Source organism: Gordionus sp. m RMFG-2023, chromosome 2, assembly GCF_954871325.1.
Source record: "Gordionus sp. m RMFG-2023 chromosome 2, tfGorSpeb1-WG-v2, whole genome shotgun sequence".
NCBI lineage: Eukaryota > Metazoa > Nematomorpha > Gordioida > Chordodea > Parachordodidae > Gordionus > Gordionus sp. m RMFG-2023.
The window spans coordinates 63,129,934-63,193,074 of NC_088776.1; the positions used below are offsets into that span (position 1 = coordinate 63,129,934).

At 28.0% G+C, this 63,141-nt stretch overlaps 2 protein-coding genes across 7 annotated transcripts; both read left to right on the forward strand.

Moving 5' to 3' along the window:
- Positions 1-9,933: 9,933 nt before the first annotated feature.
- Positions 9,934-23,234, forward strand: LOC135923333 (uncharacterized). Of its 6 annotated transcripts, XR_010571186.1 has the most exons (7): positions 9,934-10,048; positions 12,837-12,969; positions 13,815-13,964; positions 15,417-15,524; positions 15,998-16,121; positions 16,888-16,947; positions 22,621-23,234. XR_010571186.1 is itself a non-coding variant. In XM_065458019.1 (6 exons), exons 2-6 carry the CDS (start codon positions 12,895-12,897, stop codon positions 22,675-22,677), a joined length of 450 nt encoding a protein of 149 aa, XP_065314091.1. In that variant the 5' UTR covers positions 9,934-10,048; positions 12,837-12,894; the 3' UTR covers positions 22,678-23,234. The 6 variants fall into 6 exon arrangements, 3 of the variants coding, with proteins under 3 accessions (XP_065314091.1, XP_065314093.1, XP_065314092.1); XR_010571187.1 differs by lacking the exon at positions 15,417-15,524; XM_065458019.1 differs by lacking the exon at positions 15,998-16,121.
- Positions 23,235-32,647: 9,413 nt separating this feature from the next.
- Positions 32,648-36,141, forward strand: LOC135925040 (uncharacterized). The gene is made up of 6 exons (XM_065460189.1): positions 32,648-32,762; positions 33,053-33,158; positions 33,452-33,537; positions 34,891-34,983; positions 35,457-35,513; positions 36,019-36,141. The coding sequence occupies exons 1-6, from the start codon at positions 32,688-32,690 to the stop codon at positions 36,073-36,075; spliced, it is 474 nt and encodes a 157-aa protein (XP_065316261.1). The 5' UTR covers positions 32,648-32,687; the 3' UTR covers positions 36,076-36,141.
- Positions 36,142-63,141: the final 27,000 nt, after the last annotated feature.

The following is a 63,141-nucleotide window of genomic DNA, read 5'->3' on the forward strand; positions in this document are numbered from 1 at the left end:
TAGTGGGTTAGTTAACACCTGAAAAGATATTAAGCTATTTTTAAAATAGGAGATTATTTACAATTGGTTTTTTTTTAAAATTTATTCTATAAAAAATTAAATTTATAGGTTTACAATTGACTACTTAAACAATATTAAGGCTATTTTTATTTTAGGATTATGATTTACTATATTTTAAAAATATATGATTTTTTTTAAAAATAACTTTCACCTGAAACAATATTATAAAATTATTTTAATTTTTTACAACTTTATAACCTTACTCCATAATAAAAAAATTAAACCGCATTTGTTAAAGAATCGAAGGTCACATGATCGACCATCTTGGATTCGATCTTAATTACGGAAAATTCCCATCTTCGATGTTTTTTAAAAAAATGAGAATCGTGTTTTGAGATCATTTTGTCTATGAACGATCCTTTTGATCCTTCAAAAAAAAATTTTTTTTCTCTTTTTTGATAAAATATATAAATAATAATTAGAATTTAAAATTATGGTTTATAACCTAAAATATTATATTAAAAATAAAAATAAAAATATATATATTATGGTGAATTTCCATATCAAATATAAACAAGAAAAAAAAATTCGTTTTTCAACCCTAATCCTCAGAATTTTTTCAAACCAAAAAAATATATTGAAATTTTTACTTTCTTACGCCACTTACTAGCTAAGATATGGGGGGGGGTCTAAAGAGCGTCAAAAATGGGTTATTTTTGAATAAAATGCACTTCATTAAATTTTTAAATATCTCCAATAATTAATAAAGTTTGTTATTATAGCTTAAAGCTATATGATCTTTAATATGACATATAAATAAATGCGAGCGAAATACGATTTATACCCAAAACAGGAAATATAAAACCGGAAATGGCCATTTTTCTATATTTTTTTTTCTGTAGTTGTATATCAGACTCCTTTATATTTATACAAAATCCTGGACCTGGCTAAACATGGTTCTAGTAGTTATGACCATCAATGTGGCCAATATTGATCAAATTTAACATAATCATTATATTTAAATGTATTATATAATTACGTAAAAAATTTATTTTAAAAATTGTCTAACGAGAAAGACCCTTACTTTATCATTTCAAATAAATATTTATATTTGATAGGAGAAGGAGGTGGGGGGGGGGCGGATGTAGAAGCCGCCAATAGAGTTAAACCCTTGTCAATTTATATATTCATTTTCTCATCTGTTTTGGTTTATCTAACAATTTTGTTAAATTTTTTTTTCTTGAAATTACTTCACGTAAAAATAATTTTGAAATAGTTTATTTTTAGCATAAACCCGAAAATAAAGGAAAGACTTATTTTATTATTTGATGCGAATTCAAAACCAATTAATTTGTAGATTATTTAGAAAGATTTAATAATTTTTATTCCGCATTCTTATAGCTTCGTAACCATCCTTATTTCTAAAACTCAATCCAATTTATATGTTGGCAAATACGTAGTTATTTAATGACCAATAAGAAAAATGTACATATGTATTGCAGGACCAGGCACAAGATTTCCATTAGTCCAATAATTAGGACACTTTTACCTTTTCGTGATTTATCAGTCCTAAGACTGCATACTTCAACAGGTAAATTTGTTTTTTATATCAGATTGCTTTTAAAAACACAACGCATGCGCATTTTATTTATTTCGAGCAATGATGTTATCTTTAAGGAAAGATTTGGCAGAGTAGCCATAATTCATTATTTTTTTAATGGAGCATTTACCCAATATAGAAATAAAAAATCTTTTAACCTCTACAATCATGAAAATAATTTTGGTATAAATGCAGAGTTACACTTATTTGTAACAGCACCTGTAAAAGTCCCTGCGACAGTTTTGGGAACTTTAGTCAACGGTTAGCAATTTGAGAAAACTTGCAACGTTCATATGATAAAGAGCTCTATCAATTTTGGGATATATTTGTAATATTTTCTATATATGCTTTATCTGTGATATTATCATATTTTAGTGTCACCCGTTGTGCACCTTATTTATCCTAGTCGTTTGCCATTGGAACTGTATAACCCAATGGGTTCGAGGATTGATGGGATGCCGTTAGATTTCAAGACTCTGGCTATAGTAACATTGAACTTTGAATGTCTAACAAATCTGCTTCTACAACACTTGCAGTGTAAAAAGTGACGGCCCTTGAAGTTGACCAATGTTTTACAGAGAATACAATGATAGGATATGACTATTTTGCAATTGTGTCTAAGATGGCATGACGTAGTTCATCGTTAATGACAGTTGAACAGATTTTTGATAAAAAAGCTTCGAGAAATTTGTAACCGCTACCTGCGAAAATGGAGAAGATTAGAAAATGGTCCAAAGGTATGCAATGGGGTTGCCAACTAGAGTGTCATCCCTATTCTGTTTTGCTGATGAGGGAAGATCAACTAATGAGAGGATTTCCAGAGATTGATAACCTGTAGAGTAAAGGGGTCAGCATGTTTTATGAGTGGGTGTATGATAGGCTCACATCACAGGCGATAGGATATGAACACGTTAATGAAAAATATCGAGGGTGACCTTATGCTAATGCATCCGGATTTGTTGGTAAGGAAACTGTAGCCAAGATAAATCCTAGATAAATCCTCAAATTTATGATTAAGTATTTCTTCAAGATCATTCATATTGAAATATTCGCGAGGATCGGAGTGTATACAAAATTCCCGATATCATAAGTTAGTTCTTCAATAGAATGAACGCTTGGTGGCTGGGTGGAGCGCTAGTTTATTCCTCATGAGAAATATCTCCCTTAAAATATCTGCAAGAACTTAATGAAAGGACTCGTCTTTACCTACTGGAATTCCAGATGTGTCAAAGGGTTCAATTTTGTATGTTTGAACATAAGATCCATGGTCAAGGTCGGAAAGGTTAAGGGAGAGTATTCACTCTTGTAATTCGTTGTCCCAAACCTCTCAATCTTTTTTACTTTTATTAATATGAGTTTTAAAGTTGAAAATAAATTTTAAAATCGTTTTCTTGCAAGATGAGCACTCCAAAATATATATCGATGTGAAATTTGTATTCTCTAAATTTATTTTATTAAAAAATATACATCAATAGTGCTAACTTCTTGAAATTATTTAACTCTGCCCTGGCCCCAGTATGAAGTATTCCTTTTACATAAATAAAGGAAATTAAGGGCAATGCCTACACTTTGTAAGCATTGTTTGTACTCTAATTAGAATATTTTAACCTCAATGTTCTGAAGCTTAAATCTAAAAAAAAACATTGGAGTAAAAATATGAATACAGATTAATTTCTGATAAAGATAAATAAATTTTACCAGGATCTAAAAGATGATTCTTGTTACCTTGGGTTTGCGCGTTGGGAATATGCAGCTTGATCTTTTTGCTCATCATAAAGATCCTCCAGTTGGAAGATAGCAAAGCTAATGTAAAGATGACTTTAAATTCCTAATTCCTTCTTTATTCCAAATATCCCGATCAAAATCAACATCACATAAAAATAATCAATCATGGCGAAATGTCGGTATAAACGAAGAAAAATATATTTAAAACAAAGTAATCAATACTTTATATAAAAAAAATCTTCGAAACATATAATGAAATAAAAATTGATTGACATAACCGCTGCAACAACAGGGATGGCTATGTGCGATCTTGTTTATTAATTTTTGATAATGCAAATATTATCTGTATAATTTTATTTATCTATGGGGGAAAACATATATATATATAAATAAAGGCTAATTTATATATAATATTTAGTAATTTTAATGAAACCGATAATTCATGCGATACTTTTTTTTGACTGAAGTAACGAGTTCTATTTTAGGTAGCAACGAGAAACAACGTTTAAAGCATTAGTTGTTACAGTCAATTTATGCATTATTGGAAACATTTCATAGGCTTAAATTAAATTGGTCTGCCAACCGTATCCTGAAGTTTTGTGATATAACATTTGATAACTGAGTAATTTTTATAATATCTATCAAGAGCTGGTACCCAATGATAGCTATTTTATTGAAACTGTCTGTAAAGTTCTAACAATTTATCAGTGACCTGCAGAGGTACCATGCGTACGGCCCGGCCCCACCCGGCCCGGATTTTTTTTTAAAAATTTTATTCGACCCGGTGTAGTATTGTAAAAACAATGCCATTAAAATTCAATACGGTATTGATTCTACAATATTGTAAAATCAATACCGTATTGATAATTTATGACCGAACCTCAACTTTTAAGAATAAAACCAATGAAATTGGTACATTTAAATTTATAATTATATTAATTATATCAAGCAATAACAATTAAATATTAAAATAGGAGAATATAAGTAACAGAAAAATATCATTTGCTGCAAATACTTAGTGACAGAAAATATCCTTCCTTTAATGCTTTAAAATATTACAATTTTTTAATGAACAATTTGGTACATTTAAATTTATAATTATAATTTTATATCAAGCAGGAACCGATAAATACAAAAATATCCTTTATTGCTAATACTTATAACAGGAAAATATTCTACTGCTCACAAAATTTTTAATGAATCAAATTGGTACATTTAGATTTATAATTATAAATTTTATCAAGTAATAACAGATAAATATCAAACAATAAAAGAATATCTAGTAACAGGAAAATATCCTTTACTCCTTAAAAATGATCCAGGTAAAAAAAGTAATTTTAGATGTACGGAAAACAATTTTATTGTTAAAGAAGATATTCTTTATAGAAAAATAAAGAATAAAGAAGGTAAATGTGATCACAAAATAATAATTTCTATTTATTTATTATCTTTAGTAATAATGGAGCAGAGAAACAAAGGGTAATATTTATTATTCACCAAGGATCAGATATATCCCTAAAATCAAAAGCTATTGGTGCCCACCTAGGCATTAATAAAACTCAACTTAAACTCTCTGAAAGGTATTTATTATGGTGATAATTTGTTAATTTTGTGTTTATAGATATAGGTGGCCAAAATTATTTCAAGACACTATAGATTTTATAAAATCATGTGATAGATGTCAGAAGGCCAATACAAGATTTTCTAAAATATCTTCAACTTTAAATCCAATAGATGTACCACCTCTTCCATGGGCTCAAATAGGAATTGATCTTTGCAGCCTGCCCACTTCAGAAGAAGGCTACACTTGTATTGCAGTTGCCTCTGATTATTTCACAAAATGGGTTGAGGCAGAACCTATGAAATCAAAGACAGCTGAAGAGACTTGTAAATTTATTTATGGTCTGATTTGCCGCCATGGCTGCGCAACTGTAAATCAAATTATATAAATATATGTCGGTTAAAAAATGTGCATTTATGATAATTTATAAACTTTTGATTTTATACAATATAGATACAAATCAATGATCAAGGCCGAGAGCTTGTCAATGAAATGGCCACGAGACTACATAAAATGACAGGGACGGAACAACGCATTTGCAGCGCATATCATCCTCAAGCTAATGGGTTGACAGAAAGGAATAATAATACTATTCAAAACTCAATGTTAAAGGTTTTGAGTGATGATCAAACACTATGGCCTAGGGTTCTTACGGGGGTACTGTTTGCAATGCGAACCAGTGTCCACAAATCTACAGGATTCACCCCATTTTATATGATGTATGGTCGGAACGCAAAGCTGCCAACAGAAATTCGAAAATTAAGCCAGATATTGAGGAAATCAATAATAATATTGAGAATGACTTTGAAGAGAGTGAAATATTAGAAAGAATAATGAGTATGGAAAAGGGCAAAAGAAAATATACGTGTTTCCCAAGATAGACAAAAAAAAGATTATCAAAAAAGGCAAAAGGGATAAAATCCCTTATGAAGTCGGACAGGTCCTGATCTGGAACTCACGACGTGCGGATAGAAAGAGTAGAAAAATGTCCGAATCGCTGCTTGAGCAAAGAGATCACAGGCAGCGAGGATCACCATGCAATTATAAGGGGATCTATAATCTCTTATATGATGCTGTTGGAAAATAATGATATTTTTACTGATTTTATGGGGAAGGACATAATAAAACATTTGGTTGATACAAAAAAACATCAACTTGGAACGTGGGCGTATGAATTAGATATCGTAGCGTCTGCTACGTTTTTCCAGACGCCAATTATTATTTATTGTAAAAATGGGAATGAAATATATTACATATTCTGCATTATCAAAAATGGACTGTATAAAAAATTTAAATTTTAATATATATATTTGATAAATGCATCTTCAGATCATTTTAATCGTATTATAGTGTAATATACACTCAATTTTTTGTGATAATTATGTTTCCTTTTTTGGGATATATTTTCTTTTTATAATATTTTTCTTGTTTTTTTGAAATAAAATTATGTATATCCTTTTTATTTAAATAGTACTAAGAAATCAGCCAATTTTAATATTATTGCAATAAAATATATATATACAAACAAAAATAGTTGTTTCAGTTTAAAATAATAATTTAAACATTAAGATTTGATTTTAAACTTAATTTTATATCTGTATAAAAAATTTTATATTCCATAAATATAAGTGTTAAATTTTAATCAGCTAAAAATATAATTATATATACATCTAATAAATAAAATGACGATTTTAAGAGGCCAAGAGGAAATGATTAATCAGAGTGATAGATAGTGATTGACATGCTTTGACATAATAGAAAACCTTATTTGTTTGTGATTTGACTTTTGTCTATTAAAATTTTAAGGCTTGAGATTCCAATAATACGATGTATGAAGTAAATTTGTGTATATATCTAATAAATAAAATGACGATTTTAAGAAGCCAAGAGAAAATGATTAATCAGAGTGAGTGATTGAGATCCTTTGACGTAATAGAAACCCTTATTTGTTTGTGATTAGCTTACTTTTGTCTATTAAAATTTTAAGGCTTGAGATTTCAATAATATGATGCATGAAGAAAACTTGTATATATTAAACAACTAAAATTTATATAGGATATTAAGAATTGTAAAATAAATAAACTCCCTTAAAAAATTATATAAAAGAATAGAAAATCATTTATATAATCATTTAATTTAAATAAATTTTTACAAATCAAAAATGGCCGCCAATATTTTTGAAGCGATGAAAAATATATATAATAAAAAATATTTTATAATTTTATATTGGGCGCCAATATATTTGAAACGATGAATAAATAAATAATAATATTTATTTTATAATTTTAATGGCCCCCAATATATTTGAAGCGATAAATAAATATATAATGAATAGATATTTTACAATTTTAATGGCCGCCAATATATTTAAAGCGATGAAAACTTCTCTTAAAAATTAATACGGTATTGATTCTACAATACCAAAATATCACTACGGTATTGAATCTACAATGATAATATCAATACGGTATTGATTCTACAATACCAAAATATCACTACGGTATTGAATCTACAATGATAATATCAATACGGTATTGATTCTACAATACCAAAATATCACTACGGTATTGAATCTACAATGATAATATCAATACGGTATTGAAACTACAATGGATATTGATTTCACAATCATACACCGGCCTGGGTTTTTTTTTTTAAAAAAGTTTCAGGTCCGGCAAGAATTTTTTTATTTCTTTTAACATCCTTACGTTGTTTCTTATAATTAAATATAAGGGAAGCGATTTTTTATTTATTTAGAATTTAAACGTTTCATATAGAAAAAAATAAAAGTTAACGCTTGCGTTTACGTTTTCTATTATTTGCGTTTTGAGACGCTACCTTTAAAACGGTCACTTCGTGCGCGTTAATTCCGATTAATTTATATAGATTTTTTTTTAAAAATATATATTCTTCCGCGTTTTACCATTAAATTTTGGGTAGGTCTATAAGTCGAAAGGCTTGGTAATACGAAAGGATAAAAAATAATAATGAAAATAAAAATAACAAGGAAAATGTTTAATGAGATATTTGATTGATTTATTGCTTATTTAGAGAAAAAATATTATAATAACATTACATTATATTATATTAAAAATATGAAAATTTTAATATATTTTCAATTTTATTATTAATTCTTTGAAATAACTTGCGGTTTTTAAAAATTAATTTTATAATATTAATTTTTAAATTAATATTTTTTAATTAAATTAATATTTGGTTATGATTTTATATATTTAGTAAGTATAAATATATTGTAATTAATTGATAAAGAAGTAAATGAAAACATAAATTTTTTAAGGTATTTTTAATTTGAGAAAGCACTTTATATAGGAAAGGCTAACATCTAAACGTAATTTTGAATATAATTATATCATTGAACTCAGAATTTAATTCTCTATCCAAAACCGCTTAGATGTATTTTTTTACCATTCCGGTTCACAAAATAAATATTTTGTCGCGAAAGACTTTTATAAGTGATTGAAACTCAGAATTTAATTCTCTTTGTGAACCGAAAACGTAAAAAAATACATCTAAGCTGTTTTGGATAGAGAATTAAATTCTGAGTTCAATGATATAATTATATTCAAAATTACGTTTAAGATGTTAGCCTTTCCCCTATAAAAGTCTTTCGCGACAAAAAATTATTTTGTGAACCGGAAACGTAAAAAAATACATCTAAGCGGTTTTGGATAGAGAATTAAATTCTGTGTTCAATGATATAATTATATTCAAAATTATGTTTAAGATGTTAGCCTTTCCCCTATAAAAATCTTTCGCGACAAAATATTTATTTTTGAACCGGAAACGTTAAAAAATACATCTAAGAGGTTTTGGATAAAGAATTAAATTCTGAGTTCAATGATATAATTATATTCAAAATTACGTTTAAGATGTTAGCTTTTCCTTTATAAAAGTCTTTCGCGACAAAATATTTATTTTGTGAACCGGAAACTTTAAAATACATCTAAGCGGTTTTGGATAAAGAATTATAATTATATTCAAAATTACGTTTATGATGTTAGCCTTTCCCCTATAAATGTCTTTCGCGACAAAATATTTATTTTGTGAACCGGAAACGTAAAAAATACTTCTAAGCGGTTTTGGATAGAGAAATAAATTCTGAATTCAATGATATAATTATATTCAAAATTACGTTTAAGACGTTAGCCTTTCCCCTATAAAAGTCTTTCGCGACAATAAATTTATTTTGTAAACCGGAAACGTAAAAAAATACATCTAAGCGGTTTTGGATAGAGAAATAAATTCTGAGTTCAATGATATAATTATATTCAAAATTACGTTTAAGATGTTAGCCTTTCCTCTAAAAGTCTTTTGCGACAAAAAATTTATTTTGTGAACCGGAAACGTAAAAAATTACAACGAAGCGGTTTTGGATATAGAAATAAATTCTGAGTTCAATGATATAATTATATTCAAAATTACGTTTAAGATGTTAGCTTTTCCCCTATAAAAGTCTTTCGCGACAAAATATTTATTTTGTGAACCGGAAACGTAAAAAAATACATCTAAGCAGTTTTGGATAGAGAATTAAATTCTGAGTTCAATGATTAAATTATATTCAAAATTACGTTTAAGATGTTAGCCTTTCCCCTATAAAATGCTTTCTCAAATTAAAAATACCTTAAAAAATTTATGTTTTCATTTACTTCTTTATCAAGTAATTACAATATATTTATACTTACTAAATATATAAAATCATAACCAAATATTAATTTAATTAAAAAATATTAATTTAAAAATTAATATTATAAAATTAATTTTTAAAAACCGCAAATTATTTCAAAGAATTAATAAAAAAATTGAAAAGATCTTAAAATTTCCATATTTTTAATATATTATAATATAATGTTATTATAATATTTTTTCTCTAAAAAAAGCAATAATTGAATCAAATATCTCATTAAACATTTTCTTTGTTATTTTTATTTTCAATATTATTTTTTAGCCTTTCGTATTACCAAGCCTTTCGACTTTTAGACCTTGCGTTAAATTTTATTATTTAATAAATAAAAAAAAAATAACATTCTTTAAATAAACATATTTTCTCTCTACTTTACTTTCATTTTTGAATTTTCATTCTTTCATTCTTAAAAATCATCAGGACAAAATTATATATATATATAAAATTCTCGTTTCAAATCGTAAGTAAATTTCTTCATTTCATTTCACATTTCTTTTATTTTTTTTAACCATATATTTATGTTTAAAAAATCATATGATTATAATATTACGATAAAAATAATTCGAACAAAATTTAATTCTAAATTTTTTTTTAGCATCTCATTTCTAATTTTTTACGATAATAAAATGGCGATTTAAAATAATTGTTTTTTAAATTATATTCTTCACATATTAAAATAAATAATTAAGGATCTAAACTCCCTTCCCCCCCCCCCGCATTTTTTTTGAGTATTTTGATAAAAATTTATCTAAAATTTGCTGAAAAATCCCCTTCTCATTCCTGATTCTGGCAAATTCCTTGAGTCATCGGTCAATCGTTTTTTAAATAAAATTAGGATAGCAATCACGAATCTTCTAGAACTTTCCGATATACCTTTAGTATCAGTTTAACATTTTGACTCTTACGATACTAATACAATTGAGAGTTTTTGCTTATTGAGAAAAAGTTGGAACCTAAAAAAATAAAAAATAAAAAATATACTAAAATCTGATTATTCATCTTTATTGACAAACATAAATCAAAATAAAAGAAAAAGAAAATTAATATAAGAAAAATAAAGGCGAAAAAATTAAAAAGTTAAAATTAAAATTTTAAGTTATACAAAAAAATAATCATTTTTCACCAGATAATTTATCCATTATATATCCTTTTTCTTTAATCAACATTTACAAAGTCTCCCAAGCGAAAAATAAAAATTTCTACATCCCGCTTGTTAAAACTGTTAAAGTATGAAAAAATCTACAAATATCACGCGTTTTTTTTTCATTTATATAGTCGGGGATATAAATAATAACTTAATAATTTTAATTTAAACATTATTTTTGTTTACGATTTGCTTAATGCATTTTTTTTGTAACGCAAAAATGTGACTACTAATAAAAAGGCCGCCTCAATTTAGGCCAGGGATACTTTTCGTGTTTTTTTTTATATATTAAGATAAGGCAAAAATCAAATTCTCAAATTGTGGCCCGACTTTACTTTTATTAAATTTACATTAAATAATTGAAATTTATTGATGAATCTTTTATTTTTGATGATTAGCGTAAATCAGGTCATCCTGGTCTATTTCTTTGCTTTAAAAAGATAGGAGATAAATTCTCACTTTTAACATTGTGAGTTTTAAACGTAGCAATAAAGAAGTGGAGACAGGACCTGGCATTAACAGAACATTTGAGAGCTTAATGATAGATTCACAAGCCAAAAAATTGAACCACGTTGCAATAAAAAATTTTGAATATTTCGAGTGCTTGCATATTAAAATATCTATCGTCTGCTTATTACAATTTCGAGCGCTTGCATATTAAAATATTTATCGTCTGCTTATTATTATTTCGAGCGCTTACATATTAAAATATTTATCGTCTGCTTATTATTATTTCGAGCTCTTGCATATTAAAAATATGTATCGTCTGCTTATTATAATTTTGAGCGCTTGCATATTAAAATATTTATCGTCTGCTTATTATTATTTCGAGCGCTTGCATATTAAAATATTTATTGTCTGCTTATTATAATTTCGAGCTCTTGCATATTAAAAATATGTATCGTCTGCTTATTACAATTTCGAGTGCTTGCATATTAAAATATCTATCGTCTGCTTATTACAATTTCGAGCGCTTGCATATTAAAATATTTATCGTCTGCTTATTATTATTTCGAGCGCTTACATATTAAAATATTTATCGTCTGCTTATTATTATTTCGAGCGCTTACATATTAAAATATTTATCGTCTGCTTATTATAATTTCGAGCTCTTGCATATTAAAAATATGTATCGTCTGCTTATTATAATTTTGAGCGCTTGCATATTAAAATATTTATCGTCAGCTTATTATTATTTCGAGCTCTTGCATATTAAAATATTTATCGTCTGCTTATTATAATTTCGAGCTCTTGCATATTAAAAATATGTATCGTCTGCTTATTGCAATTTTGAGCGCTTGCATATTAAAACATCTATCGTCTGCTTATTACAATTTCGAGTGCTTGCATATTAAAATATTTATCGTCTGCTTATTATAATTTCGAGCTCTTGCATATTAAAAATATGTATCGTCTGCTTATTGCAATTTTGAGCGCTTGCATATTAAAATATTTATCGTCTGCTTATTACAATTTCAAGTGCTTGCATATTAAAATATTTATCGTCTGCTTATTACAATTTCGAGCTCTTGCATATTAAAATATTTATCGTCTGCTTTTATAATTTCGAGCTCGTGCATATTAAAATATTTATCGTCTTCTTTTATAATTTCGAGCTCGTGCATATTAAAATTATTTATCTTCTGCTTATTTTAATTTGAATTAATTCAAATCAACGTACTAACAAATTGAGCAGTAGAGTGTTGGGGTTTTTTGAAGAAAAACATCATTCGCAATTTTTTTTAGTTCAAAAAATATTTGTTTACTTGCACGCTATTATTCTAAAATAAATTCATTAATTGGAAAAAAATTGAAAAAAAAGAAACTTTTCAGCTGGTAAGGTTTTCTTACTTTAAGGCAATAGGTATATATTTATATAATATATATATTTAAGAGTGGTCTTGTATAATTTCTAATCGTTATAATTCTTTGTAATGCTCAAATAGTATGGCTTTGGTTTATGGTATGACCTACCTTTTAAAGAAATTTCTATAAAATTTAATATCCTTTGACTGACACTTACGTGCAGCCAATGCCAAGATAATAAAAAAAAATGAATATTTTAAATAGTTTATATCTTATTTCAAAAAAAAAATTCGATTAGAAAGAAGATAAATTCAAGAATTGGAAGCACAGAAAAACAAATAAATATTTAATTCAATATGCCCATTTTAAAATCTTGCTTATTTTGCTTTTCTCCAAGGACTGGGAGTATGTTGTCTGCAATTCTCAGCATGGTAACACTTATATAATATATCACGTATCCAATGACATTAATGATAAACCTAGAACTGATGATTCCTTCTTTAAATGTATTAAAAAGTAAATTGATGTCCATCAACTAAAGACATTTAAACTAAATATTTTATAAAGTTTATAGAGAGCTGCCCATGACCTCTTTATATATATATATGAAAAAAAATATCGAAAATGACACGATAATTCTACCCCTCCCATCACCCTTATTTTTAGGAGAACAGCTGTTTGTCCACTCCTCTGCTATCTAGCTCCAGTTACATTTTAAATAAAAAAATGATAAACTATCGAATAATATCATAGATAATAATGTTTTTAAAAATCGTTATCATTCAAAGGTCGAATCTATGATCTTAAATATCAATTTCTATTGTTTATTGAAAAAATTTGCAACTGAATTTTACTTTTGAATAATAAAAAATAAAATAAATATAAATTGTGACTACATTATTATTTCAAAAAAACTAACTTTATAAGATTTTTGTGCTGTTAAACGGCTCATTTTGGGCCGATTTTTTAAAAACAGCTGACCCAATATTTTAGCCAGAAGAATTATGCCCAATCCTCGAGATTTCGTTAATATATGTCTAGACCTTTCGTTCCTTCTATGAGCAAAATCTTCAGGCTGGCGTGATATTTTTCTGGATGGACCATTGAGTTAGTCGTTTCTAAGGCTCAAAACGAGCCCTTTTAACAACACTAATTAACTGCGCATGGTGCAGGCTAGATTTGAAACACCGCTTAGCAAATATATATATATATATCTCAGACCAAGAGTCAACTATAATTTTTTTTTTTAAAAAAAAAATTTTGATATAATAAATAGATTATTTCCATGATTACAGCCTGTATGGTAATATACAATTTGGCAGTCTCTTACGCGAAAACCCCACTCTTTATTTATGAGTGGGCATTCATAATTTTCTCCATTTTCGGGATTACCGCATCATTATTATTAATAAGAGGCGTTAGACAAGTTATAATATATATATTTATTTATTATCTCTATTCGACTTTAATGAAATAGCCCCCCCCCCCCCGAGTTACAAAAAAATGTATCTTTAGGAGCTAGTGTTGGTAAATTGCTCAATTTGAGCCGAATTTTTTTTTTGAAGATCGGATAATAACTGGATATTTTAGCTTTAAAAAATTATATTGTCCTAAGCTTTGAGATTCTTTATTTCATCCATCCAATATTACAAACAATTTTTTCAATGCCAAAATAATTATAAAATACTTCTTTAATTTTTAAAAAAAATTTAAAAAAAAAATAAAATAATTAATATTAATTCGAGGTTGCCGATCGTAAATATAGGAACACTCAGCACAAATAAATTGAATGTGTTAATAAAAACTGCTATACATAAAAATAATTAAATAATGTCTAAACAAATAATATTAATTAATAATTAAATTTAGAGACCTGTAGGCCCGGCCCAAAGCCGAGACCGGGCCGTACTTTAATTTTTTTAAAATTTACCCGGGGCGGACCGGGCCTCAAAATTAAAAAAAAACCGGGATCGGTCCGAAAAATTTCGGATAAAAAAATCCGGGCCGGGCTGTACAAATGGTACCTCTGTGAGTCTCTGATCAAATTCAAAAATATTTATTTTTGAAATCGTTATACAGTAAAAAAAAACACCTGTTCTTATTAGTGAGCACAAATTTTCAACTACTGTTGTTAAACGGCTTATTTTGAGTCGATTTTTAAAAACCGCCAACTCGAATATTTTATTAGGAAAAATATCGTGCAAGCCTTAAGATTTTGTTCATAGGCGTCATAACGGTTTGAACATCTGTTGGCAAAATCTCGAGTAAATATTGAGTTATCCGTTTTTAAAATATCGGCTCAAATCGAACCGGTTTTAACGCAGCGTTTCAAAGTCAATTAAAAAAACCGTAAATTGAACTCTTTTTTTTTATTAAATATGAAACGCGAGGAACACTTTTACAAATTGTAAATTATAAATAGAAAATAAACATGTAAATAAAATATTTATATCAGCCAATAAACATGTAAACAAGAACAAGCTAACAAAGATGGTAGAGGGGGGGGGGTGAATTTCAGATCAAAAAAGCAGAGGTTCCAATATTCGAACACTAGGCAAATATGGGTAAAAACGCAAATTTTTTTTTAAAAAAAATATTAATTCCTCCGAAAAAATAAAACGATACAAATTTTTTTTTAAAGATATAAATTTTTACGCTTTGTTTAGGGGTTTGTTATCATTGAAACGATTCCCTGTTAAATTTCAAAAATGAATTCTTCTTCTAGCGATTCCTAGTTACGTTCCTGTTCCCTAGAATGCTAGTTTCCTGTTCCAGAAATGTCTGATAAAATTCCTATATATCCGGTTTAAATAAAAAAATATATGCAGAAATGAATTTTTAAAATAATAATCATTTATAACGCCATATTTAATGAAAGCAAAATCGGAAATACTTTTGGCCATGGATGGTGAATAATGTAATCGTAATAATTATAGTCTTGATTTCTATATTATTTGTTGCTTCGCTTAGTACAGTGGCTCCTAAAGTAATTTATTATTATTTACGATATATATATATTAAAACTTTAATAAATCATCGGTATTCAACTTGAAAAAAGAAAATTGGCAGTGTTGTTAAAATGGCTACTTTCACAAGTAGGGCGTCTAACTAGTGAAACCCGGCCCGGCCGGATTTATTTAAATTTTTTTAGGCCCGACCCGGCCCGGCCGGATTTATTTAAAATTTTTTTAGGCCCGACCCGGCCCGAACCCGTTTTGCGGATCTATGGCTCCAAATAAAATTACGCTTACAAAAATAACAAATTAGTGCTTCCTTTTCTTTCAAACTGCTTTTATACGAAAAGAAATATATATATAATATATTACGCGAGAAACATTTATTTAATTTCAATATTTAAAAAAAATAAGATAAATTAAAAAAATCTTTTACTGAAATTCGAGGAAACTAAGGTGGCTGTCTCAGAACACGACGATAATAGTTATCTTTATAATATTACAGCCTAGGGGAACCTAAGGACCGACAAAGTGAAAATTTGAAAAAACGTTACCTCTCTAAATTTTGACCCTTTCAGCTGTAATGATCGTATCGATGCCTAGGATTATAGGAAAATTGGGAGACACAAGTAAAATCCTCCCCCCCCCATAAAAAATGAAAACAACTTTTTTTTAAAAAAAATATTTAGAATACAAACATCCATCAGAAAAAATGTATTAAACTAATTAGATGCAATTATTATTATTTTCTTTTTATATTTGAACAAAATTTAATTATAACTCTTTCCTTTCAAAAAAAAATATTTAATGGCTTACAAAATATATAACCTGTTTTATTCCTTTACTATATAATTATATATGTCGTGGGGGGATTCAGAATCAGCTGGGATTCGAATTCTCTTGATTTTGAATCTTACTAAGGGCGCGATCTTTAGACTTCGAAGAATCTGATTTTTACAGGAATCGTATTTCGGCATGTGCAGAGTAACCCCCAACTGTAAATTTCAAACAATTTTGCCACGAACTTTAGAAAACTGCTCCTAATTTATAATAATTTTTATAATGGGATATATTCATTGTCTATTACTGATATTGGCTGAAATTTATGGGGAAAATTACTCTACACATGCTTAGAATTCATTTCCGGTTAAATCACCTCTCGGTAAGGGATTTAAAATCAAGGGATTCCGAATCCCCGCCAATTCCATATCCCCATACGACATATATAATAATTTGTTCTTAAGATTATGGGGAAAGAAAACTTAATAAAAAGGAAACTAAAAGCTACACCAAAAAAGTGGTGGTGGCTAACTTTAACAACACTGAAAATAATTTTTACAATATAATCGATTTAAAAGCTTAAAATAATTTTATTTTTAATATTTCATGTTTAAGAACGGTGTGCTACTCTTCGTAATATATTTAATTATCAGCATGGTCTTTGCGCTTTTTTGGGTAAGGTCATTTTTTTTACCTTTATATAATAAATATTGTATGTTTTTTTGTGTTTTTTCTTATAATAACTTTATTTAATTTTTAATTATTTCCTATTTTCTTCGCATCTAACATATTACCTATTTTTTTAACCCTTCAATATTTGGGAAGAAAACGAATAATCTTAAAAGTTTTAGTGTGGGGGTTTGATAAACGTCAATATATATATCCCCATTCTTATTAATTAATCATGATTTATAGTTTATTACAAATTTTTGTTATAATCGAATCAAAACATGTCATGATAATAAATCAGAAACCGGCAGGCCCGGTCCTAAACCCGGCACGGCCTTTAATTTTTTAAATATACCTGGGGCAGGCCGGGCCATATATCTTAAAATATTTGAAATCGCCATTATTAGCTATTATAAAAATCAAAAATAAATATAATATTTTTTAAAAAAATCCCGGCCGGACCGTTTTAAATGGAAACCTCTGCAGGTCTCTAATATATATATATATCTCATTTTAAATTGATATATCCTTTTTTTTTTGTTGTTAAATAAATAAACATACTATATTACAATAAACTGAGGATCAATTAACAAAACCTATGCCAATATTTAGAGTCTTCCAGACATTAGCGGAATAATGAGTTATGAAGCCGGCGAAACAATTTGAGGATCAATTACCAAAACATTGTGTAGCCCGTTAATTGATCCTTTGATCTTCTATCCCAACAGCAGCGGAATGAACCGTTCGTGAGTTATAAGCAAAGTAGGAAAGTGTTGGCACTTTGCGAAAACCGAAAATATAAAGATCGTATTCTGAAACTTGTTAGCTAAAAAATCAAAAATAAATATAACACATTTTTAAAAAATCCGACCGGGCCAAACCTTAGCACAGGCCTCTGATTTTAACATTTCGAATTTAATATTATCATGTGTTTATTGTATCTCCCATATATCTTGCGGTTCCATTATCTTGCCCCCTTGATAACTTATCGGCGATCATTGCTTGTTGTCGATATTCGTATTCTTCGACTTCGAACTTTGTGGATCGATGGTATAGTATCTTGAACCATTTGACATTTCTTCCTTCTGGAGATTGCATACTCTGGCACATCACAATCTATCATGATATGATTAAAAGGAAGACATCGGTAATGTTGTGTTGAATTGGCAGATGTCTTCATTGGCATTACATATTTCAAAATCTTCCGGCTATTATTGTCATTTATTATTTGTTTTTTTTGTAATTCCCTATATGTTCGTGACTCTTTTGGGTTTTATAGGAATGACATTTATCTGCAAATATAATGGACCACCGTCCAATAAGGGAAGATAAGATCATAACTGTACATAATTAATTTAAAAAAATTTATGATCTTAATTTATTAATTTTTTTACAATACAATAACTATAAAAATGAATGGACATTTCCACAAATATGTATATAATATAACATACCGTCACAGAATATAAATATCGAAAAATTATTAAAAATTCAAAATGAATAACATTAAACGCTATTTTTCTTATAAAAAATCACTTTATTTAATTTCTTTGAATTTTTTGAGTCAACAAAAATTATCCACAATAGATAACCATATATATACTACATACCATTATAACCGTGAAACATTAAAAGTTTCCATAGCTGTCTCTTTCTTTTCTTATTTAATTTACTGTCACTTGACACATAATAAGCAAATAAAATTCAAACCGATAAAATTAACGATTTTTATAAGAAAAAAAAATTTAAGGAAACAATATTACTCATACAAATAGTTGGTGTCACCATAGTTATCAACACATTATCCATATAGTAAAATACACCTTCTAAATCCCTGGAAAACAGATGCCATGATATACGTTGAAAAAATAGGTGCTGACACACTTAGCCCTAAAGGTAATCTGCCAAGAAAATTAACCTTTCGAGGTAGTAATTGTTAGTAACTTGCCAATTTCCTCTTTCAAGGGTAACTGCAAATACGCTGATGAAAAATCAACTTTGGGATAAATATTTTGCCCCTATTAAATTGGCTTAAAATTTTCTAAATTCTAGGTTATGGCTATTTAGCTTCAACAACTTACGGGCTTAATGTTACGCGAAAATCGGCGCACAGACTTAATTTTCATTTGATTTTTTTAACATTAACCCGGTGTGGCCTATTCACTATATTCCACCGGAATAATAATTTCATCTTTGACCCTATAACTCTTCTCCTATTTTCTTTTCCCACTCAAAAGGACCTCGTCGACATGCTAAATAAATGGGTGAAGATTTGATAATCATAGAAAAACAGTCTTCAAAAATTATACCATATTATATCTTCACGGACTTTATTTTGATTTATTAAATTCAAAATACACAATTCGATTTTCATTAATTTCAATGTTATTTTTAGAACACTATACGACTCAACAATTAATTTATAGGAAATTTCACAAATATAAGAATTAATGAGGGGATTCACTTGCCAAATCTGCCATTTCCATTTCACGAATTTTATTTCGGATTACTATCCGCAATTATTTCGTTCAGCATTATTTACTGCCAAGACCCTATTTATATTATAAAAAATATCCCAATAATTATTAGGTGGAGACCAAGTTTGGTAATCCGATCCAGCCCGTTTCATCATTTTTCTTCTACCAACCATAAATCAGGAATAAATGTTCTGTCACTGAGAACCACTCCCAATTTGGTTTTAAACCGCAATTTCGGACCCATCAAATTGTCCTACACACATAGATTCTATTTAGGGTTGCGCCCTTAAGGTTTTTTCCCGAAAAATTTTATATGTTAATAAAAAAACGTTATTAAGAGCTTTTTTTTCTACACTCTTTTTTTTTTATTAATAAATACTCATTTACCAATAAATTGCTCGGTGCAAATTAAACAATTGTATTTCCTTCTTCTACGTTTGATGGTGATTTCCAGGTTGGCCACTCTTCCCTCTCATTTAATCATTAAGAAATTTTGTAACCAGGCTCCTACAATCTGATGCCCTTCCAGAATTAGTTTTTGCACCCCGTCGTTGCTATTCTAGACCCATACTGAAGAGAACTTTTTAGACCTCCAGTAGCCGCCAAAAGAAGTTTCCACGTGAAAAAATATTATTTATATATAATATATATATATTTTATTAATGATTGAAAATTTTATTGTATTCTTTTAAAGATTTAAACGAATAAAATTAACAGGGGTATATTACCTTAGTTTCCATACTCATATCACATTGCTTTATAATTTAAAAAATTAGACTTTGGTGTTTTAATTAAATAATTGACATAATAATAAGCATTAACTTAACCATTTGAAATATATATTTTTTTAAAAAAAAAACCATATTCCAAATTTAGTGATTTTAACCGTAATTTATTTCAAATCAATTTTTTTAAAATTTAATAAACTTTTATTTTTAAGTATAATAATTTTAAGAAATATAATATAAGAGGAAAAACAACAATCAAATATTTATTTATTTTTAAAAAATAAACGATAGTGCGCCAACTTGCGGACAGAATTTATACTTTTGTTGTTTTGATTGGTCGAAGAATGGGATTGGGGGACTGAACTTAGCGGACATTCTTGTGATCGTATTAAACTGGATTTAAAACCGCTAAACTCTTAAATATATTAAAACTGTACAAAAAAAAACCTATTACGATATCTTTTATTTTACTAAAATTAATAAAACAAAAATCGCGAAAAATATAATAATTCTACTTTGACAGAGTAAGAAATAATTTTTAATTTTATTCGTAAATTAAAAAAGGTTGTGATCTTCTTAAAAATCATTAATTAAACTAAATTATAATTATTTTTTAAAACTTCAAGCTATAATTCTACTTTGACAGAGTAAGAAATAATTTTTAATTTTATTCGTAAATTAAAAAAGGTTGTGATCTTCTTAAAAATCATTAATTAAACTAAATTATAATTATTTTTTAAAACTTCAAGCTATAATTCTACTTTGACAGAGTAAGAAATAATTTTTAATTTGATTCGTAAATTAAAAAAGGTTGTGATCTTCTTAAAAATCATTAATTAAACTAAATTATAATTATTTTTTAAAACTTCAAGCTATTTATTAATTACTATATAATATACACAAAAACCTAATTAAAAATATTATAATTTATAAATTTATAATTAAAAATAAAATTCTGTAATTGAGTCCCCAAAAAGGAACCATAATTGTGTCTAAAAATTTCTATTTGAATTTTTTGTCGAATAAAAAGGAATTCTCTTGGTTCATTTGTGAAAAGGCGTATTTTATTACCCAGATTTTTATAAAAACATAAATGTTGAAGGCGAAAAATACCCGTTAGTAGAAGTCACTACTGGAGTGAATAAAAAGTTTTTAAAATTTTTGTATTTGTTTGTCTTATTAATTTCTGCCTGTGTTATTAAATTGAAATTTATGTTTGACATAAGAGTGATTTGCCGAGGGTCCAAGATATGGTTGTCATACCATCAGGTCTTAAACCATCTACTTGAGATAAATTTGATGGTTCGAGATTGTTAGGAATGTGTGCAGCTGTTAAGCTTCTATTTATTTTATGGTTTACAGCTGACTTGACTAAAAATGCAATTTAAGCCATGTCTACCCTTTGAATCAACAGGTGATTTGCATTTGATGCAGGCATGAGGCTGTACTATATCGCAAGCTAGACGTAAACCAATGGTTACTCTCAGTTGTTCATCTGATAAGAGATTACAAAGGTTGCACTAGGGAGTGATTCTAACCATTCATGACCACCAAGTCTGTCAGATAATTGGAGGAGTTGAATGCAATCTAAAGATGGATTGACAATTAATAAAACAAAAAAAAATAAATTTAAACCAATGAAATAGAGAGAAAATAATTTTAAACCAATGAAATAAGACCTTAATAAACCAATAAAAATAAAAAATAACAGCAAAATAATAACGTATATAAGAAAGATTATATTACAAAATTTAATATAGAAGGTGGTTGAGTGGAAAGAACGCTTGCCTTTAAAACGTTAAGTCATGGGTTCGAATCCCGTTATATATAAAAAAATTTTCTTAAAATTTAACAATAGAGAGATATAGTCTCCATTAATTTATTTAACATTAAGAAGATAGGAAAGTTGATGGGAAAAATAAAAATTAACATTAAGAAGATAGGAAAGTTGATGGGAAAAATAAAAATTAACATTAAGGATATACGAGAACGTTCGTTTTTTGATTACGGTGATTATATATATAGAGAATGGCCATTTCAAATATTTGGTTTTAAAATATAAGGCCCGGTCCGGGTATTTTTTATAAAATTCGGGTCGGGCTTAGGGCCGGACCTGCAGATTTTTTAAAAAAAAACTAACTGATGGAGTATATTGGAGTCTGATAAACCCATATCACATCCTTCTTAAAATGTTTACATGTATCTTAAACCAAAATAAATGAAATTTGGAATATATTTTAACGATCGGGGTGACCTGACTTAAAATTCCGGCGCATTCGGATAAAAGGACAATAGGACCGGGCAGTATAACTTCTTAGAAATATTTTTATATTACTCAGTGTGGGATAATAGCTGCTCTAATTGACGCATGGTCACAATCTTCCACGTAAATATTAAAGGGTAAAAATTCCCATTCTTTTCCCTCATTCCTAATTCACCCTTTAGTTGTTTAATTATTATTTCTTTTAATTTAGATTTACGGTTTGCTCTGCGTCATATCTCATTACCAAGAGCTAGGGTTAGGGGGTTGAAAAGGATAAAGGAACGATATTTTCGAAAATGATACGATAATAACCTATAAAAGCATCGAATCTAAACATCTGTAACAAATATAATATTATAATTCGTTTTATAATACTACAATTAATTTCCCTTTTTATTTAAAAAAAATAAATTATAATGGTGTTTTTTATATTTGTTTTTTATGTTCTTTTTAAAGAAGGATATCAAAGTATTATAATATATCTACTTATATTTTTTCAATTCGAAATTTGTATTCCATTTACTATTTTATAGCTCAGGATCACAATTTGGTGTTGTATAAGAATAAAATTGTTTTTTTTATAAACTCAATCTGACATTAGAAAAATGTTTAAAAATCACATGAAAAGACAAGGTTTTTATAGTGGTACCTAATCGCGACGAAGCTTTAGCGATGCTAAGAATATGGATCAATATTAAACCCTATGTGCAAATTGTCTCATCGCAAACCCTCAACACCAACAATAAATTTTTCATTATTTACACTTGATTTTGTATCTTAAGCATTGAGATTAGTGATCTGCATAGGGCCTAATTTTTCATTTATTAAAATGTAACAATTAATTTTTATAATTACTCAAAAATAAAAGACGTATTTTATATGGCGTTTAGTTTCAATAAATAAAATCAAAAATTTTTATTTTACATAAAAAAATTCAATTATAAAATTGATAAATTTAGTTATATTTAAAAAAAATTTCCAAAATCCGACCCGACTCGGCCCAATTTTTAAAAAAATATGCCCGGCCGGGCCAGAATCCGATTATTTTAAATAGAATTAGGCCCGAACCCGGCCCGAAGCCCGTTCGGGCCGGGTCGGACTCTAGCCGGGTCGGACTCTAGCCGGGTCGGACTCGGGCGTAACTTTGCAGATCTCTAATTGAGATAAAGATCAATGTTATATTTTTTCCGTGATTACCAAGGCCTAAATCAGATAACTTCATGGACCTCAATTTTTTGACTAGAAATTTTTAAAGGCCTAAACACCGGACCGGTACATATTTAATATGAAAATAAAATTTCAAGCCCTGCTCAAACACATGAAGAGTTTCAAAAATTTTCCCAAGAAAACACCATATTTTCAGCAATCATTTTGTTTGCAATACTGAAATTTAAAATAATTGTTAAATTTTTTTTAAAAGTTTATTGTTTTAAAAAAAGGTAAATATAAATGAAAAAAAATTTAGGCTTAAGTCCATGAATATTTTTTTTTTCAAAAACCACGTCCGCTAGAAAATATAATATCATACCCGTCCCCGTTAGAGTCGTGGGCCTATCCGACCCATAATGATCTCAGGATTATGTCAAGCATTCTTCCTAAAAATTTATTATTATATATTTTGATAGTGTGCATATGTGAACTTTATACCTAACCTCGAAATCGTAGTAGAACAAAACCACTTGTGACTGGTGAGTTTTTAGTTGATTAGTTATTTCGACTAATACGGCAGGTAGACTACAAAGCTTTGTATAGTAGGCTAAAAAGCCACTTAAAGTCTGTTACAAAGCTTAAATTCAACTACAAAACCGCCTAAGATTAAAACCAATTGTGGTTATCTTATGTCAAGAGTAAAACACAAAAAAATTCTGTTGCTTTGTTTTAAACTAGTTAAAAAGTTTATTATAGTATAAAATTAGTATTTCGTAATGGGATTCTTAGCTTAAGAATCGGCTAAGTCTTTTTAGGACTAGCTTTAAAATCGGCTAGAATACAGGGTTTCCCATTCAAAAAAGGAAAAGTCCCAATCAAAAAAGGAAAAGTTTCAATCATAAAAGGAAAAGGTCAGATCAAAATAGGAAAAGTGTCAATCATAAAAAGAAAAGGTCCAATCAAAAAGGAAAAGGTCCGTTAAAATAGAAAAGTCCCAAATATTTAAGAAAAAGTCCGATCAAAAATAGAAATGTATTAAACAAAAAAAGAAAAGGTCCAATCAAGAAGGAAAGGTTTCAAACAAGGAAAAAGTCAATCAAAAAAAGAAAAGTACCAGAGGTTTAGGAAAAAGTTCGATCAAAAAAGGAAAAGTATCAAACAACAAGAAGGAAAAGTTACAAACAAAAAAGAAAAAGGTCCAATAAAAAAAGAAAAGTGTCAATCAATAAAGGAAAAGTACAAAAGGTTTTGGAAAAAGTCAAAAAAGGAAAAGTGTCAAACATAAAAGGAAAAGGTTCAATCAAAAAATGAAAAGTGTCAATCAAATAAGAAAAATTCCCAGCCAAAAATGGATAATCGTTATTTTTTAAATTTTTTTTAAAAAAATTATTATTTTTATTTTTCTTACCCTTTTCTCAATTTATTTTTCTTTTCATTTTTGATAATTCTTTTATCTTTCTAAAAAATAATTTATAAATTTTTCCTGTCAATCTTCTTTACCGCTTTTTACTCGATTTTTTATGTTCAAATTTTTAACACTTTCCATTTTTTTATATTTTTTATGATTTTTTCTCCTTACATTGTTCTTTATAAATTTCTAACCTTTTCGATCTCTTTAAGTCATTTTTAATCTTTATTTTTCTGATCTTTTTTTCAATTTCTTTTCATTTTTTTTTTATTATTCTTTTTTTGCTTTTTTAAAAAATGATTATATTTTTTTAATTTACATATCGTTTGGTATTAGAGGTAGGCGTGGGCCTAATTTTTTATTCACGGTCCGCTCGCTCACGGTGGCAATAAAAAAATTTACGCCCATTCACGCTTACCACTTAAAAATTTTCGACCCGACCCGTCCGCTCACGACAATCAATATTTTGATCCACGCCCGTCAAGCCCGAAAATTCACGGTGTTTTTAAATTTTTCAAAACTATTGCTATAATTTCACACTTTTTTGAATTCATTCTTATTTTATTTCTCTAATTTCATAATCCATCTGTAAAAAGTTTGAGCAAAATTTAGCATAATCTTTTTACAAATTAGTTGTAACATTTAATCCCAACCTTTGTATCAGGTGAACCAAAATTTTATTCGTATTTGTTTAGTAAAATGGATTTGATTCTGGTCCGCTATTTGATAAATTTTATAGTAAATAAAAAGAATTAATTTTTATATTTATAAATAGCTCTCTCATTAATAACCCTAGAACACAGCAGATCAGGCTTTTCATAAAACGCTGCATTTATTAATTAACTCGTATTTAGTTTCGGTAAGATTAAGCAAAACATGAATGTAATAACCTTAAATTAGGCAGTGTTTTCGCTTAATTAGCTATAAATTATTTTAGAGTATATATTACAAAACTGAACGTTAAGAAAATTTTAAAATATTTGAAATTTATCTGTTGCATGATTAAAAAGTTTTTTGAATTAGAGGTGGGCGCGGGCCTAATTTTTTATTCACGGCCTGCCCGCTCACGCTTACCACTTAAAAATTTTCGACCCGACCCGTCCGCTCACGACAATCAATATTTTGATCCACGCCCGTCAAGCCCGAAAATTCACGGTGTTTTTAAATTTTTCAAAACTATCGCTATAATTTCACACTTTTTTGAATTCATTCTTATTTTATTTCTCTAATTTCATAATCCATATTAATAACGAAAAATAAATACAATCTAGAAATCGAAATTTATTTAGAAATAGAAGAATGTCCATCTTTTTTTATTTGAATTGTGTACGCCTTTCCTCTAATGAGAGATTGGCTACAGAAAATAACCTTTCACTAGAGGCCGAACTTGCAGCTGTTAAAATTTTACTCGATAATTTTCTCAAAAAAGGAAATGAATATTCCTGCTTCCAAAACTTCAAAATATCGTCTTGTTATTTATCTTATATGAATCTTTTAAGTTCATCCTCACAGATTTCATCGTTGACGGTGATGTTGATGCTTCATCAGAATCATCTAAAAATTCTCTAAATTTTTTATTTAAACTCGCGTATGATGCTGATATCCATTGTGGCTAATCTAATTAATTCTTGCTTGCTAAACAAGTACACCTGTATTTCAGAATATGATTTTAAGAAACTCTGTATCATGATATATACAGAGTTCCATTTAGTTATTCTCGCTATTTCAACTTGTTTAAGGGTGTGGCTTAGTTTGCTATTAGCTGTAGATTGTTTGAAATATTGTACTTTTACACCATTTATATTTATGGCTATTTCAGTTAAACAATTGTCAAAAATATAATGCATAATATTAATAAGTATATGGCATATACATGCAAGCGTTTCTTCATCTTTGAATGCACTAAGATTTGCTCTGTTATCACTCACAACACATTTATTTAAGTATTTTCTACTTATGTATATTCTCCTAAAATTGAATTGATTACACTTTTAATTTTGACGTTTTTTTCATCCATTGCCCTTGTGGCCAAATAATGTTTTTAATTTAAAATCCTTAATGAATATGTCCTATAATGGTTAAAAAACTTAGATTTTTATAGTCATCCGTCCAAATATCAGTGATTATGGACAATTAATTATTATTGCATGCTTTTGATCTTAAATTTTATTTCATGGTATATTTTTAAACCTATAGTATTCATGAGAGTTTTTCGGTTCACAACTTTTATATTTTGTTATCCATATGTAACACCAACATTTATCTCTTGGCCTAGCTTGTAAAATTCTTCACCTTCTGTTGCATTTAAAGATTGAAGATCTTTATAAATAAAATATAACTGACTTTTCTGTAAAAAGTTTAAGCAAAATTTAGCATAAAGATCTCGCGACAAAAAACACCTAAACGTAAAAAGAAAATAGAACTAACTAAATGGATACCGGATGTAGTTTATAAAATGCGGAAGATTTTTAGCTTTCATAAATTATTCTTTTTTTAAAAAAAAAAACTAAATTAAATAAGAAAATATATCATAAAATTATAAAATTGCTAATTTATATTTATAAAAAATAACAATTTTAAAAATTAAAATTTCCGCGGTTCACGGGAAATTTATGTTCACGTCCGATCACGCCCGGGAAAAATTTAGGGAAGGCCCGTCACTCCCAGTCACGTCTTGGAATTTAAAATTTATTCGCACTCACGCCGTCACGCCTAATTTCACGGCCCGAGTACCTATATTAAATATTAGATATAGAATTTTTGAAAAAAATCAGACTGGGCCGACAATTAAAACTGATCCAATATACTTATTGTTTTTGGCTATTTTTAGGGTTGTACTGATGACAATTTCCACTGATCCAATCTGATATTTGTCAATATTTATTTTAAACAGCACTGATCTGAAACCTATCACCCACCTCTATTTGGTATTATAGTTCTAACTTTTTTTAAAAAAAGTACATTATAACCAAATGATTAATTTACTTTTAGCAATTGTAATTAAATAATTTGATACGTAAAAAAATTCTAATATAAAAAAAATTGTGTGCCAAAAATTAAGGTGAAAATTAAATATAATTTCCTAAAAATAATTATCAAAAATGAGAAGAAAAAAAAATTGAAAAAAGATCGAAAATAAAGAATATAAATGACTTAGATTGAATAAGTTAAAAATGTATGCAAAAGATTAAAATATAAGGAGAAAAAATTATGAAAGTCAAAATATTGTTAATTGTTATGCATAATGACAAAAAAGGAAAGAATTGTTTAAAAAAAATGGAGTAGAGAGGTGAAGAGAAATAACGGAAAATTTATAAATTATTATTAAAAAGACAATCAAAAATAAGAAGATAAATAAATTGAGAAAAGATATAATAAAAAAAATAAAGTAAAGAAATCGCTAAAAAAGTTAGAAATAAAATAAGAAAGAATGATAAAAATAAATAGAAAAATTGTCAAGAAAAAAATTTATAATATTTTTTTCAAAAATAAGATTTCCTTTTTTGAATGAGAATTTTCCTTTATTTGAATTGAAATTTTTCCTTTTCTTTTTGGAATTTTCCATATTTGATTGGAACTTTTCCTTTTTTTGATTGGGCCTTTTCTTTTTTTGATTAAACCTTTTATGATTGACCCTTTTCCTTTTTTTGATTGGACCTTTTCCTTTTATGATTGACTTGTCCTTTTATGATTAGGACTTTTCCTACCCTGTATATGAAAAATCTATGAAAAAACCAATATAAATTATATCAAGTTTAAAAGTTCAAGATAAGATTATCCGAATTTCTTTAGGTGGGTATTCCTAACATGATTGAATCCATTTCCGGTTAAAATCCGATTCATTTTTACCCAACTCCTTAGGAAAGGTCCATCTCTTCGGCATCCTCTCTCAGTGATATTGATAGGCAGGAATAGATCAAAGAATTGGTCACTATAATCTGGCCATTTTAAGGAGGTGATTTATTTTATAGGGTAGGTATAATCATTTATTTGGGGTAGGAGGTGCCATCTTTTAAACATTTTTGTAATTCACCTGAGTAAATATAAAATAAAATATAACTTCTATTTACATTAATTAATTGTTTTTAAAATAAATTTTTTTTAAATTAATTTAATTTGCCAAATAAAAGTATAATTTTATCAAATTTCTCCACGCTTTACCATCATTTTTCTTTCTCTCTTCTACCTTTCAACCATCAAATTCCTTTTCGCGTTTATCGCCAGCGATTATTTGGACATTCTTCGTTTCAAAGTATTAAATTTTTTGTTTTTTATCTTAACTTATTATATTTTATCGAATTTTTTATATTATAAAATAGGAAGGAAGGAAGGAAGGAAGTAAGGAAGGGAAGGAAAGAAAGTGTTTTTTTTTCTGAAGCGCCTTATTTTTAAAAAAATTTAAAGATTTGATTCTATACCGGATATACACGCCGTCATGTTTTGGAATACCTACCCCCCCCCCCCCTTTATAAATTTCGGAACAATCTTTCTACGAACTTTTAAACTTAATATAATTTATATTAAAAAAATTTCAATATATTTTTTTGTATTAATTATGAATGACTCAAAGGTTAGAAACAAAATTTGTTTACAATTATAGGGAATTTCCAAACATGTTAGAATATACAAAATCAGATGTTTAAATGCTCATAAAAATTATTCAAAATTTGTTTACAATTCCCTAAGATAGGGTATTTCCAAACATGTTAGAATATATTTCCGACAAAATCAGATGTTTAAATGCTCATAAAAATTATTCAAAATTTGTTTACAATTCCCTAAGATAGGGTATTTCCAAACATGTTAGAATATATTTCCGACAAAATCAGATGTTTAAATGCTAATAAAAATTATTCAAAATTTGTTTACAATTCCTAAGATAGGGTATTTCCAAACATGTTAGAATACATTTCCGACAAAATCAGATGTTTAAATGCTCATAAAAATTATTCAAAATTTGTAAAAAATAACACATTTTTGCCGGAAAAAAAAGCATTCACGCTAACTTATACATCAAAAATATAATAGGCCTGAATCAATTTGCCTTGATTTGTTTGTCATAAAGTCTGCAAATTTCGTAATATAACATAGTTTCCTTTTAAATTAAAACTTTAAGAATTTTTCATAATTTTGCATATAATTTTTATTTTTTCTGCAGGACCTGAAAAAGCTCTGCCTGGATTTTGGTTAGGGCCTGCAGATCAGATTTCTCATAAAAAACTAACCAAAATTATATCAAATTTAAATATAACAATTTTCGCATGAATGCGTTAATAAAATTTCTAGGTCTGAACCCCGGGTCTGTGCTCGGGGTTGGTGCTCAGAGGACTCAAACATCTGGTTTTTCACACCAACCAATTAACAACACTAGCATGAAGTCAAAGTAAATGTATCGAACAGATATTTATTAAATGACAAATATTTGGAAAAAAAAACATGTACATGCTATTCATTATAAATGCGAACGGAATTGTTTTTGATTGACATATTCTTTTTTTGTTCTTCCAAAAGTTATTTAAATTTATGTTATAGAAATAGTAGTATTAAATCATATACCTTTAGCCAACTTCAAAATGGCCTAGCCAGGTTTTTATACCACTTTTTTGTTAAAAAAAATTCTCAATCTTCAAGTTTGAAGCTAAACTTCGGGATTTAAGTCTAAAGCAATGGTTGAGATTCCCAAAATTTAGATGATTAACAAACTATTCTCGAGCCAACAGATCCCAATTTATAAGAATGCTAGCTCAAAAGTAACTCCATAATATGAGTAACTATGGCTGCTGCCTTCGGCATCCCCTTAAGCCAGAATTTGTTTCTTTTTTGGAGGAAATGAAGCTATATTTAATTCCTATATGCAAAAAAACTTAATTTGGTTTTTAAAATATATGTCGGTCCAACCCGGCCCGGCCCGGGTACTCGGGCTTAGGGCCGGGCCCACAGGTCTCATGAGCCGCATTTTGGTCCGTATTATCTCTCTACATATTTATAATTTATGGATGTGTTCCAAATTTTTTTAATATAAAAATTAAGTATAAAAAAACGTATATAAACATTATCAGCCTATATTCAAATAATTCAAATTATTTATTCAAATGAATTTACAATTTTTTTCTTTTCCTCTTTTTTTTTTTAGGATTTAATATAAAAAAGTAAATAAAATTCTGATTTTTATATATATATAATAAATAAAATATAACCCCCTTTTCCTCTTACGTCTCATCTGTTAAATAAATATGGGAAGAACAAAAAACGCAAAATTGAAATATTTTATTAACAGAGGCGGGAAGTCACCTATGGCGGGAATCATAAAAATGTTGGCCAATCGCAAAGAGCTGATGAATCAATATGGCGACTTGCAGATGGTTGCTAAATCACCTAAATTGGGATAACTAGGCCTAGCTAAGTTAACTCAATGATGACTTAAACTTGTAAACTAAGCCTCAATTTGAAGATTGAGACGATATTTTTTTATGATAAAACTTATTCCAAAAATTTTAGATGTATTTGTAAATTGTATCGGAGGGTCTTAAAAATTTTAGATGTATTTGTAAAATGTATCGGAGGGTCTAAAAAATTTATGCAGCTGTATTCCCAGGAAGAGTATTTGACTAGAGGATTAGAGTTCCTAAGGTCTTTTATTGCTTTGGACTTGTGAGTTAAAATGGAGAAAATCATTCTCCATTAAGAGGTCCAAAATTAAAATCGATAATATTATGTTGAAGAGGGCGATAGTGCTCCTAGAAAATCTCCTCAGTGAATTAAATGATAGCCTTCGATGTCGACAAAAAATATGACATATATACCTAAAAATGAAGGATAGCTATTCTGAGCTCTTCAATAGTGAGAATTAAGTAGCCAAGGATATTCCCCTCAAAGGGATTTGGATTTTAATATAATAGAAAAGGGTTTTCTTTCAAAGGAACCTTATTAGATAATTAAATGGAGTGTGAATAAATTTATGCTATTTTTATGGTAGGGCAGTATTTGTCTCATCTTAACGTGAAGGGCAATCATTTTTACCATAGATTTAAAGTTTTGCAATGGATATTGATATTAGGGTTGAGCACTGAGTTGGAAATGAGGACAAATTTAAAGGATGGGTATTAATGATGTATATAAAATCGTGTTACACGGCTACTGCATATCTTACAGTAGAGAAAGTTTAGAGGGTTGGACGATAAAACTGAATCTATTAGGGGATTCCTTAATTTAAAATTTTAACTCGTGCATGAGTGAGAAACCTTTAAAATAAATCTTAAAGCTTAAGGGGTCTGATATAAATTCATTTTTTTAACTCTAAGGATCGCACAAAAAAAATTTGCGCACCCCAAGATGTGATTCGAGATTATATTAGATAGCAAACCGGCGCATCCAATAGGCATATTATTAGTCCAGTTGAGAAATTTGTGGCTTATCCAGATGGGGGGGGGTAGGGAAGCGTAAATCAGATACGTAAATATCATTTTAAGTTATATAAAATTATTTCTCTTAACAATCATTGTAATTCTGATTCATTCCTTTTTAAAATTATATTTAAAAGGATATCTAAGACCTTTTTTTTTGTTGTTCACCGTTTTTTTACTTTTGAAAAAAGATTTTTTTTTTTGTTTTTTATGAATGTTTTTCCTATCATACCTATTATTGATACATTAATCAATTTTTTTAAAAAAGGGGAAATCTTTAATTTTTAAAGGATAAAGAAAATATAAGTCGAAGATAAAATGCTCAAGCTGAAATCCTGCTGCTTTTGCTTCTCCACCAGAACCGGAAGTATAATATCTGCCGTCCTTACCTTGGTAACACAATTATATATCATTATCACCCTCCGCATAGGTACTAACCTATTCGAGTCTGCCCGCCCAATGTCGGACTTGGGCGGTTAATTTTGATTCACGGATAAGCGAATCGCCCTAACTTAGAAATGCTAATTTTCTGGCTTGATTGATGTGGATCTCGTTGGAAAATTCTATAAGCCGGCTTACAAAAAATTTAGGGCTCCTTTGCAGAAAGGGCCCAACTCATAGTCCTACTCCATACAAAGGGGAAAAAAATAAATTATTTTGTCTAAATACTTTTTTTTATTTAGATTGGTTCTTTGATACATTCCGGTATTATAATATTCGCTTTGACGGCATGGAACAGAAAGGATACAAAATATTTTCCCCCGGAAATCACTGAAGGGAACATCAAAAGTTATATTATATTACATACGTCGTATTGGGATAACAGAATCCATTAGGATTCGAAAATCTTTCAATATTAAATCTCTTCTCTTCTCTTCTCTTCTCTTCTCTTCTCTTCTCTTCTCTTCTCTTCTCTTCTCTTCTCTTCTCTTCTCTTCTCTTCTCTTCTCTTCTCTTCTCTTCTCTTCTCTTCTCTTCTCTTCTCTTCTCTTCTCTTCTCTTCTCTTCTCTTATCACATATGATATATTATATTGCATTTAAATACTTTTTTGAATTAAAAAAAATAAAATAATCACGCAAGGTATAATGATTGCTTGGGGATTTCAACTGTTTTTCGCCATATGCGTGCTCATATCCTCCATTTTCTTGATAATAGGCATTCAACGAGTATATATTTTTTTAAATTTTTTTAAACTTTACTTCCACGCCTGTCACTTTTAACTCACAAATCTTCTGTATATAGCTTCTAATCTATTTGTTTTATGCCATATGTCCATCAAAAAAAAATTAGAAAGCCTCATACATGATAAATAGGGGTAGCTAAATTAAAATTAAAAGACATCGAAATACAGAGGAAGAGGATTTCGACATTAACTTTTTTAAACCCTACAGTGGTTTAGCAGGATGTATTAGAAATTTCGCTGATTTCAATATTAATAATAGTATATGACGTGTAAATATCTTCTCTTTTTTTTTAAGCCAATTATATTTAAAAATTTAATCTCCAATTTTATCATGTGACAAAGTTATAGGCCCGATAGTTTAAAATATAAATAAATGATATACCTATTTTTTTTATTAGAACCCCTGAAACATTTGATCTCTCATAATTTAAAATAGATATTATGTACTCCTGTATCTATCCATATAGTCTTTTACTTTATAAGCTCCTCAGGAGTGATTCTCGATCCCCTTGCATCTCCCGGATGGATATCTTCATCCTAACACACGAATCCTAACTTAATTTTTTATATTCTATAAAAGACTCGATTCTTGGTTTATACGGGAAAAGTTTATTAAAAAAAATTTCTTGCCTTATTAATAATCATTTTTGGGTAAAATCGTTTTAGAGACAAGGGAGTATTAATCAATTAAAAGCCCTAAGTAAAAACTTCCCTTACATGTCCAATCTGGAGCCATATTAACTGATTCATAGCCCTAAAAGAATAATTAATATTATTACTTGTCAGGGCAAGTAATTTTGGAGTCGTCAAACGCCAAATTTAAAATGGTTATCTTTCTGAGCGAAATGCTTGGATCTAAATCTTTCTCTCTAGATCATTTAGACCGGAAACCTGCAGGCGCCTCCCTAAGCTCGACTGGGCTGGGCAGGTTCTAAAAATTTTTTTAAAAATAAAATATACGGCCGAAATCGCCATTATTAGCTAGAGAAAACAAAAATAAATGCATTATATTTAAAAAAAAATCCGGACCGGACCAGGAATGATGCCACTGATTCTAATTTAGATGAAGCTATATAGACGGGAATACTGTTCAGAAATACCAATCCACAAGGGCGTCTCAATATAAAAAAAATATCAGCTGAACATTTAGCTATATTCGTTTAAACCCCTTCCCCTCCAGAGATGAGCTAATCTTCTAGTTAGAAAACTACCAAGGCTAAGATTGACACTTTTCCGTGCAACCGAATAATAGAGCTATTTACTCAATTATAATAAAAAATTAAAAATGTTTTTTTTTTTTAAATCATATTTTATTTACGCAATATTGAATGAAAAGAATAACCGACGCTTTTTTTGGCCGTGGATGGTAAGTATGGTAATCGGATTGACAATGGCCTTCTGTTCATCTCTCGTTGTTTTGGCTATGGGGGTTATTTTTTTCCCTATATTATATTTACTTATTAGTGTTTGTTTAAATCGCTCAGTTTTCCTCGCCGATTAAAATGCGGAAGATTTTGGCCAGAATGAAAAAAGACAATGACGGGAATGGCCCCCCATACCTAATTGGTTTGTCTCAAGATTGAGAGACTGGCAGTTCTTTGTACCAATATTTACCTTACAAAAAGCTAATTCCGATATACTCTTGTAATATTTGGTTCTATGAACTGCCAGATTCTTGTTTATGATCTTGAGACGAATCAAATATGTATGGGGAGCCTAGCCTTAACCTCAAGATCTCCTTGGACCAATATCTATGCGATTTGCGGAAATATATATGTGTTTTCTGGATGATTGTGTTAGAGTCCGTTTAAACAACCACTATTTTAAAAATCATTTTAAATCATTTTTAAAAAAAAAAAAAAATAATGATAAAATTTATAAATTTTATTTCATATATTTTAGCACGGAACTCAAATTATAACATATGGCATCTCGTTAATAATCTCCGTATCCTTTTGGGTAAGTAAAATTATTTTTTTTGAGGAACTTTCAATAGGTGTTCCTATAAACGATCTTTTATATCCGACCCGACCCGACCCGACCCGATAAATTATTTTAAACGTATTTTGCACGATCAAATTAAATTCGAAATAAAAGATTTTATAAAGAAAATAATTCCTAATGTAGGAGGGAAAATTATTAACTCCTAAAGGAAAATAAGAAATATTGGTGCTATTCCTGAAAATTTTACCGGAATCTGGCATCGACCGAATTGAAATTTTGAGATTAAGATCCAGCCCGACCTAACCCTAGAAAATTTTTGTCTGAAACCTACCCCGAACGGGAGTTTGGTTCTTATTCATATAGGTCCGATACATCGTTTTATTTTCTATTTATATAACAATGTTTCCATTTTAATCACTTTCTCTCTTCTTTTTTTTTTGTTTTAAAGACCATTCCATTGTTACTTTCTTTCTTCCATATTTTTATAAATAATATACTTTTTAAAAAAAAAAATTAATAGATTTATTGTTTGCTGTCTGTCATATCTTATTACCAAGATTTGGAACAAACATTTTGAAAAGGGTACAAATAGGAACTACAAGCAAAACAATATTAACTTATTTATCAAATAAAATATAAGGGAGTATATTATCCTGTTATATTATAAAAATATAATATGGAAAAAGCTTAAATTCTTGTATATAAAATTATGTCAATAAATTTTATCTATCTAATCTTAAATATATATATATTATTATAATATGACATTTATACATATAAATAACCATTACAGAAAACATTTAGTGTTTATGGGGTTTATTTTAACATTTTTTTCAAACTACGAATCATTTGCGGGCTTTTAATTCTTATCGTAAATCGTAATTTATATAATAACATTAAAGAGCTATATATTATAAAAACTATATATAAAATATATTATATTATCTATGTATATATACATTTTAAAAACATTAAAAATTAAACACATTATTATAAACGGTAAAGTAAAAACTTTATGATCAACTATTTTATAGTTGTGTTCCAAAAAAATATTTAACCTTGTGCGCCAACAAAACTATTGGCAGCGGCGGACCTATTTTTAGCCCCCGTCAACAAAAGCGGCCTAAATCGAAAACGGTGTTATAAATTTTTAATGTTTTTTTAAAAAAAATAAAAATGAAATTTACACTACAACTACAGATATCTCGCATATTTTTTTTAACCTTAATTTAAGAAGAAAACTCATAATAAATCCAAAATCGATTTGGTAATTTTATAATTATAATAATTATTTTATTTAAATTTTCTGGATATAATGACGATCTCCTTGAATATCAACGTCGATCCAGCTGGGGTGTGCTGGTCGCGAGAATACAAAGATTTTTTTGGCGAGCCTGGAAAGATTGGGAAGTTCACTCCTCTTTTCTTTCCATAAATTTAGAACATCCATATCTTGAGAATGTCGTTTTCCAATGCCACCTAACATGGAATCATAATTTGTATTTGTTGAATGTTTATTTTCCAATTCTGTCAAATAACTTGAATTTAATAATTCCTCTTGATCCACAATAGCCATATTTACTACCTGAATTTCTCTCTATTTAAAATGCTTTATTATAAATTCTGAAGTTGAGCAATTTTGCTCTATTATATACTTTGACATAATTTTTAATTTTTGAAATCTTTGATCTAAAAGAGAAGCCAATACCTAGATAATTTTTTAAATAAAAAATTAATTCAATAAATGAAATATATTTATTATTATTTGCAGATCACAAATGGAAAATCGTAACGCAAGTTTTTTTAGCATATTTTTCTTAATAAGTGAAGTGATTTGTGAACTATCACTATCATTTACTCTTAAATGTGTTTCAATTTCACTTCTAAGAAGCATCGCTAAGTTTAACATAGGCCCTTTTTGTGCTGAAAGAAATTCGACTTTTTTAAATTTTGAAAGAAATGCTAATAGTTCTTCTACCAGATTAGATTCAAATTTTTATTATTTTATGAGAAAGTATTTCTCATTTCTTTTCAAAAAATTATTAATTAAATTTTTATTTAATCCAGATATGCTTTCTAGCATAATTAATATACTGTGCCAACGTGTTGGGACATTTATTAAGGTTTTCTATCCGTGGAATTATTGTTTATATTCATTGGAATTGCCAATTTGAAAATGGGTATCTGGGCATGGATCAGTGATATCAGATCTAACATGTCTGATGTTAGATCTATTGTACCTAGGCATTTTCTTTGATCTGCCGCGAGCAGTTTTATATCTTAGAGCAGTAATAAAATCTCTAATTCTTTGATGAGATTTTCAACAAAGGGTATCTTTTTATACCATCTACCGTAACCAGAATGTGTAACCGTTACCCAAAAATAAGTGGTGTTCATATTCACATAATCGAACACCCTAGCCCTAGCGTCTGTGACTATTTGCATTTTTTACTTTTTATAATTAAATTTTTTTATTTTATCAATCTCAATTTAAATAGTCTCACCTGTATGTATAATCAGTTATTAAAGTAAAGCAAATCAATTAAAAATTATCAAATGAAGTGTAAATGTAAAACAGTTTCTTCTTCTGTATTGATCTGTAAACACATCGAATTTAACAGAGCCAAAATTTTAGCCCTGAGTTAATTTTTTTCTTGAACATGTTCATTGATAGGTAAACATCATTAAAAGAAGCACGGAGCCTAGTGTTGTCCAATCAGAATTAGAATCCTTAACTTGATATTTCTAAAATAAGTACTACAATTAGTGTTGTTAAAAAGGCCTATTAGAGTCGGTTTTTTTAAATGAACCGATTATGATTATAACAAAAATAATATTATTTAAGCCCTGAGACTCTGTAAAAAAGGTTTACATAATATTATTTTGGATAGGGCCGTTTATAAAAGTGGTCTCAAATCAGGCTTTTTAACTGCAAACACTAACAAATAAATTCACAATATCTCTTTCCCTTCTAGAGTGCTCTTGTTGATAACTTACTCAGTATTGCTAAACAGATCTTAGGCCAGAAGTGCTTGTCCAGATTTAAATATAGAAAATTTATTACTTATAAAAATAAATAATTTTTTTTGGCCAATCCATTTTCTTATACTACAATTAACTTTATATTATAAAATTTAAATTCAAAGGAGCGGTTAAAAAAACGTCACTTCTTTAAGAAAGACTCATTAGCGGTAGCTCTCATTCTTTTAAATAGGTTTAGCAATATTAAGAGCTCTTTTAATTGATCTTAAAATATTTTAAATTTTGGTATAAAATATTTTGTTAGCAAGATATAATTTTTTTTTAGAAGAATTCTACAATTTTCTTGATTTAATGAATCTGACAAGAGTGGAAAGTATATATATATATTCTATTATCAACATATATTCGTATAGTATAAAATGTTTAAAAAATTGATGAGCATTACATACAGTGGTTGTATTTTAAAAACTGATGGCATCGATTTTATTATTTTTTTAATTTTGAAATCCCTTAAAACCCCAACAAGATTTTAAAAACAAAAATAGATGAAAGCTTAGAACAATTTTTTTTAACGCAAAAAATGGCTGCGCATATTATAATGCTTATCATTTATTTACAATGAAGTATTTTAAATCAAAAAGTGATTATTACAATTCTTTTTAAAATGCTATAATAAAATCAATTCGCCCTCTCAAAACTAATACATCTGTTATGAAAAATATGAGTAAATAAAAATGTATAAAATACCACAATCCTATCCCTTAACAAGTCCATCGTTCTTATATTCAAAAAATGGTAAAACACAATATAAATTGGTGTTTAGAGTAATATTGCTCAAGCCTGAAGATTATGTTTGTAGAAGGAACAAAGGTTTGGAAAATAATAATACTCAAGCCTGAAGATTATGTTTGTAGAAGGAACAGAGGTTTGGGCATCTATTAGAATTCTAGAGGCTTAGGCATATTTTTCTGACTAAATGAGTTAGCCGTCTTTAAAAATCTGCTCAAAACGAGTCGTTTATCAACACTAATATAAATGGGTTGTATTGTATACAATAATTAAAAAAAAATTTTTTTAAGAAAAATTCTGATTATCATATTGCGCCAAGGTTTGTCAGCCACTATATACCCATAAACATTATAGCAATACTTACTTACAGCTGCTTGGTTGAACAACATTTTAAATATACAAGTAATCAATAGCGTCACGTGGGGAGGGGACAGGTGCAGGGTCTCGAGCCCCCTGAGTCCCTAAAGTAATTTGCTCATACTAAACTTACATGCACATGTTTATTCAATCTTCAATATATACATACACAAGGTTGTAATCGATTTCGTAAGGTAATTATAAGTGATGCTATATGGGTGTTAGAGAGTTAACCTCACCCAATATTATATTAATTGTAAATATATTTAAAATCAACTATATCTAATTGACGAGCCCAATCTTGACTAATTTCTTACCCATAGAACTATATTCTCTCAGCCTTACGCTGTTACCGTTTGAGACATTGCTACTTGTAGATTATTAGTTGATTTTCGACTGGTATAATACTTTCCTTTCAAGGTTCGAATCATGCAGGTGGTATGGAGTTGAACGAACGTGGCATAGCTGTTTTCCTCACAATATAGCTTAAATTCTGTAGAAATAAATTGAGGGTCCATTGTCAATTACATTATTTTAGGTACCCCAAATGTAACAAACCACTTTTTTAAATCTCGTTATCATCTCTTTCGCCGATGCGCTTCTCGTCAGATCAACCTTTGTCTATTTTTAATATAAATATACTCTCACTACCCAATATAATTAGTCAAACTGGTTCTGCAATTTCTAAATGTATACGCTTACATTAGTAATATTTCATCAGTTTAAGAGCTCCATTACGTTTGGACGTTTTTTGACACACAAAACAAACTTTATATACCGTTCGATATCCACTTCACACTTAGGCCACCAAAAATACAACCGAAAAATAGATTTCATTGCTTTTATTCCAGAATAAAATAGTTGAAGTGCACGAAAGTCCAAAAGGGATCCTTCGGCAAAGAAAATATCCCTTATTCGTCGAGATGACCAAATATTATTGGAATCTAGTTCTACGGCCTTTTGTAGATATGCATCCTTTAAATATATCACTGTAAATTGGTTCCCCACCTGAATATTTACCAGTAAGTCATCCAACGATTAACCTTGTCAGCGCAAATACGAATCACGTCATTTTTTGTCCCAACATTAGAGGAATCCTCCTAAATCTCCACAGAAACAAGGCGATCTAGCTCTAATTCAACCAATCTGCGTAGCCGTAAAGGCAATCAACGTGCTAGAAACCATTTTATAATAGCTATATTTTTTAATTGAAGTTTCGTCGCGAAATAACATATCGACCCCGGATTGTCGTCAGAAACAGAATCAAACTGTGTAGCTACCCACGACCCCATTGAGTTTTCCCATATGACATCTAGCGACTCGCGGAGGCACCGATTGTATTTAAACACCCATTGGGGTATCCGCAGGCGGATAGCTATTTGATACTTTTGAATGGCCCATATGAGTCCCATTCGTTTATATGCTTATGCTCGGTAACTTGAACCCTAATGCTATAAACCATGACAATCCAAACGGAGGTAGATTATACTACTTTATTATAACTGACAATTTACGAATTTCCTTCCCCACTTGCACACGAACCAACCACGGCTTCACCCATTAAATCCATGGTCATATCTCCATAGGCTGATAATGGGTTTGCGAATTTAATCCCAAATATTCAATGCTATATTAGAAGGCTTGTGCACCAGTATCATAGCTGAAGTCCATTTATTTTGGCTGTAATCTTTGCCCTTTTATTTAATCCTTCTGTTCAAAGATTATTCATTAAATCATAGAGGGAACGTGTGGTTTCACTGATTTTAAAATTCGATATACGGGCTTACTACGGCATCACGCTGGAAAGTCCCCGGCTCTTTGCCACTTAAAACACGTTTTCTTTATCTGGAAATAAATATTTTTTATTCAAGCTGGCAATTCTTACATTTATTATCGTAAAACATACTATTAGGCTAGGCCTCCTATAATAATTATCCCTCTTAACACACTCGTGTAAATTAGCCATTTTATGTTTGTCATGTTGTCATCTGATTGCACTATTCAAGACTTTTCTTAATTGCCATTTCGTTCCCGACTCTTTTCGGTGCCATGGCCATGTCTAGTACAAACCTAAACGTTAGCTGTTTTTTTTAACGACCAAGGTTGGTGGTATTTCCCAATTTAAAAAAATTTTTCATAAAAATCAGGATAAGTATTTTAAGTTATAATGGAGGTTCTTCCAATTTCAACAGCAATGCTGTACAAAATTTTATTGAAGTGGGTTTAATTTAACCATACAAAAATTTTAAGAAACTTTGATCAAAATTACTGTGATCATTCTATCTAAAAAATATACATTTAAGATCTCTTTGAAGATTTTTTATTTTGAAGAGTATTTCAAATTTCTGCTTAAAATGACCAAATCCCTTTAAAAGTACAGTGATAGATTACTCTCTTTAGATTATGGTCTTGTGCAAAAACTATATCGGGAAAAAATATAGAACCTGTTCTGTGTTTAGGTAGCTGTTCTATAAGCTTATTAAAAACATTAAAAGACTGATATCTCCCTTTTTTATATATTGCATCTTTGATTATATATAATCTAGAAAAATTTCATACCTTTATGAAAATATTTTAGAATATTGGTTTCTTTTTCAAAGCATTATGTACTATATATATATCAGGAGCTTAACCAATGGGAGGAAGGGAAATAAAACTCTAAACATCTTGGACCTTAAAGAACAGAGATCTTATTATCATACTTAACGGTAATCCCACCCTAGCATTATTCTCAATTTCCACTCAAAGAAAATAAATTCCTAGAAGAAACTAGAAAAGGGATTTTTTTTTAATTCTAATAAAGGATCACCATAAAAATACCTAAATCTTATTACATTGCTACGTATGGATGGGTGTAGTCGTGTCAATATGACACCGCTTATTTAAAAAAAATATATATAAATACAAATTTGATTAATAACAAAAAACAAAAAATTGTCGGCACTTTTTCCGGGTCACGTGGGATAAATTTTGTTATTGATTTTTATAAGGACATGTGAAAACAAAAAAAAAATAATATTATTACATTAAAGTTATAGGTTTATATTGTGGCTCGAGAATTATATTATTCTAACTCCACTTCATATAATTTCGCAGATTTTGCAAGGCGAAAACAATTTTTAAAAAATTTAACTTTTCATATCCTCTTTTCGTAAAGGATGGTTAACCTTATAATGGCTTAAAATTCATTTTATTAAAATAATCAGATTTTATTTTTAATACTAAATAAATTAGGATGGTATAATTTTACAAAAAATTGATTTACGATTTAAAAAAAAGAAGTTACAGTTGACGCGGTTATAGAATAACCTACTTCTCGGGCGACGATATATCCTAATACATTTCCAGTTTAACCGGATTTCAAACATTTGCAAATAGAGCTTAGTAAATAAATTACAAGCGGGAGATTCCCGAAAACCCATGTAATCTATATTCCAATATAAATACGGGCTGGGCATAAAATTGAAATACCCGGGCTCGGACCGTATATTTTAAGAACCGAAATATTTTAAATCCCCATTAGCTATAAAATAATCAAAAATCCGGGCTATACAAAGGGTAAACCTTTAACGGATAGTGTCGCTAAAAAGCCCGTTTCGAGTCAATTATAAAACCCGGCCCGATTAAGATTATTTTGCTCGTAGCTTGTGGAGAAATGTTTGGACATCTATTTGCGGAATCTCGATACTTTACATTATATAATTTTAGCCAAAATCTTAGAATCGGCAAATCGATCTACGAGTCCCTGATTAATTATTCGAATAGACAAATAAAACAAATATTCAGAGTTAGGGAATTCAAAAAAAAAATACAACCAATAAAAGACTTTTTTTATAACTGTATTACCACCTGTAAACGCGCAATGTTATATTTTTTTAGCGAATTCTCAGATTAGAATTTATATATAGTACAATATAATCATTTTACATTACTTTCCGATAGGAAATGATAATTATTCGAATTTCTTGTAGAAAATATCGTAAAATATTTTGCAGATTCGGCAAATTCTGCAAAAAAAAAACAAAAATAGGAAGAAGGAGATAGATTAGCTACATAACAAAACGAATATAATTTTTTTGTTAACAAGGGTAATGTGATATAGAAAATAAGTTAAACTTAGATCATCAGTCATAACAATAAATAAAAAAATTTCCCCTCCCCTACCCCTGTATAAATTGCTATAAAAAGAAAGAAGAAAAAATAAATAAAATAAAAATTTGGACCATTTACAATTTTACACGTTTTTATCTAAGTTTTGTAAGGATTTCAAAAGAATATTTTCTCGATAATATTTAAATAATACAACGAAAAAAGAGAAAAATTGTTTAAAAAAAAAAATTAAAAATATTATATTAAAATTTTTTTTAAAATTTTTTTCAAATTTTCAAAACAAAATATATAATACATAAATGTTTTCACCTAGAGGATTGGATAAAATATTTTTCCTTTCGAAAGCTTTAATCTACGCTACAATGAATTTGTCGTTAGCGAAGAGAGTCTGTAGGACAGGGGAAGACATAACTCTGATGAGAAATCAAGGAAGAAATTATAGCTTAAATTGGGATGAGTTGACTCTGAACGCTATCATGTAGAAATCTATAACTCAAAGCTAAACAATACAATGATACAAGTTTGGGTTTAGAAAAAAAATTACATTCAAATATATATTTTTTTTATACTAATGAATACTATATTTTTTTATTTTGTAGACCGAAAAGAATAATACTGATTTGTCAATCGAACTAGAAGAGGGTAAATATGAAATACACATTTTCCCATTCTTTCAGGATGATATTATGTTAGCTAATTGCTTCGGCCAAAACTTTACTATAGGTACGTGTCCTGTTTACTAGATTATATATATATATTTTTCTTAAATTAATTAAATATTTTGTGTTATTTTTTGTACGTTTTTTTTTAAAATTATAATTTTATCTGAAAATGACCATTCCAGCATGTTTAGAATATTTACTCTAAGAAAATTTTCTCCTACTTCCTCCCTCCCTTCATTCTTTTTTTCAAATTAAATGAAATCTATTTAAATGCTATCTATAAGAACACTAAAATTATTTTTTTTTATTTACCATAGATGGTATAACCATTAGTGTAAAATTCCCTGGAAATTTTGGTCGCGAGTGAAGGTCGGAAGGGGGGTGATTTTGAGCCAAATGCAGGAAAAATAAGGAGAAATAAAAAGTTTTTAAACCCTCTAAAATATTTTTATTTCCATATACATATATATATGTGTGTAATACAATTGCAAATCATATTAAATTTTTTTGCTAATTTATCTTGATATAAAAATTCAGATTCAGTTTCCGATGTTGATCACGTAACGGGTAATTAATTTTTTTTATATATTTCAAGGGTATTATGTTATATCATATGGATAGTTCAGGTCTTTATAAAACATTGATGCTCTCATGGCAAAAACATAACAAGTTATCCGTAAAAATTTGGGTTGGTTAACGTTCAATTTTTATTTAAAATATTAAAATTTTATAATTGTTTTTTTTAGCTATCTCCTAATAACACGAAACATGAATTATAACAAATTTATGAAATATATTTTTTTAAAATTGATAAATGATATATATAAAAAAAATTAGTTATATTCTTTATTGACTTATTCAGGAAATACATTACTTGAATATAATATATAAAATAAGATACGTATTTTTAAAAAATATATTTGCAGGTTCAGGCTTAGGTATGTAAATATTAACTTTTGTATATATATTATTGTAATTATGAAGGTATAGAAGTGAAATGATCTGATGATCTATATGAACGATTTAAATTATAAGATAGATGGTATATATATATCTAAATTAGCAAAATTTAATAAGTATATCTTAGGTTAAAATTTTTTTAAATAAAATTTGTATTAACTATATTAACAAAAAATTATATTCTGATTTACCTAAATATTAAAATCTATCATATTTAAAATAATTAAGTTTTATCTTTAATTATAATAATATTTTTTAAATATTAATATTTTATCAATATTATTTTTTTTTAAATATATTCTTCAATTTTATTAGAGAGGGAAAATAATTTTGAATGTTGACAAACAATACTATTATCTTGAACCTTAAAATCTAAGAGGCAGGATATTATTTTAATTAAAGAGCTGTAATGGCTGTAAAGAAACTAGTTGGAATTTTTTTATAAAAATGACAAAAACGGATTAATATAACAGATAAAATATAAATTTTATTTTTAAAATTCTTATAATTTAAAAACACGCCACTTATTTCTTATGAAATTCTGTACCTTATATATGGGTGTATACTAACTTATTATTATCAGAAACATATAACATTTATTAGCATTATTTGAATGATTGTATAATGATTATAAAACGAATATAACCAGTGTTAGTTGCTCAAAATAAATATATTAAAATGTCAAGTATGAATAATACCCGGAGGAAATAGCATGCTAAAAATATAGGCTTCTTAGAGTCTTTGGAAACTTTACTATTTTTCAAAAAAAATCAAATAAATTTCTCATATTTAATATTTTTTTTTAGTTTATACCTCATTTTGTTAATTGAAAAAGAAGAAATATCCTGAATAAATTTTTTTTTCTAAATTTTTACTAGAAATAGATTATATACATCTCCAAAACATTTTTTTTTTCATTTAGAGAGTCCGTTCCCAAATTCCTATTAGATATCATTATAAAAACAGATAATTTTAATGCAAATAATCTTAATTAAGAAGAAGGTTTTATCCCAAATTCCTACCTTCCTTGTATATTCCACTGAGTTGAAATATGTGACTTTGCTTTAAGAAAAGGTTCATTATTTTATATACAAAGAGATCAATTTATTTATTCTTACTAAAAAAAACCATGGCGTATGTATGCCTTTGCTATTCTGAATATTTCATTGGAATTAATATATAGTGGAAAAGGTGAAAAATATTTTTTTTCCCAGATTCGCGTATATATATGATATAAACGTAAGTATGTGTAAGTAGGGAAAATGTAATTTTATAAATATTTAAATTATTATGATTTTTTTTGACTCCCGCTAATAGCTAAATTGAAGGATTCATACCTCGATATTTCTCAAAGAAGGGAAAATTATGTCGTTTTTTTTTTCTTCCGGTAATCTCCATACGTTTAAAATATTAATTTAGGTAAGGTATCTCCCTCCCGGACAATTAGATAAACCAGCTACCATAGTAGAATGCAACATTATTCTTGAAAAAAAAATTATTATATATCCTAAATCAAAAAATTTTTATATATAAATTTTAAGCAATAAACTCGCAAGAAAAAATGCATAAACAAAGTAAAACGTTGATAAATATTTTTTAAAATATACTATAACATTATTTTTCGTAAAATTTTTTAATTACATTTATTTTTGTGAATAACTGGGACAAACCTAAACAAAAAGATTCATTACCAAAAGATACCAGAAATTAATATTTTCTTCATTCTATCTTTTTTGTATCGCGTAATGGTCTTTTTTGTGAGGAATATTTCTCTATTTAAATTATTTGTAAAAGATTCAACATTAAATTAGAGTCGATATAAATTAATATATTATTTGGCTCAATGAAGGAATTGTGATCATTTTTTATTTTTATCAACTTTAGTAAGAGACTCAGAAGAAAATATGCATAAACAAAGTATAATAATAAAAACATTTTTTTAAAATTTACTAAAATATATTCTAAATAATGATAATTATTTTTCTTTTCTTTTATATTATATTATATAATATAAATGTTATTTAAACGTTTTAATGAGAGACACCAGCACCATACATCAAAACATTTACCTTCAAATTCCTATATTCTCACCCTTAACACAAGTCGGACACAAAATTTTAAAATAATATAGAAAATAATTCAAAAAAACTTTCTTTTAATCCCTATTCACATCAATAAATAGCTATACATTTTTTTTGGTTAATAACATTCAAGTTTATAATCTGTCCAACATTTTTACCAATAAACCCAAAAATTTCTATACATTCGATCAAAAATAATTTAAAATTAAGATATATAGATATAATTATTTTTCTTGTGTTAGGGGGTACGATTATAAAATTTTTAATTTAAAACTGGCAAAAATCTATTAAGAAATGATATGTATTTTTATTAGTCGAGTCCTAGACAGTAAAAAACAATAGACATGTTCGTTTTCTGAATCTTGCTGAAAGTTTTTAGAACAAAAATCGCTAGACGTAAATATTTTTTAAGAAAATCATTTGAAAATTTGATTTATAAACTGGATTTAATGATCAAGGAATTTTTTAAAATATATGTGTATTTTTAAAATAAAAATAATGATCATTTATATATTTTTAATCTTATCAAATATATATAATTTTTTTTTAATCAACATAAAGTAATGGATTCGGAATTACAAATTCATAAACTAAGTAATAATGAAATAAAATTATTTTATAGGTATATTTTAAATAATAAACATTATTTCCTTTATACAATACAAATCATTTATGAAAACGGAGAGTAGTGTTGTTTAGCGCAGTGATGAGAACCCGGCAAATCTTTTGCCCAAGTTCGGTTCGGGTTCGGTTCGGGTTCGGTTCGGTTTGGGTTCGGTTCGGGTTCGGTTTTAGGTTAAAAGAGGTGAGATTGGTTCGAGTTCGGTTTAGGGAAATAATTTTGAACCAGGATGTGTTTCCTGTTTCAGCTCGGGCTTAAGTATTTTTGAAATTGATAAAAAAAATATATTCTCCTATTTAAATCATTAATTAAAAAAAAAACTAGACATAAATTTGCATAAAAAATAAATTTTTTTTTATTTTATTTATAGGCAAAATATAGTTAAAAATACAAATAGTGGTGTATAGATTTAAAAAAATTATTTAAAAAATATTTCTATCAACAATATCCATTAGTTTTACTTTAACTTGTTCACTCTCATTTTCCTCTAATTAATAATCTTTGAGAATAAGTTAAAAAAATTAAAAATAAATGGCTTTCAAAATTTATTAACAATCTAACAGGAATCTTCGAGAATAATTTTAAAAAAATTAAAAATGGAGGAAATGAATTAGGTTGTTTAAAATTTATTAACACTTCACTTAATTGGAGGTATATGAAAATATTATAAAATGTCAAGTAAATTATTAATATTTTTATTTACAATTTTACAAATATCTTATATTAATTTAAACAATACACTGAACCCTGTTGATTGAACCCGCCTTCAAATAAAATTCTCGTGTTCGGTTTTTTCCCCAAAAACCCGGGTTTTTTCCCCAAAAACCCGGGTTTTCCCCCAAAAACCCGGGTTTTCTTTTCCGGGTTTGAGTTCGGTTCTAACCCCTGGTTAAGCGGCCCGAGGTTAAATCTATAGGTTTTTTTTTAAAGTTTATAACTGTTAGTTGATTTATTTTTAAAACCTACGAAAACCCGAAAAGTTTAAACTTGATGTACAGAATTTTTCTGAAGAAAAGCGTAAAAATCGCAGTATAAGAATTACGTGAAATTCTTAAAAAATTTATTTTAAATTCTTTAAAAAGGTGGGCTAATTTTTTTAGGAAAAAAAATATCAAAAACATTTAAGTTTTTAATTCAGATACCTTTTTGATTCGATCCTTTCATCTTTGGATATTAGTTAAAAACTTGAAATTATATAAAAATTCGATTTTTAATTATTATATTATTATGATAATATTTTTTTAATAATACATTTAGTGACCTGCATCAGACCTAACTTTTCAAGCTCGACCCGGCCAGAAATTGAAACATTTTCTAAAAAGTTTGCCGTCCCAACCCTAATCCAAAATTTTTTCAAGAAAATTTACCGGCCTTCGGTTAAGCGCCAGGCCTTACTTTTGCAGATATCTAAATAAATTGTCATCGTTTAAAATTTAATTCCTAAACATTCGTTTTTTTATTTCATCGAACTCAAGTATTAAACTCGAGAGAAAAAATGCACAGAGAAAGTAAATCATTTTTTTATGAAATATTGATATATATTAAAATTATACAAAACTATAGTGGAGGAGAAGATGAAGAAGAAAATTAATATGGGTATTATTCATTTCGAAATATTTCTATAAATATTTAACCATTGTAATGGTTCCCGTTTTGAATCGCTAATTTATATCTTCTGATAAAATTTTTATTAGAAACCTTTGTGCCATCTAAGTGTGAAATTCTGAAAGCTCTCATAATACTTTTCTGGATAAAATATTGAGAGTAGCCGTCTAACTACACCAATTAAAGGCTATTCAGCAATTTTTTTAAATAAAATTGATAGGCAGTAATACTTAATTTGAATAGGCAGTATTTAAAATCAAAATATGTAAGATATTTTAGTATATATGTAGGATTAATATTAAAATTAGCGGGTTAAAACTTGTATGATAATTTATTTTAAACTTTTGAATAGTTAAATAATCAATTTAAAAAATTTTTTTTTTTTCAGTTTAAACGCCGAATCCAATTAGAATTATAGCGTCTTTGAAAATTGTTCGATTTCTTAATTAAAAATTTTTCCATGTTATTTTAGATAAAAAAATTTTTTTATTTTAAAATTTTTCAATATTTACATAGATAAGAGAGTTATTTTCCCAATTAAAATTATATGCTTTTTCCTTAAGAAAAAACGTGTTACATTAAGAAAAAGTATTAAAATAAGAAATTTAATTCAGCAAAAAAGATATGAGGAGACTTTGAATCTAATGAGGTTGTTCTTGCGAACTCTTGAAATGCTCCTAAATCTTTTATTAAACAATAAACAATTTTTATAAATTTCTTAAGGCTCAGAACAACCCCGTTATATGTAAATATTACCTAAACCTCTAGATTTTCCCAAAAGAAGAATGCCATTGTGCCCTCTTTTTGCCGAAATCTTAAGGCTTGTTAAAATCTTTGTTAGGCTAAAATTTCGGAATTACACTATCGCCTATCATTTATAGCTCGCATTATCTCCGATTTCCACTAGAAATACTGAAAAAAAAAATACATTTTCTCTAAAACCTTGTATACTACGATTTTGAGTGGAAACAATATTATCAACTAATAAATAAAAAGATTCTAAATTAATTAAAATAAATTTTTTTTTAACCAAAAAACACAATGAAACTTACATCAGAGGAACTTATACTCGAACCCAATGGCACATCCTGTGGAATTCGAAATGGATCCACTCTTTTCATAAGAGATCTAAAAATCGAAGGATTCGATGATCCAGATGATAGCGACACTTATAATCTAATGGTAACGTTCAGGGTTTCATTTTCGCCTATAGAACATTCAATCACAAGTGATTATAAGTTGTACAAATATGCAAATGAAGGAATCAACCATGTCGAGAATATTGGATATGATCTAATCCTATTAAAAGATTTTAATCAGGTTTTTTTTTAAAAATTAAATTTAATTTAATTCAAATCAACTTGACTATTATTTAATGATAATATTACTATATATTTTTAATTTTATAGGGCAACTTCGAATTCCATCTAAATTTGAAGAAAAACGTCAAATATTTCATAGAGGTTGTCGTCAATCTCGATTTCGAGTCTAATACTGTTATGGAAACATTCAAATGTATATTTTATTCATGTTGCATTTTATAAATTTTATTTCAATTATAAAATTAAATTCATCTTTTTGACGTTTCTCTTTAAAAAAGATCAGGCCTTTGAATATTTTATATATTATTCAAAAATATTAAACTCAAAGACAAATATTATGATATAACCATACTTTCTTCCCATTCCCGTCACAATAGTTTGCTATGGTATTTTATTATGAGTAGTTGAAACTTTTCAAATGCATCTATATATAGATAAGTCGTATAAATATGGATCTAGCAACTGATATATCAGTTTAAAAGTATCTATATCTAGGTACATTCTTACAAATGTAGCTACAACTAATATACAATTTTATATATTAGAAAAGTATTGATATAATTTCTCGCAAGATAGATATTTATTATAACTCTGTAATATGTGCATGCCTAATTTAGGATTCTATTGTTAAAAAATTTTTTTTTAGTGAGCTTAAATTTTTTATATTTGATTTAATATCAAATATATGATTAAATATCAAATATATGATTAAATATCAAATATATGATTAAATAATAATTATTACATTTCCAACAATATAGCATTTATTATGATATAATTAACATTTGTTAGAGTTTATTAATTGAAGTTCTTAAATTTTTATCAGTAAGGAACCCCCCGTTTACACTTAAAGACATGGAAAGGAAAGGAAGGAAAAGGAAAGAGAAAGAAAGAAAGAAAGAAAGAAAGAAAGAAAGAAAGAAAGAAAGAAAGAAAGAAAGAAAGAAAGAAAGAAAGAAAGAAAGAAAGAAAGAAAGAAAGAAAGAAAGAAAGAAAGAAAGAAAGAAAGAAAGAAAGAAAGAAAGAAAGAAAGAAAGAAAGAAAGAAAGAAAGAAAGAAAGAAAGAAAGAAAGAGAAAGAAAGAAACTAAAAAAAGAAAGAAAGAAAGAAAATAAAAAAATCTGATATTAATTTTTTTGACAGATTATCTGTTCACAATTAATTAGAAACGTTAATAGATCAACTAAAATTTAAAATTAACCATGTTTATCCTTATCCATTAAAATTAAAAATTTTTCAAGTTTGTTTTTATAATGAAAAATACTCGAACATAAAATTTAATGGATTTAATTCGAATATTAAATTTTTGATTTAAAAAATAGTAAAATAAATTATTATCAAAATGAAATCCCAAAATGTATCTAAGAATAAATACAGATATATAAAATATAGTATCGAGATGCAGATTCTTTTATAAAAGTATATCTAGATATAGATAACATATTTTTTGTTTATCTAGATACAACAACTATGGAATTTATAATATGTGTGGGATCTTTTACAGATCTCTTGACAAAAATGGTCAGAAAAATATAAAAATTGTATTGCGAAAAAAAAGAGTTTTAAAAACTATTAAAAAATTAAAAGCAAATTATAAATATACGCTTTTGTAGTTTGGAATTTATTTAAAGTCATTATAATAAGTTTATTTTGTTAAGAAGGAAGGAAGGAAGGAAGGAAGGAAGGAAGGAAGGAAGGAAGGAAGGAAGGAAGGAAGAAAGGAAGGAAGGAAGGAAGGAAGGAAGGAAGGAAGGAAGGAAGGAAGGAAAGGGAAGGGAAGGGAAGGGAAGGGAAGGGAAGGGAAGGGAAGGGAAGGGAAGGAAGGGAAGGGAAGGAAAGGAAAGGAAAGGAAAGGAAAGGAAAGGAAAGGAAAGGAAAGGAAAGGAAAGGAAAGGAAAGGAAAGGAAAGGAAAGGAAATGAAGGAAGGAAGGAAGGAAGGAAATTTATAAATTGAATATTCGTTCTAAATGGCATATTATTTAATATATTTTTTTTAAAAAATAATCAGATCAACAAAATTCACTAACGAAGATAGATATTGGTATGTGTCAATAAATCAAAAATTTTTTTTTAAATTTATTTATATAAATGATAGTAAATATCCTTATAGAAAGTTAACTGTCTCATTAATATTGCTAAATTTTTGTTAGTCTCGAAAAATTTTAAATAAATAAAATAATCAATCTAAAATAGTTGACAATCGTTTAAAAAGTAGTCATAAATGATGGCAAAAGCGTATAGAAACTATATATAGTATATAATATAATATACACATTATTCGACAGATTCCCATGCTCCTAGAATAATTAACACGGTGGTCAAATTAAATAAGGAGGATAAAAAGGGACGATTCGACATAATAGTAAATTGGAGTATTGATCACTTGAAAAACAAAGAGTTTTTTAAAAATGTCGTATCTTACACTGTTGAACTGTTGCCTACCAAACCAGGCATGATTAAACATAATAAACAACTCCAGCAAGTTGATAAAGTAACTAACAATTTTTATTTATTATGGATATTGAGATTATACGATATCTCAATATCGGAGTTAAGACATAATATTGGTAATAAGCTTTATTTATATAATAACTCAAAGACGTTTAAATAGGTTTCACAAAATATTCGTTTTTTTAGACGGATTTTCAAAATTGAATCATAGTTTTAAAACTATAACTTAACAAAATATATACTTTTATGACCCAATATGCTAAAAGTTAAACGCCAACAATAATTTCTAAGAGATTATTATACAATATTATAAAAAAAAATTTATATATATGATAGGATTCTTTCACAGTTACATTTACTGAAGTTACCCCACATCTCAATTACAAAATAACGGTGGCACTCATATTCAAAAATGAAAGATATTTATATTTTAAAGACCATGTTACCGATAGCGCCTTCATAACCGCACCTTGCATATTGGATTAATATTTTTTATAGAAATTATTAGTTTTTATAACCATTTATAAGTACACATATTAATACTTTTATTTTCCAAATATATAAAATTACTAAATAAAAATATATGTAAATATACATTATAAGTATCGGAAGGCTCTAAAAAAAGCTTAATTTAATAATGAATATGTACCTAAAAAAACAAGTATAATTGTGTTTAATTTTTGCAGCATCAACTTCTAGTTTGATAAATTTAGGCTAAACGCCTTTATAATAGGTTACACTAAGCTTAAAAAGGAATGCCACAAAACTATTGGGAGTTTCTTGAAAGATGGCTTCTATTAATTAATTAAATCAAAATTATTTAACAAATCTGATCATATGAATTGAGTTGGTAACATAACAAAATTAATATATTTTAAAAAAAATTTATTATTATCCAGCAGAGTTGTTAAGAGATACTTTTTAAATGGATCTAGATACAGTGACATCGTCTAAAATAATATCTAGATACCGATATTTTAATCAAAAAACTATTTAGATACAAATCCCACATTTTTATATTTAGATCCTTTAACAACTCTAAGCATTTTAATATAGGGCATTTATTTGGAAAAAAACAAATTATTTCATTTGACCTATACATAAATTTTGGTCCGTAAGTAACGAATAATTTATATTTTGAATCGGTTTTTAAATCAATAATTTTAACAAAAATTTAAATAAAACTATTAGAATATTTTCGAGATTTCTGAATAGATAAGATAGAATCAAAATGGAGAATTAAAAAAAATAAAAACAAATTCCTAACCCCAATAAATATCAAAAACCACCAAAAAATAAAATTTAGAAAGATTTTCTTGAATTCACTCAAATTGATATCAGGAAGATAATATATTAGACACAAATTTTTTAGTTCGGTTCGATTTTAAAATGGTAATATTTTTACAAACAGATGGTATCAATTTTATTTACTCCACGAGAAAAATATAAAAAAATTTTTTAATTTCGAAAATCCCCTAAAACTCTTAAAGTGGAGAGGGATATTAAAGGAGTTTACCACCAGAAAAGGTGAAAGCTAGAAAGAAAAAACAAATTATTATAATTTTTCTCTTCCTTTGTGTTTTAATAAAGATTTTTTATAGTGTAATTTTTTTGGGAGTAATATTTAAGAGAAAGGCGAACAGGCAATAGTTGGTTCCGTAATCGAAATTAAGAGCACTATGGTTGAGTGTAAAATAGTTGAGCGGTGTTATGTACTGTTTACGACATTTCAGTGTTAATTTTATTAATTATATCGTATTGTTTAACGTTACAAGTAGTTAAAATATTTTTGGTAAAGTTAATTATTAATTTTTTTTTATAAATAATATTTAAAAATGTTATTTAAAACAAATATTTAGAGGGAAATTGAATTAGTGGGATATAAAATAGCAAAAAATCTTTGTTAAATAAATATTTCATAAATGAAGAGCTTTTAAATAACTAAATATGTGTAGGTACAGGTTAATATATTGAGAGTGGTGGTGTTGCTGATTTGGTTAGGAAGTCTGCTGAAATAGAAGTATAATAATACGGGGACAGACGTTGTTGATTGAGGGGCATAATAGTAAGGAGGATAGATATGGAAAGGTAACGTGGATGCCTGTGCAGGAGATGTTGCATGGATGGTCAAGCAAGTAATGAAGATTTGAAAATGAACGAGGATGGGAAAGGAGATGAGGCTAGAACAATGGGGATATATAGAGGTCGTAGAGAGTAAACATGGTCGTTTAGAACAGAAGGTTCGAGGAATAGAGGTAGTGTTTGTTTTAAATGTGGTGTTAGGGACATATTGCGGTAAATTTCAAAGATATCAAATGTTTTTGAATTTGGAGAAAAGGGTAATATTTCAACGTATTGTCCCGGTAAAAAGAGATAGATAGCGGTGCGACAGATGCGAAAGATTTGGGCATGCGGAAAATTTGCGGAGTTAGAAGGGTAGATACAAGGGGAGGTTTTCCACGGAGAGGAGAGAGTTCGAATGCCATTAAATGCGCGGGGTATGGCGGAGGTAGCAACGAAATGAGAAATGGATTATCGAATGTAAAATCGTGTGTTTCACTATTCTATATTAAAAATCAAATAAATTAATTAGTATGTTTCATTTATTTATAATTTAAAATTTTTTTAATGTAATTATATACAAAATAATTAAATGTTTAATTCACAAAGTGTCAATTATTGCATTTTTATTAGATTATATATGAAATAATTTAAAAACGAGGCAAAATAAATATTTAAAATTACTCAAACCTGTTTTTTATAGATTTATTAATCTATTGCTATTAATAAACTTCCAGTTTATATTAAAAAACGGCTTAAACAAAATTCTACCCAAGCAAATATTATCACTTCTTGAAATTCGACCACTGACCATGTCGTGGTCAAATTTCAAGTAAAATTTGTTTGGATACTGTTATCACTGTTTTTTTAAAAAAAAAATTTTTTAATATAGAAGTCTTTTTAACACTAGAAAATTCGAACTAATATTTTTTTTTGCCAACAAACCATAACTAACCTAAACCATAGATTATTTGTATCTTATCTGAACTCACACCAATACGATATTTGTAAATGTTTAGATCCATGATTCAATCTCTTCTAAAGTTTTTAGGAAAATCTTAACCCCACCACTCACTACTAAACTCCATTTCTTTCCTGTAACACGTAGGAACATAATTTAGGGACACAAATCGCTACCATCTATATTTAGAACATTCGATTTGTTTTTTATAATATTAAATTAAAATAACATTCTAAAAAGAAAATTTTTTTATTATTAATAAAAAGAATATCTATCTCCACGCTTTCGCTGTTTATTTTATTTTCCCTTTCAACTCGAATTCCTTATTATCGTGAAATATTCTTTAGGACATCTCCTTTTCTTCCGGTAAGATTGATTACTGAATTACAGTTGTGTGCATGATTTGTTTTTAAAACGCTTCCATATATTTTGCAAAAAAACTTTCTTATAAAAATTGTTTGGCTTGCTATAATTATTGAGAACATTTAAACGAATTTAGCAAAGTTAAACAATTTTTTTAAGGAAGTCGTTAAAAAATATATGGAAATGTTTTTTAAAAACAAAATCATATTGATGACTGTATATTTTGAGTCAAATTTTAATTTTTTTATTTATAGTATTTTTTAAAAAAAAATAAACATCCATAAAAATATTATTATGTTAGTAGTGTTGTTAAACGACTCTTTTTGAGCCTATTTTTTAAAACGGCTGACTCGATATCTTAGCCAGAAAAATATTGCTCTAAGCCGCGAGATTTCGTTAATATATGTCTAGACCTCGGTTCCTTCTACGAGAAAAATCTTCAGGCCCCCCTAGCATTTTTCGGCTGAGATCTTGAGTAAGCCGTGCCGTTTAACAACACTATCTGTTTAGCGTCGATGTGTTTTTCTTCCGGCCATGGGTTATTTTATTTTTTTCAACTATAAATAATATTTTTTGTGATCGCGTTTTATATATTTTTAAATTTTAAAACTTTTGATTTTATCGGAAATATATTTTATCATGTTCGGGAATATAACCTACTTCTATAAAATTTCAGGACAATTTCGCTAGTGAACATTTTCAAACCTTAATATAAATTTATATTAGTATTTTCCATAGACTTTATATAAATTATAAATTACTCAAATAGGTTAAAGGGCGCAAAATTGTCTAGAATTTATAAGATCAATGATTTAAAGTTAGAAAATAAACTCATTGCCGGGGAAAACACATTAGCGCTTACCATTCATATTTATATAAAAAAACAGTATTTTATATGTGCACATATAGCAACCTTTTGAAACAGCGGCACCTTTGCGTGGCTAATAAAATACATAATGTTAACTAGCTTGGGTAAGCTGCGATATTTAACAATATATGCATTTGGTAAATAACATGATATCGCGCTATTTCAGTGTTTACTATAAATTCAGGCCTAGACCTCGATAGCAAACGCGAAATACCGCGATGGCGTTCAAGCATCTACTTTTCTATTGATAGATCATTTGGCTTAAATCCTTTATTCTAACCCCCCCCTCACCCAGGTTTAATAATCTATTACACTAGTTTAAAAAAAACTCTATCTTCTTCTCTCTCTTCTCTTCTTCTTCTCTTCTTCTCTTCTTCTTCTCTTCTTCTCTTCTTCTTCTTCTTCTTCTTCTTCTCTTCTCTTCTCTTCTCTTCTCTCTCTTCTCCTATCAATTTACAATAAAATGTATGTAGATTATTATTTTCTTTGTTATAGTACTAATATAATTTTTAAAAAATCCCCCCCCCCCCCACCTTTCACAAAAAAAAATACGAGTATTTATTTCTATATATAAATGTTTTTTTTAAATTCATTTATTTCTAAAATGGAAAAAAGGTAAATATATACATTGGTAGAAGCGGGATAAATTATAATGCCACTTATGGATTCCTTCTGTTGCTTCTCTCTGAGGACCGGATGTATGACAACGGCAATTATCACCATAGTAAACATAATCATACACATCATTATACAAGTGGCCCTTCTAGAACACCCAAGGCCAATGATTTAAACCACCCTCCCCTCTCTCTCTGATGACTAAAATACGGAATAAATTACTATGAATAACCCCCTACCGCCCTGAGTTGCCTCTCCTTTTAAATTTGTCTTTACCCCACCCATCTCCTATCAAGTGTATTAGAGTTGTCTGTAATATATATAATTGTCGTAGGAGACCCTTTGAAGTTAATATATAAACCCTGGTCCAGACCCCATGGGTTCCTGATTCGTCAATATCAGACTAACCCATATTTGACAGGTCAAACATAATTTGCTTCAATTGACCGACAAAACAATTATACGCTTTTACCTAACGTTAACTTTATTTCGTATTACTATATAATATAATAGTAAATGATCGTCCCTAAGAAATTTTCGTCAAATGGTTAAAATTCTTAAATTCCCGCATAATTGACAATAATAAAATCACGAAAATATTTTATCAAATATTTTTAATTATTACCTTATTATGAAAATAAAAAGCTTGCAAATATTCATATTATGATCCTAATTATTGTTACTTTGTTTCACTCTATTTATCGAATTTAGTGTTGTTAAATTATCTAACTTTGACCATCTCTATTGTGGCCTAGTCAAATTTTTAGCCTAAAAAAACTGAATTAAACCTCTAATTTGACTCTCAACTTGGAGCCTGGTTGGAATATTTTTGGTTAAAAACATGGTAACACTGTATTATAAAGTAAATTAAAGTTGTGTAGTTTTACAACACTAATCGAAGTGGGAAAAAAAAATTAATTTGTGATTGTGAAACTTTAACAAATTTAATAAAATTACAGCTAATGTTGAACTCATAGTAATTAATGAAAATTGTTCTTAATCAAAGTTCAAAAATAGTAGATAATTATGTAAGGGCTACAAATAAATTGACCAGTAATATAATATAAATGGGCTGATAAGAATGTTAGACAGACATGAAAGACATTGATAGAAAGGTGTTGTTGAGCGTTTACAAACGAGAATGTTTATCACATGTATTGAGATATACTTTTATTTTCCTTATTTGAGCCAATCAAATTTAAAATTTTTTCTTTTGCTAAAACATCCACCAATCATTTTAAATATTTTTTTTTATCGTGATAAATTCGCAGATTTAATTTGTAAGATGCCCTTTTGGATGATAGACGTGACGCAATGCTAATTCACCTTATTATTAGTAATGATATGATGAGAACATCATTTCATAACTTAAATATGAAATTTTATGGTAAAATTAGTAAATTCTTCAGTTTAGCAAGTGTTTTGATTTGACATTAATAAAGTTGAGGCACATAAATTAGATATCTCAGTATTTTCTCCAATATACTATATATCGAAAAAATTTAAAAATACAATATTTTGAATAAATATAAATGCCCCTAATAAGTAAGAAAAAATAGCGATACATCCCATCAAAAAAAATGTTTTTAAATTATAATGTAACGAAACCTCGAACATAACCCTATGGCAATATGGTGGTTTCGATTTAAGTGTTAACGGTCTATAATGTGATATAACGCATGTTACATTGTCTTGAAAATCCTGAAAACTGACCCCATAGAAAGAAAGAAAGAAAGAAAGAAAGAAAGAAAGAAAGAAAGAAAGAAAGAAAGAAAGAAAGAAAGAAAGAAAGAAAGAAAGAAAGAAAGAAAGAAAGAAAGAAAGAAAGAAAGAAAGAAAGAAAGAAAGAAAGAAAGAAAGAAAGAAAGAAAGAAAGAAAGAAAGAAAGAAAGAAAGAAAGAAAGAAAGAAAGAAAGAAAGAAAAGAAAGAAAGAAAGAACGAAAGAAAGAAAGAAAGAAAGTAAGAAAGAAAGACATATAGGTATATAGTTTATATTATTTTTTTTTATATATCATAATAAACTCTTCATTTATAATTTAGATCACCTATTCGCTACAATCTAGTTCCAATATATATAATTTGATGATATATGACAGGGAGGTGACGCAACCCTCGGAGATTCCCGATTTGACTATCAAAAGTTATACCGTTATTATTTATTTTAAAATTGGATATGAAGATAAAATATTGACCAATAGGAAAAAATATTCAGCTAGTAATATACTAGAAAATTTTTTTTGTAACAACATGTCTCAAATTTGAAAGTCCACCCTTAAACATTTTTAATTCACTACCCCCCATGAGTGGCTACTCTCCTCAATGATATATGGAGGTCGATGAGCTTCTACCCCCCACCCCCCCCTTTCCCAATTATAGTTTTAAAATAAATAAATTACAATAAATATTAATAAATAGTGTAAATTGTATGAGTTATAAAGATTAACAATAGTTGTAATTCAGTTTAGATAATCATATAGATTTTTTAAAAACAAATTTTAAACTAATATTTTACGAATTTTGATTGAAATTTTCAAATTTGACTGACATTCGAAACATAAAGTAAATTTGTACCATTCTTACCCACTTTGAACGGATACGAAACCGCTTTCACGACTTTTATCCGGGTTTGAATCCGAAATGAATATGAACAGAATTTGGACGGGTTAAGAATACTCACTTAAAAAAGTATTTTTTTAAAAAAAAATAAATTGAAAAGTCGATATGAGGTTAGATTGGCAACTGGAACTTATCTTCGACTTTTTCGTGATTTTCGGGTCATTATTATTGATAATCGGCATTATGAAGGTAAATATGATCATTTGTAAGCTTATCATTTAATTATTAACCTTTTTTTAAAAACAATTATTAATGATTGTCAAGTTGAGTACAATTTTTATGACTCTGAAAAATGGTTTTAAAGTATATCGTCGAAATATGTATCAAGTGGACAAGTCCGAAATTTTCTAAGGGGTAGGGAAAGAGGATGTCTTTTTATAATTAAAATTTATTAGAACTGTTCATCGCATTAAAATTTATTATCATATTTCGAAAAATAACTGACCGTTTCTTACATAAATAATAATAAAATATATTGTAAAATACAAAATATTTAAGATCTAATATAATATTTTTTATAAAAAGGTTATAAATATATGTAAACTGGTATGTAAATCACAACAAATTATAAAAAGTTAATCAAAATATCGTTGATGAAAATTTAATCTTGTTTGCATATGCGACTATTTTTCAAAACGTTGTTATCTATTGGGGATACAATTTTTACGTTTATATTATGAATGAAATTTACAAATTTATAATAATTAGTAAGTAAAAATTATTATAATATTAATAATTAAAGTAAGCAAAAATTCGTGACATCCAAAACACATCACTGGCTTGGCTTTGGCGGCCACGAACTCTCGACTTCTGTATATATTTACCCGCGTTTCTGTTTTTACCATTAGTTTTTTTTGTTTTTAACGGTTGAGATGCACGTTCCTTTTTAAAGTGTTATAATTGTTAGTTGAATAGCCTAAACATATCTCTTGTACAATGTTTAGTTGGGTCGATCATTGATAGTATAAAGCTGAGATGATTGCCTTTTATTATATTTAGAGCCAACATCTGACATATGCAATACACCTCGTAGGGATCCTTGGTCCGAGATACGGTGTTCCAACACTTTAAAAAAGACCAGGAGGTGAGAGCCGAACATTGCTAAAGCCCTGACGATTAATGGTAAGAATATATAGCTGGTAGGTAGCGATGGACCAATAGGTGACTGGATTTCAACAGATTTTAAGGCCCTGGCTATAGTATTATTGCATTTTGAATGTCTAGTGTATCTGCCCCCACAACTCTTAAGTTGTTGACCTATTTTTAACAGAGAATACAGTGATAGAATTCACCATTTCGCAGTTTAGTCAAAGATCAATAGCTTGACTTAGCTCATCGTGAGTTGGTCGAGATTTAGCTATGGGAAATCCTCGAGAAATTTGTAGTCGCTACCTGCGGATTTGGAGAAGAGTAGAGAATGGTCGGGTTGGATTTAAGGTATGCAACGTAGTTGCCAACTAGAAGATTAACCCACTCCTGTCGTGCTGATGAGGAAGATCAAGATTCAAATGTAAGATTAAGTATTCTTCTGTGATGCATTTAATCTCAAAATGCTTGGTGGGCTGGAAGACGCGATAGTGTATCGCGCATGATGGATATTAGTGAAATATCGCAGGTAACTTGATGAAGGAACTCGCTTTTACTACAGGAGATCCGAGATGTGCCAAAGGTTTCAATTGTATATGATTGAACATAAGATCATAGTTAAGGGTGACAATATTCGATTCTTCTAACGTCATTCATAATATTCCAATTAATCATTAAATAAATGAAATCTCTATGTGTATTAATTAGAGCTAGTCCCTTACAATCGATTATCCGATATTGTATTACTGATATAGATATTTATTCTCCGTAAAGAAAAAAAAACAAACTAAGATATACTTTAAGATATGCAATGCTTTCCTCTTTCATACCAATATTTAAATTCTGATAAGAATTGGCTTACAGATACATTTATATCTCTATGAATGAAATTGAGCTAAATAGTTATTTTATTTCAATATCACGATATAATATATGCTTAGGATAGAGCCATTTGATGATTATATTGAAATATTGATAATTAGTAGCTAACTTCATGAGGGCTTTATTCCCGTAGCCACCTTCATAGAATTTTTATTTTGTTCAATTGTTTAATTTTGCAATCATTACCTACACATCAGATATGATTTCCAAAACTATTATTGGGTTTAAATAATAAATTTTTTTTAATA

Coding starts and splice junctions, on each gene's coding strand:
- LOC135923333 (XM_065458019.1), top strand. CDS start 12,895: ATGCCCATTTTAAAATCTTGCTTATTTTGCTTTTCTCCAAGGACTGGG. Junction 15,525..16,887: donor TTAGTACAGTGGCTCCTAAA/GTAATTTATTAT, acceptor TTCATGTTTAAG/AACGGTGTGCTACTCTTCGT. Junction 16,948..22,620: donor TGGTCTTTGCGCTTTTTTGG/GTAAGGTCATTT, acceptor CTTTTAATTTAG/ATTTACGGTTTGCTCTGCGT.
- LOC135925040 (XM_065460189.1), top strand. CDS start 32,688: ATGCTCAAGCTGAAATCCTGCTGCTTTTGCTTCTCCACCAGAACCGGA. Junction 33,538..34,890: donor TGATAATAGGCATTCAACGA/GTATATATTTTT, acceptor TTGAATGAAAAG/AATAACCGACGCTTTTTTTG. Junction 34,984..35,456: donor TCGTTGTTTTGGCTATGGGG/GTTATTTTTTTC, acceptor CATATATTTTAG/CACGGAACTCAAATTATAAC.